Source organism: Trachurus trachurus (genome assembly GCF_905171665.1).
Source record: "Trachurus trachurus genome assembly, chromosome: 9".
Taxonomy (NCBI): Eukaryota; Metazoa; Chordata; class Actinopteri; order Carangiformes; family Carangidae; genus Trachurus; species Trachurus trachurus.
The window spans coordinates 35,419,375-35,491,463 of NC_139895.1; the positions used below are offsets into that span (position 1 = coordinate 35,419,375).

Here is a 72,089-nt window from a genome sequence, read left to right on the forward strand (position 1 = left end):
GATCCTGAATACAAAAAGTGGCTCAACTTAGGCTACCCCACTCTCCCCTACAATAGCTGTACAATATATGGAATGCCATTTTATAATAGATGGATAAATAAACAAATAAATAAATAAGTGAGTAAGTAAATAAATACAAACATAGCCTATAAAAGATATACAAAAGATGAGTCTGTTACATAGGTCTGTTGTAAGGCTTTTGCTGGGAGGTTTTTTGTTTGTTCAGTCCCCTGCGCATCCTGAAAACAGGAGACGACGCCACACACTCCCTGCAGCCAATCAGCGCTGTGCGTTCGTGATGACGTCACCAGACGTCTAAGTTAAGGAAGCTGGAAGTTTCTCAACAGTACGACACGGTTAGTTTTTTAATCGACAGTTGTTACCAGCGTGTTATAGTTAACAAAAACCGAGCGGCCCGCGGAAATATCACTGCGTTTACACTTCACTCACCTCAGGAGGCCTTTTGTCTTTGTACATTTTGTTCGAACCTAAAGCAGGAGGACGGGCAGGGCGTAAAGTCGTCACACATCAGTAACTAAAGATGTTAGCCTCAAGTCTTCTGGCTAATTACTGCTCCGAGCTCCATGATGACCAAGCGAATAAAGTGAGTACTGGTGTAAAACACTCGTTGGAGTTACTATGTAACACTTTTCGTATCATTACGGCGTAATTGAATGCGCTGCCTTACTGTAACCAAGTGAAAGCAGGGGTCAAGGTGACAGCACGGCCACTAGCATACAAGGAAAGTAATGATGTTCAACTGTCGCTCTGTCCAAACATCCGCCTCTATGTGTCAGTGCAAGGCCACTGCTCTCTGTTAAATGACAAAACATTGATTGCCATTACATGCGGTGTGTGAAGAAGTACGCCCCATGTGTTATTGAATTTAATTTTAAGTCAGTGTGTCTGTATGAGTAACCCACATGTGGGGGGTAGTCCACTAACAGTGCACCCGATGCATGCAGACAAAGGGACGTAGGCTATGAATGGTTAGGTGAATGTTATGTGGCTTTGAGTGGTTGATAAAACCATTAGTGCACTTATGCAGTTGAAGCCTGAGATTTCTCTGTAGAATAACAATAATAAAGCCTTTTCATACGCGAATACATATTGAACATTGTATGGAAAGGCTAACTGACAAGCTTGTGAAATGTGCTTTTAAGACGTACTGTACTGTGGGTTCAGGGGTTCTACTGTGCTAAATGACTGTGTCAATGGCTCCATACTAATAAGTATCCAACCAAATCATTACATGAGCAAGCATGAGTCAGGATTTGTGAATGATATAGATAAATGGAATATAGGCCTAGTCATAATCACTGTTATTTCTGTGGTTTGCAAAAGCTTTTTGTACCCAGAATTTTAAAAGAAATTGGTCTTTCCAATATAAAGCTCCATCTGACTGGAATAATCATCCTCATTTGAAGTCCATTACCTCCTTTCACTGCTTTGGGTCATTCTTTGGTTAGAACAACTTGTTTATGTTTTTAATTTGAGTATAATCCATGTACAATATCCAGTTCTGTTTTGCATCTGTTTTAATTCATGATTTGTCTTTTGTTTTGTTTTGTTTTTCTGTTTTTTGTTTTCTGCCCTGTCTGTTTTTTTGTTATGTTTATAATAATAATAATAATAATAATACATTTTATTTATAACAGGCTTTTTCAAGTGCTCAAAGACGCTTACATAAAAACACAGTTTAAAATACAATGCAGAAAAATATCACAGTTAAAATACAAGAATGTGTGTTTGTTTGCATGTGTTACTTGTGTACTCAGGACAAGTTGTGAGCTGCACATTCACCACGCTATGAGATAATAACGGAACGTTACGAAACAGAGCCGTTTTCGAGGTAAATACAGGGTAAATACAGAGTCTGCTTGCTGAAAAACTGTCCCTGAAGGCAACGCGCATCAGCGGTTTTGCATGAATTTACCTCTAAAACAACTCTATCTCGTAACGTTCCATTATTATCTCATAGCGTGGTGAATGTGCAGCTCACAACTTCTCCACGACAGCCTTTTGGAGTTGTTGGGTTGTGTATTTGATGAGTTTGATGAGGAAAACCAAGAAATTCCCTTAGCCTCCGTAGCGTAGCTCTGAGCAGCTCACGGCTCTGCTCCTCCATTCTAAAAATAGCTTACACCGACAATTGAAGATAACGAACCTACTGCTATGACTATAGCAATTATGGCAATGGGCCAATTTGCCAAAATGTTGAACTATCCCTTTAAGTCTACCATGCACACTTTTATTGTATACAACTCTGCATCATTCTGAAGCATAGTGTTATTTATTTGTGTTGTTATAAGTTACTTATCTGTAGTCACAGTATTGGCTGCAGTGAATGTGGATTGTCAGATCAGATGTAGCTACACAACTACACACACTGCATGATAACTTTGGGGAATGTAGTGTCCGAATATTGGTCTGCTTGGTTATGAATGTGGATGCAGACTAGGGATGTCACGATTACTTGTTTTCACAATTAATCATGGTATTAAACGCCACAATTAATTGATTGTAAAGATTCCTAAATACCGTCACTTTCTGAAAAAGATTATGTTGGAACCATATCTGCAGATGTGCGCCAAAGTAAAGGTAAATGCACAGATACTGGTCCATTTATCTAAAGTAACACTGAATTAGTAGGAATTTAAATGTTAGCATGAAAAAATCATTAAAATAAACATAAACATTTGATATAGGTGACAATTAATTACTTAAATATTTCAAACACTTCCCCCAGTGGATTGATAACTGTTGTGAAATGTATTGATGCATAATAATCATGATAATCGTAATACCGTGATTATTTCTCTGACAATAATCGTACCAAGAAAATCTATAATCGTGACATCTCTAATGCAGACGTATACTATGTGACTTGTAGATCAGAATTAACACTTCTTGTCACCAATCATCTGCAATTAGGCTAGTTGATTAATTCTCCAATTTGTCTGTGGCTGAGCGAAGCAGCGCGTGTTGACTATTTTAATCCCACCTCCCACCTTGTTTACTTGCCAGTGTGTGACAGGCCACGTAAAAAACCAAACACCATGTTAGCTGTGTGGAAGAAAGTGTGCAAAACTAATATCGGCTAATCATGTACAACATCTGTCATGCATAAAGTGCATTCAGGGTCACTGTGCTGCAGAAATGTAGTAATTGCTTCCCCAGATCTTTGCCTTAATGGCTGGCATGTTTACATTTGTTTAAATGTGTTTATTAATGTGCAATGTCCCTGATCCTTAATCCTTTAAATAATAAATACATCTCTGTCCTTGAGCTCTGCACATACTGTAGTTCCTTTCCCCTCATGGTTCAGTTTCTGCTCTGATATACATCGTCAGCTCTGACCCCATATGCAGATATCTACGTATATAAACATCCTCAACCAAGCCAAGCGTATAGACACTTCTTAAATATAATTAGTAGGAATGAGGCAAGGCAAGGCAAGGACATTTTATTTGTATAGCCCGTTTTTACAAACAGTTTGTCTCAAAGGGCTTTACATGGCATCGTAACAACATCCTCTGTCCTTAGACCCTCACATCCACTGAGGAAAAACTTCATGGAAAACCCTTTTAACAGGGAAAAATGGGAGAAACCTCAGGGTGAGCAACAGAGGAGGGATCCCTCACCCAGGACGGACAGATGTGCAATAGATGTTGTTACAGACAAGAAAACAGTTTACAGTTTATAGAAAACAGTTTACAGTTTATGAGAGAAAGTGTTTCATTAAACATCAATAAACTAATAAATGAAATGAAAATTAACTGCTCCTTATAAAACCTTTGTCGTCATGGTTACTGGGAAGAAGAATGGGGCATTCTGGACACTCTGACCTATAATTTTGTGTTAATATGAGGTCTCTGGCATGTACTCTCTAGTAGCATGTGCTTAAAGCAACATTGCGGAGTTTCAGCTCAGTGCTTCCACCATCTGGTTGAGAAGCGCTATCGTCTGGGGGGGGGAAGCGTTTATTCCCATTAATAAACGACAGTATTTCCCACATACTTGCAAGGAGACTGTGTGGCGGGTGGTCGGGGGAGGGGAGGAGGGGGTGAGGGGGGGCGGTGGTGGCGGCGGCAGCAGCGACGACGACCGGAGGGGAACGTCGCTTTTACCCACTACGTCTCTCTCCGACGCAGAGGGGAGGGGGGAGGAGGGGGGGCAGTGTTTCGTACCCGTGCAGGGAAGTTACATAGTGCAGTTTCAGCCGACGCGACCCGGCTCAGGCTGCGGCGGCAGCACCATTCATCCTATTAACCATTTTTCTATCACTGCAATGAGTCTGGAAACATTATTTTAAGGCCGAAAAACTCCGCAATGTTACTTTAATAATTAATTAATAAAATAAGAGAAGTAGACTACAGTAAGAAAATCCCTCCCCAACCTGAATATAGAAATTACTTTGTTTTTGTTAAAGCAGAAGTAAGCGATCCGGTCGTTTTGGCTAACTTCGTTAGTTAGCAGCCCCCGCCCTCGTCATGGATCTATTGGTCCTCGTCCCTACGTCACCACATTCACGCGCATCCCTTGGCTGCACACACAGCCCTTCATGCCGTTCTCTCTCCTCATTGGATAAAACTTGTAGGATACAAGGAAGTATACAAGAAGTTTTCTCCTCGTCTTACAGCAGAGCAGAGTGACTGACAGACCCGTGTTTCAGACCAAACACTCTATATAAGTGATTGCTGTCGGAAGATAGAACTATTTAAGACTTATATTACAGTTTTTCTCTGTTGGTTTGGCTCATTTCTTGAAACAGAAATTACATTCTTAAAACTATAAGACCATTTGGCCAAACAGTCTTACAGTTCTGCACAACATTACAGCTCACTAGCAAAAGTGCATATCTCTCCCAAAACTGTTCACACATGCTTCAAAACTAGATTCCTTTACCATGTAAAGTGTCAGTACCATCAAAATGGCAAAGATCTTTCTCAATTGCTTTTGGCTCATTTGCATTCACTTAGTGCTTTTACCAAAAATAAACTGGATGGTTCAGCATAACACCATGGATGAGCTGCAGAACCTCATATCTCTCCCAAAACAGTTTACTTATGTGTCAAAACCAAACTTCTTTCTCATGTAAGTAGTCAGTGCCCCCAAAATGCATCATCCCTGTGGCATTCTGTGAGCACTGCAAGTCAAAATGCTTAGATGTTTTGTCACTATGGCAGAGACGTATACAACCTAAGAAAAGGACTTTACAGTAAGAGCAGCCTCCAAAGTTTGACATCACACACACTGCACTCATATTGCCAAGGAAATTGTAACCATTTTTATTCACATATAGCCTACATAAAGTAACTCAAGATTATGTACTGTAAAAACAAAATGTATAGGCCTACAGTTCTCTGTACATGTATGAAATATGAACACAAACAAAAACAGAAAAAATATACCAAGCCTATAGTGCAGTAAACAAAGTTTCACGAGTAGAGACATTTTCACTGGTCATCACTGTCATCACCCTCTGTCTCCTGGCCACCATCTTCATCCTCCTTGACCATCCATACGCTGCGCTCTGATTGGCCACATATTTTCATCAACATCACAGCGGATATTTTCCCTCGCGATGCAGGCCCTAGCCCTAGCCAAGCTCATACGCGTTTGGCAGCATTCACAATCATAGACAGCACCAGTCAGGTAGCTAAACAGCTGATTGATTGGTCATCTGAGATGTAGGAACTCCTCCTTCGTTAGTCAAGTTCTAATTTCACCTGACTGTCAATTACTGTCATGAATTTATGAAATGCTGCAAGAAATTCATATGGTTTTCATGGTATTAGCCTACAGTATGTTGACTAATTTTGACAGTTGAACAGACTATTGTGCATATGATGATTTACACAGTGAAATCATGCTGACATGTTTTGGAGAGAGCAACCATTCGACTGAGAATCAACTTATCAGCTTAGATCAGCAAGATTTATTCATTTGGAAAATGTGCTAAATGTATGCTCATTGTGCTAACTCTAGGGTACTTGTACATAACCATTTGCAAAGATGCACTAAGACACTTGAGACATGTACTAAGACATTTGCAATTTGATGAAATCAATGAGAAATGCCATTCTGTTGTGAACATTTGCAAGGTGGTTTGGAGATTTGTCCATGTTATTTTGAGAATGTAATTTCTGTTTCAAGAATTGAGCCAAACCAATAGAGAAAAACTGTAACACAAATATTCCGCTTACTTCTGCTTTAACCCCTCATTTACATAGGGAGCAGGTTCTGTTCCACAGGACCTTCATGATGTATCATCGTGTTTCTACAGTAGCCCAGACAGGACAAACCAAACACCGGCCTTTTACATTTTCTCTTTACCTGTAAGTTCTCCTACATGAAAAGGAGGGAATGATTCCAACCTGCTACCTCTTCAGATTCATCTAAGGCAGAGAGGAAAGAGAGACAGCAGGAGACGTGCTCATGTTGTATTTGAAATTGTACCATTCTGCAGAGCGTTGTCTGTTATTTTCCTGGATAATGTGTTGGAGGTTTGTCCAAACTGCATTTAGATGTCTTCAATTACAGATCTTGAATCACAGCTTTTCCTGTAGCACTTTTCAAAAGTACTTTTTTTTTTTTGTGACCAGGAAGTATAACATAAGTGTAGTTGCATAAGCAGCGGAGGAAGCACTGAAGATAAGAATGAGTCAAAAAAGGTGTGGTTGTGCATTCTGAAATCAGGAACAGGAGTAAAAGAGAGGAAGAAGTGATTTCCCCCACTAACCTCTATGTTATAATAATAATAATAATAATACATTTTATTTGTAACGCGCTTTTCCAAGTGCTCAAAGACGCTTACATAAAAACACAATTTAAAATACAATGCAGTAAATTATCACAGTTAAAATACAAGAACAAGATACACAAATTTAATTTATGGATTAAAAGCCAGTTTAAAAAGGTGGGTTTTTAAAAGTGATTTGAAGGTGTGGGGGTCTGTACAGTCTCTGATGGGTTGGGGGAGTGAATTCCAGAGGGTGGGGGCGGCAACGGAGAAGGCTCTGTCCCCCCAGGTTCGGTGCTTGGTCCGGGGGGGTAGGGTCAGGAGATTTCCTGCTGAGGATCGGAGGGCACGGGGGGGGTTGTAGTGGTGAAGAAGGTCTGTGAGGTAGGTGGGGGCCAGGTTGTTAAGTGATTTGTAGGTGAGCAGGAGGATTTTTAATTGTATACGGTGTGCAATGGGGAGCCAGTGCAGTTTCTGGAGGACAGGGGTGATGTGTTCTCGGGAGCGGGTGTGGGTGAGCAGGCGGGCGACAGAGTTCTGGATGTATTGCAGTTTATTGAGGAGTTTGGATGATGAACCGTATAGGATGCTATTGCAGTAGTCCAGTCTGGATGTGATAAAAGCATGAATCAGGGTTTCAGCAGCAGAGTTGGTGAGTGAGGGGCGGACACGGGCAATGTTTTTGAGGTGAAAGAAGGCGGTCCTGGTGATGTGGTTGATGTGGTGGTCGAACTTAAGCTGGCTGTCGAAGATGATTCCAAGGTTCCGGATGTGTGGGGAAGGGGACAGAGTGCAGTTGTTGAAGGTGAGGCTGAAGTTTTGGGTTGTTCTGGTGCAGGATGTGGGACCGATGATGATGATGTCTGATTTGTTACTGTTGAGCTGGAGATAGTTTCTTTGCATCCATTTGTTTATTTCGGTGAGACAGTTACTGAGTGTGGAGTGGGTGGAGTTGGTGATGGCTTTAGAGGAAACACTGACTTAGAGGAACACTGACTTCACTGACCTTAAAGTTGTGACATACACTTACTCACTGTGATGATTTCTTTAGGTGGACAAATACCTGCACCGCTTTCAGCTGCCAGATGAGACTTTGATGGATCTGTCAATACGATTTAGAAGAGAAATGGACAAAGGATTGTACAGAGACACCAACCCAACAGCTGCTGTCAAGATGCTACCAACATTTGTGCGCTCAACTCCTGATGGAACAGGTAATACCTCCTTTCCTGTGTGAAATTTGTGGAGGGAGTGGGTACAGTGATGTCATTCCTATGAGACGGCTTATGTAGGTTCATCAATGGCTTTTTTTTATTCACAGGGACTTGGGTCTATATCACATTAAAGCTATCTGATGTCAAGGGTGTGAGGGGAAATCTAATCGAACAATTTGCCATGAAAAAGATCATTTGGGGCTTTGCCAGTGCAATATGCTTGAGAAAGTGTCAACCTCACACAAAATAGGACTGACTATTCATACTGTTCATACCTGTTATAACCCTCTGTCTTTATTAATTAGTCAGCTCTGACTAATGAAGTTCACACCTGGCATCTCCAAATGCAGGTCTAGAGACCACTTGTGATTTCATTTCATAGCTACGTGGCCAAAAATAGTGGCACCCTTCGCACTTCATTCAGATGATGACCACTTATCTCAGAAAATTGTTGCAATTACAGCTATGCATTTATGTGCCAGAACAACACAAAAATCCTGAGGAATAAAATAGAAGACTTAAGTTAAGAAATTATCGATTTTGGGTGAAGTATCCCTTTAATCTTTATGTTGCGAGTTCATGTCTACCACACTGACAGTGGAGAAAGGCAATTAGACAAGAAATGAATTGTGTGGGGGTTTGAGAAACACAGTTCTGGAAAAGCGTCAACAGTCTCAAGGCTTCAAGTCCATCTCCAGAGATCTTAATGAGATCTTGGCGTGATACTGGGTTGTATGAGCCGGACTGACCCGGGATATGTTAGAGACAGGCGTCTATATGGGAAAGGCTTTTTTAAATTATTAATTTGAAACAATTCTTATGCTCAGCACAGATGGAGAATCTATAATATAATCAAATGTTCTGTTGTTACTGTTTGAGTCAGAATAGAAGGAAGGGTCGGATCGAGAGCAGCATTAATTTACAAGTTTAATCTGCACCAATTAGCCTACACTTTTTCTGAATAAATGTATGCTCCGGCCACAGACTGTATCAGGGTTCCCCAATTAGTTTTCGGCGAGGGCCAAAGTATGTGAAGTGTGCCAAACCGAGGGCCAAAACGTCCAGGTTTTTTTTCCCCCCATCGTGCCAGTAAAAGTTGATTTTTGTACAGATAATGTTAATGCTATCACTATTATCATTGTTGATGAAATTGAAGAAGAGCATAGTACATTCTAGAAGTAATAATTTAGGCATGGGAGTCTCAAAGGGTCAAACAAGAAAAATTGCACTCTTGAAAAACAGCCACTGCTGCGGTTTAGATGAAATAAAAGCATCCTAGCATTTTAATTTAGAGCTCCCAAATAGAAGTGTAACATAAAGGAAGATAAGAAAGGAGCAGTAGTTGTATGTGGTATATTCTGATATTCACAATGACAAAAATAAATAGAGATAGAGACACACAGCAAGAAAGTAGCAACCTTTCTACATATTTATAACATCAATACCATTTGTGCAGATTTTTAAACCCATCTGCAAAATGCCCACAAATAGCCTACATCTGTCTGCATCTGTACAACCCTTCACCTCAAGAAGAGCCACCTGAGAGACTGTATGAGTCAGGCACACGTAAACAAAGAGAGAGAGAGAGAGAGAGAGAGAGAGAGAGAGCGCGCGTCAGGTGTCACTTTTCTTTCTCTCAGCATCATCATGGTCCGGTAAAATAAACCAAAACTGGTGCAGGTCATGTTATTAATCAGCCTACCTGACTTACTTGGATATTTCACTCAGAGGACCGGCGGATCACCGCGCCATGGGGAAAAAAAAAATTAAATAAATACCGCGCCCATGTTTCCATCGCGCGGTACGTCTTCATTTCGTTCACTCTTTACACAAGTGTAGGTCGACGTACAGAGCAGGGTGAGATCGAAATACAGTAGAGCAGTGCACACCTTATCTGTTGTTCACTTAGTTTCATACTGTGATGAAGGCTTAATGAGTGCAGCCTGGTTTCTCTGACTTGTAATGGCGAGGTGTGCGTCTGTTAGAACGCAGTCTATAAAGTTCCCCCAAGACTTTAATGAAGAAGGAAGCAGGAGATAGTCGATCCTTTTATGGTGGTGTGTGTTGAAGGTGTGGTTGTGTGTGTGTGGTTGTTTCTCTTGACGCACACTGAACCACAAACGGCAGGTCAACCGATACAAAGTAGCAAACAACTTCTGCCGGCCACACGTCTCACCGTCGTCAGTTTCTTCTTCTCTCTCTCATAAGCAGCAGCACTCTGCCTAATAGAGCGCGATAGCGCCCCTAGTGGCTGGATCTGGCTAAATCACCTGCTCTGTCATGCAGCCTTCAGAACATAAAGAGGTGCGTCAGTGTCAGTGAATCGTCGCGGGCCAGATGTTTTGCTCTCGCGGGCCACATCCGGCCCGCGGGCCGCCTATTGGGGATCCCTGCTGTATAGGCTACCGGCTCTTCCCTTGGCTCAGTCATCGGACCAGGCCGAACACGACCGGACACATCGGGTTCCGATCGAGAACATTTACTAACTCAGACCAGGGTTTTTCTGCATTATACATTTTGAGGCGGCCGCCGCGCTGAAATTGTCTGCGTTTGAACGGAGAGATCGCGCTGATCCGCTGCTGTTACTTTCTCTCGGAGCGTCTCCGCCTCCGGGAATACGCTGCTCAGCTGTTGAGCCGAGCGTCAGGAGCAAGTTGATAACCAGCTTCGTAGTACCGTGTTAACTCGGACCGGGGCTTGAGGTTTGGTTAAGCTGAAACATGAACACAAAGCCTGGCTATGTTGAGCCTCCTTCGCAGTACAGGCCGGAGGAGTCGGTGTTGTTGTTTTTCCTCGGCCTTTATTTTGAAGGGAAAGCTGGAAAGAGACGGGTAGGCTACGCAGAGATAAAGTGAGGGGGGATTGACACGCAGTTCCATTATTATCTTAAGCTTTCAGGCAACATAATCACCCCTAAAAATACTATATATTGGTGAGAAATGAAGGAGGAGGAGGGGGAAAAAAAGACGTGTAAACGGCTATTGATTTTTCTAAACGGTTATGATTTGTTATCCGTGTACCCTTTCACACGTGTAGATGTTGACACCCCTAATCAAGACGTTTTCAGATTGTGGCCTTGTAGCCAACCTACCTGATTGTTTTTTCCCTTCGGTTTTTTGTATTGTACCATTACAAAAGATTTAATGATCATTACAAAACATTTGTAGTTGCAACAATTTTCCAGGAGAAGAGGTACCATTTTCTAAATGAAGACAAATGGATCTATTTTCAATGTCCTTGTGTGTGTGTGTGGCGTTAACTTACCAACAAATATAGCAACATTTGGACAAATGATAGCGGCCTCACCTAGAAGAGCATAGGGATGGGCATTTTCATTCATTTCAATATAGAAGTACTCACATTCCCTTATGAAGGAGTACTTAAATACTTGCAAATTTATTTATTTATTAAGAACAGTTTCAAATGTATATATTTTTTAAATGTTTAATCATTACTGCGCTATTGCAAGTTGTAAAATGCTATCAAATAATGTCAACATACCCAAACCCTAGAAGGTAGTTATCAGTACATTCCTTTGAGTGTGACGTCGGCCTTTCTCTAACGCACACCTCTTTATGCAGACCACATGGCAACTATTCTGAATGAGCTTCAGCTCAGCCAAAATCACTGCAGTCTCACTTCAATACATCTTTGGTGGCTTTTGTCAGACAACATCACATAGAGTGAACTATGTTATAATTGGGGCACAAAATGAATTTGAATTTGGGGTTTGCAACTATCCTCCTATAGGATGAGCTTCAGCACCCATGTGACCCTGCACAGATAAACAGTGTATTCAATGGATCAATTTATGGAAGGATAAGTTTGTGAATAAACTACTTTTAGCATCTACTTGACTGCATGGCCAAATTTTGGGAAAATTTGGTCAGGGTTATCTCTAGACTTACCGTACCTGATTGAAAGTATTTCATACATTTTTCATAGATACTGTTGGGAGGTTAAACATTTAAACATTTGTCTTTTTGCTTAGTTTGGCACACATAGTACACACACACACACACACACACACACACACACACACACACACACACACACACACACACACACACACACACACACACACACACACACACACACACACACACACACACACACACACACACACACACACACACACACACACACAAATCTTCAGCTTTTCTGAATCTTATTGCTTGCCCATCATTTGTGTTGATTCATACAAAACTAATTTCACATTCCAAGTTTTAATACCTTGGCTTTGCATGTGATGTAATTGTCTAAAAAACATATATTGAAAAATAGTATTAGTATTAGTTGCAGGCCCACTGATGCCAGTTCCACTGACTGACAGCTTGATATGGCTCAAAACAAAACAAGGTGTCAGTGAATAGTGGGAAAAAGACACTAGCCTAGAAGTGAATAATGTTTTCCTAATGTGATCACCCCATGTCTGCGTATCAGTGATGTACGTGACTGTTTTGTTTGTTGGATTGTTTTTTTTGTTCAAAGAGCAAGGTGAGTTCCTGGCCCTTGATCTTGGGGGGTCCAACTTCCGGGTGCTCCTGGTCAAAGTGATGGCTGATGGTGAGCGAAAGGTGGAGATGGAAAATCAAGTTTATGCTATTCCTGAAGAAATCATGAGAGGCAGCGGCACTGAGGTAAAAGACATGGTTAAACACACACCCACACACAGCACACTTTGTTCAGCTCTTGATTAATAATAGAAAAAAAATCTTCCATTTTCTTCCCCTGTAGTTCTTTGACCACATAGTTGATTGCCTGTCCAAGTTCATGGAAAAGATGGGCATAAAGAACAAAAAACTGCCACTGGGCTTCACCTTCTCTTTTCCCTGCCAGCAGACCAAGTTGGATGAGGTGAGACACCTGTCTATGCTAATTTCAGTTGATAGAGTTGTCATTTTTTCACTAAATATTTCATGTTTCAATTTGAAGTCCAATTGTGTGGCCCTTCACTTACTTAATTGGAGTCAATGTGGACCACTGGAAAAAAATATTGCTCACCCCTGGTTTAAGTGCTTCCAAGTTAATAATCCCTTACAGGTGGTACCTGTTAACAGCCAACCACAGCAACAGGAAGAAGGAGAGGTTATCAGTAATTTGATGTCAGATCAGATGTATCATTTATTTAACTGTTGAGTTGATAGTAGTCTGGCCTGACCGAAGTGCGTTGCTGCGATTAGCCTCTGATTGGTCGGAACGAGCCGTCTGGCGGAAGTCCCGCCTCCGTGCTGCAGCTTTCACAGTCCGCCCGGTAAAGGGAAACATCAACAAACAACAACAGGAACCGAACCATGGATCTATTATACATCCGTGTCTTGAACTGAACAGAAGAAGAAATATTCGTCAGCGGTTGCCAACCACCGTTAAACCGAACAAAAGAATAAATATCCGTCAACGGTTGCCGACCGTCGTTACACCGCGGTCCCAAATCCAGTTTCCAACTGGCAATATTTTGCAAGCGCACCGTTGCTACGGTGCCAATCACAACGATTGTGACTGGTTGAAAGAATTCCAAATGGCCAGAGCGTTTTTTTTTCTCTGATGGCAGAATCATAGGCGGACCAGCCAGACCCTTCTTCTCTGGAGGAGGGTCTGACAGCGAGACTAAGTTGATAGTGACTTTTGTGTTGTGAACATTACTGTTAGAAATAAATATGTACTATGTATGTAACCCAGAGATGTTAACAAGTATTTTTTTTGCAAGTCCAAGTCAAGTCCCAAGTCTTTGAGGGGCGAGACTTCATCAAGTCTCAAGTCTTTGGTCACGAGTCCAAGTCAAGTCTCAAGTCTCTAAAAAAAAGCCTCCTGTCTCTTCTGCTTGTAATGACCCTTCTATCATCTGCTGCTCTCCGGTCTACTAAGGATACTGCACAGCTATATCTAAGAGATTCAAAGTATTTACTGTAGGTTATTATCACTCCTTTATCTATACAGTATTGATTAGTTGTTTATTATATGATCACTTTAAACAGGATATTGCAATGAAATATGAAGAAAACACACAATGAAAGCTTTCCTTTAAAGGAAACTGTATTCTGAGTCAAGAAAGAATCAAGGCTGCTCTGCCCCTCTGCACTGGCCTTTTCTCTTTTTTTGCTTTGTTGAATTCAGAAAACCCAGATGAACAACATGGAAAATGATTTAGGCTGTTAATTATGGGTCATAAGATCTGAATGGTATAGCTCACATCTTTATGTGCAGCAAAACCTTTCTGGAACAGCATGTTTCTGAGAGAAGAACTGGTTATTATCTCTGAGTAACCTCACATCATCCTTGTACTGGGTCGGCTGGGATTGGCTGAAGGAAGAATGTACAGTATATTATCTTGGACTAAAAGGAAGAAGAGTTATTACAAAAAATGACAACACACAAGGTGATAACTTAGAGGCCAAATGCTACAGAAGCAGCTTCTTTCTTGTCAAGGTTGATTGTATTGCTGCTGCAGGTGGAGAGGGAGAAGCAGCGAGGTGAGCTGGGTGAGGGGGAGAGGGAGGGAGGGAGGTGAGTGAGGTTGGGGGGCAGACAGGCAGGTGAGGGTGGGAGAAGGGGAGAGAGGCTGGTGATTGAGAAAGGCAGATAAGATATTTCATCTTTGACCAAATGTTCTTGTTGTTGACTTATGGATAATGGAATATATATTGTAGGCTACTGGAGCTTATGTGGTATTATCATACAGTGAGATTTGGATAAATACCATGGGCTTGCTATTCAGGTATTGTAATATTGTGAGATTTTGATATTGTTACTTCCCTACAGAGCACAAAGAGCAGAAAAATTAAAAAGTAAATAAAATAAAAATAAAAGTTAATTTCCAACCCTGATATAGATCTGATTCATGATTTAAACCATTAGCTTACTCCTTTGAAGAATCTGCTGTCCACACATGATTGTGTGATAAAAAAAATATTGTCTGATTTACAAAACAGAAACTCTGGGAACATAAAATACCCCTCATTGATTCGATATTAAATTGAATCGAATCGATTCGATTCTTGAGAATCGGAATTGAATCGATTCAGGAAATCATTGACGATATCCAGCCCTACATCATCACTTGTTTCATTGTCAGTCTTATTTTGGACACTTAACGAAATATTTTCTTTCTTTTAAAGCAGAAGTAAGTGATATATTTGTGTTAATATAAGTCTTAAATAGTTATATCTTCCGACAGCAATCACTTACATAGAGTGTTTGGTCTGAAACACGGGTCTCTCAGTCCCTCTGCTCTGCTCTGAGCCGAGGAGAAAACATTTATCGTATCCTACAGTTTTTATCCAATGAGGAGAGAGAACGGCATGCAGGGCTGTGTGTGCAGCCAAGGAACGCCGTGAATGTGGTGACGTAGCGACGAGGACTGTTATGGTGCGTTCAAGGAAACTCGTATTTTTCCGACCGTGAAGTGGTACCAGTTCAATCTGGTACGAGTTCACCGGTCGGAAGTTACGAGTGGCCGTTATAGTGACTTTCACCGGTAAAACAGGTCGGAAAAACACGAGTGGGTTGCCTGGAACGCTACAAAGTCGTAAGTTGTGACTTGAAGCTGTAATTTACGATTTCAAAAGCCTGCCTGGAACGCAGCATTAACGAAATTAGCGAAAACGACCGGATCACTCACTTCTGCTTTAAGTTAGTTGTGTCATTCAGTCAGATTTTAAATCATTCAGGGATGTTTAACTAATCTAAACACTGTTATTTATGTTATGAATGACATTTTTATGTGAAAATGAATTATTTCAACAAACAATTGATTATAAATAATAAGTATTATGATTTGATGGGGTATGGTGGGGTGGGCGGGAGGGATTCAGGAGCTGTTGTGCACACTTTAAGTGTATGTTTTGTGTTGTGTATATGTGATTGTATTGTATTGTATTGTATTGTCTGATTGTTTTGATGTATAGGACCCCCTGGAAGACGAGATGATGCATCTCAAGGGGTTATCCCTTAATAAATTTGGCACTACTGAATCATTATTATTGTCTACCTTCTGATCAGGCTAAAATAAAATGGAATAATCCTGATTCTGCTCCATGTCTGTTTTTTTCTGTTTGCAGAGTGTTCTGCTGTCTTGGACCAAAGGCTTCAGGTCAAGTGGAGTAGAGGGGAAAGACGTGGTCAGCCTTCTCAGGAAATCCATCAGAAAACGAGGGGTAATTGTATTATTCAGTGTCATGGTTCATTATTTACTATTTTAGCCAATCAAACATTTCAGTTTGTCACGGGTGACATTGACATTGATTAAGGGCAGGGCAGTAACCAAACACTCTTATTCATACAGCAGGTGGTATGTCAGTGCACATTAATGAACATTAATACATGTAAAGGTGCTAGTGTTAGCCAAAGGCTAATTTCAGACTGTAGTCCTCCTGGCAAGGTCTTGAAAGCCATTAAATGAACAACAAGGACATAGGGAAGATAATTCCAAACAAAAACCAACAGACAATAAAACTACAAAATGGGACAATTAACATGACACTACTATAAAAATAAACAGGAAGTATAGTGCAAATAAATAAATTTAGGTGAGATGGACTGTTTACGATGGATAAAATGAGATAAAATGGATGGAGATGCAGCAATGCAAAGACCAGAACAGGGATTCTTGATGGAGTTGTGCAAGGATGGGTTGAGAACACAACAAAGCCAAACAACGAAACCAAATATAATACAGTGTAATAAAGTGCTACAGTGTATTTGGATACAGCTTTGTGGGAGACCGCATTGGCAGTTCAACCCAACCTCCATCAACAAACATACATACAGCGGGGAAAATAAGTATTGAACACGTCAACATTTTTCTCAGAAAATATATTTCTAATAGAGCTATTGACATGAAATTTTCACCAGATGTCGGCATCAACCCAAGTAATGCACACATACAAAGAAATCCAAACATTAATGTCCATAAATTAAGTCATGTGTAATAAAGTGAAATGACACAGAGAATAAGTATTGAACACATGAAGAAAAGGAGGGGCAAAAAGGTATAAAGGTCTAAAGACCTACGCAACCAAAGATTTCAGACAGAAGAGTCAAAACAATAATCAGAAGGGTTCCCTAACAGTCCAGGACCACTGGTGGAGAGCTTCAGAAAGACCTGGAATCAGCAGGTACAGTTGTTTCAAAGACTCAACCGCCATGGCCTCCATGTCTTGCATGGTGTGCGTGCATGGAGGCCATGGTTGCGTAGGTCTTTAGACAGCTCTTAGGCCCAATTCCAATCCGACCCCTCACGGACTCACTGACTTAGAGGCGCGTTCACGGGAAGTCCGTGAGTGTGTGAGGGCTGTTCCATTGTCAGATCATCAAGTCAGTGAGTCAGTGAATGAGCCCTTACTGCCCCCTTACCGTAAGTCAGCACCGATGCTGACTTTGGGTAGGGGAATTACCCACAGTTCATAGCGTTGTGAAGTCAAACACATGGGATGCCGTCGGAACGCAAGTGTTAAAAAAAAAAAAGTAAATTAACACACGTAGTCAGAGAGAGCTCCGCTGCTCTCTTTATTGTTAATGGACAAGAGCAACAACCAAAAAAAAAAGAAAGAAAGAAAAAAAAAGAAGAAGTTTACTGTCAGTATTAACGTGCAGTTTGTGATTATTGATGATGATTTGATCAGATCTGATCCGGGAACATTTTGTTTTGAGTCCGTCCACCTCACACACCTTGTGCGCGTTGAAAGTATGGTAAATTATCGGCCCAAGACCGGAGTCAACAACATGTTGTTGTCAAGGTAACGTGTCGTGAGAGTGTGTAAGTGCTGTTCCATTCATATTTACAGCATCTGGACCCTCACAGACTCTCACACTCTGTCACTTACAGCTGACGTCACTTAAGTCAGTGAGGGTTCAGGGCCTGAGTCTTTAGGGGGCGGATTGGAATTGGGGGTTAGACAGCTCTTTGCCATTACCCATCATGCAATACTTCTTGTCTGACACCTTGGTGGTGAGAAACCTTTTTAAAAGGCATCAATCAGGACTAAACCAGCAGATATTACTTTGCACTGATAGGAGACAGGATTACATTCTAAATACTGACAAACTCCAGCTGCTTTCTTGGCTTTCCATACCTTTTTGCCCCTCCTTTTCTTCATGTGTTCAATACTTATTCCCTGTGTCATTTCACTTTATTACACATAACTTAATTTATGGACATTAATGTTCTGATTTCTTTGTATGTGTGCATTACTTGGGTTGATGCCGACATCTGCTGAAAATTTCATGTCAATAGCTCCATTAGAAATACATTTTCTGAGAAAAATGTTGACGTGTTCAATACTTATTTTCCCCGCTGTATACTGTATATACATATACATATTACGTTAACCTTCAAAGTTATCTAGCGAAATGTAACGTTACTGTTGCTAATGTCTTTTGAATTTTGTTAAGTTTTACGAGGAGAAACTGGAGATCGGCGGAGATAAAGCGTAAGCTTAGCTGTCGTTAGCTAGCTAGCTAGCTATTGTGAGTGACCAAAACAATGATTTTTCACCACCCTTCGTAAAAGTCATGTAATGCCTGTTCAATTGCTCTTTAGCCACGTCTGTCTTCTGGCACGGACATCATTTTTCTGATAGATAAGTCAAATTTACCTTGCAAAAAAATTAAATCTGCTTAATTTTCAATGGTTTCCAATGGGAGTTAACCCATTCGTCATTGTTTGTCCAACCTAGCAACAGTAACCGGGGAGGGCAGGACTTGACAAAGGGTCAATTGAAGCATAGATATATAAACATAGATGCCGCGTTCTATATCTGGCGATACGTCAGCGGGGCCGCCATATTGTGCAGGACACAGAACGTCTAAGCCTGTGAATATTCTCATTTGTCCTGGTCCAAGAGGCTTCATCAGTTGCGTACATGAACTGATGAAGCCTCTTAGATGAGAGGTGAAACGTCTTCTTAGACAAAATAACCGAGTCCAGTTGCGTTTGATTTAAATTTATTTGGGGATATCTACAGGTCTACAGCTCTAGGTCACTGAATTGTTAGACTACACTACAGTAGCCATTTCAATTTGCGCGTCTGTGTGTTTTCCTTTTTATTTTTTATATAATATTCATATGCGGATCAAGAGTGAGCGAGTGAGGAAACCAGCTACATTGTTGCGAGTTGGCTCCGGCGTACAGGAAGCTCTGGGCCGTGCACACTGTTTCAGCTGCTTCTAGGATAATGTAGTTAACGTCCCCAGCGTAAATGACGCCTGTGAATAGATTTAATCAAAATCTGGGGTTACAACCATGGTTACAGCGTTTAGAACGGCAGTCCTTTAGAATTTATGCCCTGCACAACATGGCGGCCAGCAGACGCATGGTGGCGCTGTTCGGCAGTATGGAACGCGGCATCTACATTTATATATCTATGAATTGAAGGACCAGCGGCCGCAAATGGAACTGAATGTTGTTAATTTTTTTAATTAGATAAAACTGTAGCAGATTTGACTAATTGGCTCCAAACTATCCATGATATTGTGATAGAATGGCAGTTGCACTCGTGTGACCAATTGTATAACTCCCTCACTCTGTTTGTCCCTCAATAATTTGTCACCTCTGCGCTGGTCTGAAAATATACCATTGAACTCAATTTCTCTTCAGGACTTTGACATTGATATTGTGGCAGTGGTCAATGACACAGTGGGAACCATGATGACCTGTGGCTATGACGATCAGCTCTGTGAAATTGGCCTCATTGTAGGTGAGTTCAATCTAACTGTGACTCATGACTGGTTCTCATTAAACCAATCAGTGACCCTTTTCCTCTTCTATGGAACCATCTGTATTGTTTCTCTGTGGTTTTCTCTACTGTGTTCTGGTTTTCCTTTAATATATCACCTGTGCTGCAAACTGAAATTCTATTATGTTAATTCCTGAGTTCTTGTATATCAAGGATAGACAGTCCACTCCACCCACACAAATGTTCTCACATATTTTGCTTTGTTTTACCTGTCTAAGACTTCACATATTTTGCTTTGTTAAGACTGTCTAAGACTTCACATATTTTGCTTTGTTAAGACTGTCTAAGACTTCACATATTTTGCTTTAAAGCAGAAGTAAGCAGAATATTTGTGTTAATATAAGTCTTAAATAGTTCTATCTTCCGACGGCAATCACTTATATAGAGTGTTTGGTCTGAAACACGGGTCTGTCAGTCAGTCTGCTCTGCTGTAAGCCGAGGAGAAAACGTCTTGTATACTTCCTTGTATCCTACAAGCTTTATCCAATGAGGAGAGAGAACGGCATGAAGGGCTGTGTGCAGCCAAGGGATGTGCGTGAATGTGGTGACGTAGGGACGAGGACCAATAGATCCATGACGAGGCCGGGGGCTGCTAACTAATGAAGTTAGCCAAAACGACCGGATCGCTTACTTCTGCTTTAAGACTGTCTAAGACTTTGTGGACCTGCACAAATTGCTTGACTGTAATCTTCTGTATTCTCCAGTTGCACCTAGTATGGCAGGACAAATCTACTTTTTACAGTACTTATTGGTACCCTGGGGTCAGCACACATTCTAACTTAGATGTTAATAAAACAATAACAAATAACCTTCATATCTGAGTGCTCCAGTACACCATATTGAGACAGTGAGGCAGCAAGCACAACACCAGAATCTTTAAACGTAGGCGTATTCCATCAAAGTCGCTAAGAACATCCAACATGGTGTAATCTTGAAGCGAGAATTAGCGCAAACTCCAAACCAAGCCCCGACCCGTTCCAAATGAGATCAGCTAGCTCTGCTTCTAATTCACCTCACCTGTAAGCCTCACCTCGTCCAAGCCCACACCAGTCGAGTGTCGAAAATATCATAAAGTGGCCCAAAGCAAAGGAAATGCATGCACCCAAGCTTCTCCACAGCAGAGCAAACGCTGTTGAAAGGAGATTTATGATAAATATAAGGAATGTACAACAAGAAGAGGAAACACTGCCGCCATCAACAAGGTAACAGAGGAGGTCCGGTACAATCGTTTAGTTTAGTTTATTTAATTTATCAAGGGGCAGTGCGCATTAATCATTTACAAGAAATGAGGACATGGTTGCACCAGATTGAGCCACAACTGCTCATTTCCATCTGTAGTCCCAACATATAATTCACAACAGACACAGACCACAATCTAAAATACAAAGGAGAGACATACAATGAAACAGATGAACAGTACAGCACAGAGACAAAACAGACATACAATTTCCGCATTTTAAATTACAGTTACAGTGCAGGGAGGAACAACACACAAAACAAGAATGACTTTCTTTGTGGGATTTTACAGTCGCAGATCTTAAAACTCTTGTTCTCTGTTCAGAGCAGGGGAGTATGAATTTTTTCAAAGGTGGGGGAGCCACATTAATAGGTTATGACTGACAGGGTCAATGAGTAAACATCATATAAAGATATGATTCATGTATGCCTTATAGCTCACTGGGTAGAGCAGATGCTGCAGAGGTTATAGTCCTCACTACAGGGAGTCTGAGATCGAATCCCCCTCATTGACTTTTTCTGCCCGTAATGTCCACCTGTCCTCTTGAAAGAAAGACGTAAAAGTCAGAAAAAATTGTTTAAAACCCTCATCAAAGAGACAAAATGAGTGAAGATATTGACACCTATTAACATTTTATTCATTTAATAGACCTTGAGAAATTCACAAAATGTATTAATTATTTTAACAAGTGATATTTATCACATTTATCAACTATTTCATATGATTCATCACGTTTATCACGCAATTGACTGTAGAAAATTACATTCACCAAATCCATCAGTTCAAGGGGCTGAGGGCTTTATGAGCCAATCTTTAGTTTTAAAAGCCTCAATTAAATGTTATTACTTTTTAATTAATTTGGTTTGTATCTATATTGGTGTATGTGATTTTATTTTTATTTTTTTTTAATAATTTATGTTTTTTAATAATTTTATAATTTTATGTCATCAATTTATCATTACATGCATTCATGTTAACCACTTTGATGGAACAGGGGTCGGCTCTAAGTTTGAAGTGTCAGGGTAAGCCAGAACCATGGTTTCCATGGTTACCGAGGTGGAGCTTATCTTAGCCACGTTGATGGAACCAAACTGTCACCCGAACAAGTGAGACTAGGCCGTTAAAGCCAGACTTTGAGCTAAGCGAGCTTGATGGAATACCCCCCAGGCCTCTCATGTATAAGCATGGCTCATGTTGATGTGCATTGCTCTAGATGTCCTGACGCTGCACCACCTTGTTTTGTTATTCTAGGTCTTATGTTTGAATTTGAACTGTGTAGTAATTGTTGTGCCAACATCCCATCCATCAAGGAACGGGGACCAATGCCTGTTACATGGAACAGATGAGGAACCTCGAGCTGCTCGATGGCGACGAAGGGCGGATGTGTGTTAATACGGAGTGGGGCGCCTTTGGAGATGATGGTGCCCTGGAGGACCTGCGCACTGACATTGACCGGGAATTAGATGCTGGCTCTCTGAATCCCGGCAAGCAACTGTGAGTGTCTTCAAGCTTATGTGACTTGCTACAACACAGAACAGTGTGTTTGAGACCTCTTTAATTGCTTAACTCATTGAGTGCCAACCACGTAATTTCTCGTTTTTCGTTCCCATGCGTTGAGTGCCAAAAACGAGATTTTTCGTTTTTTGCTTTTTATTTATTTATTATGAAAATAGACACTTTAATACACATTATATGTAAATTTGGGGACTCTACGACGAGGAGAACTGAAATAGATGACGATCAAAGTCACATGACGGCTCATGATCTGGAAGTTTTTATCATAACTCGGCTTCTGCAAACGGAGTTTTGCATGCAGATGCAGCGCAGATGCAGCGCAGCTGCTCTGCTCTCACCTGCGCTGCTGCTCCAGCTGCTCGAGCTGCTCGGAGCAGAAACAGGAAGCTCTCAGCCCACAGTCCCGCCCGGTCTTCAACACCGTGTCCTCCCCAAAGTCCCCCCGCGGTAAAATCTGATGGTCTCTGGGCCAAAGCAGACCGGCATCACCGACCCGAACCACAGAAGGACCGCGACCACCGGCGGGACCGTTCTTCCCGAGCCGCTGTGGCCGACTGACCCTCACGTTCCGCGGCGAGAGGCTGTGACACGGCACGGTGCGTCTGTGTTATTGTTGTTTAGTGGCGCCCCCCCCCCCCCCCCCCCCCGCCCCCGATGGTGGTTTTGTGAATAGAACAACAATTGTTGTATATATTTATCTTATACGAGCCCTTTGATCCAGAAATGCGAGTGTCAGAAGAGCGACAGACACAAACAGAGCACCTTTCATAAAAGACGCTCTATCTCCTTTTCTAGAAAAAAAGGAGGGATTTTGGTGAAACCCAGCCATGTTTAGCTTGACTTTTCTCAGGAACGGAGGCACGTAGAAACAAACGGTTTGTGGCCACTTGAAGCATTAAGTTAAACCTTTCAATTGAGCCACAGTATGTGTTGGTGGCAATAATATAGAATACACTGTGGCTCTACAAAAATCGTCAAAAATGGTCTAAATTGCCGGTACACTTGACTAAAACTTTGGAAAGGAGCGCGGCACTCAATGAGTTAATAAGTGTAACATATTTTAGAAGAGCATCTGACCTGCTCCAGTTTCTAATGATATTATTATAACTTCCACATTAACGCATGCAGCAGAAGCTGAGAGGCAAATAAGTCGTTACATCGCTGTTAATCCACCTTTTTCCGAACGTCAAAAACGTAAGCCGGTTTTGCTCTTCCGGTGGAATTGAATGTTTACGTTTCCATGTTTCATTAGTAGATGCATGGATTTTTTTTTTTTTCCATTGAAAATCTGTAAAGCGCATGGATCATCACGCCAGCTTTTAACAATGGATATCACACAAATGGACATCCATGTTAAAAGCCAGAGTTCATAGATCCATGCGTTTCACGCAACTATGACAATGACTGAAAACCATGGAAACGTAAACATACAATTCCACCGGAAGAGCAAAACCGGCCTCAGAAACTCGTGGATAATTAAGTGTTAAAGGCAGGAATAGAATTTTATAGAGGCGCTTTAGTGTCCACCAAGTTGTTCAGTGTATTTTCAGAGGGTCTGTGCTAATGGACTGAAAGAGCTTATGTTATGCGCAGACTGCCCCTCTGGCTATTTCAGAGAAATTGATCATTTCAAAGCATGGTGTGAGAACAATCACCTCTTACTAAATGCCACAAAAACTAAAGAAATGGTCTTTGACCCAAAGGCTGTAAGAGTCCATAACCCTGCAAATATAGGGGACATGCAAATTGAGCAGGTGTGCTCATATAAGTATCTGGGGATACAAATGGACAACATGTTAAAATGGAATGTCCATGTTGACTATTTGTGTGCAAAATTGGCACAACGCTTGCACTTTATCCGAAGACTAAGACTTTTTGGGGTGAGCAGGAAAATCATGTCAACATTCTACGACGCAGTGCTAGAAAGCCTGATAAGATACTGCATGGCAGCATGGTTTGGGTCCCTCTCTGTCCAGCTTAAAACTAGGATAGCAAAAATCGTAAATACGGCGATGATAGTAATTGGTAAAAGTGACCCTCAAACACTGCAGAATATCTTTGAAAAGAAAGTACTACGACTGGCTCAGGGAGTGATGTCAGATCCATCACACATTCTGTTCTCAGAGTATGAGATGTTACCGTCGGGCAGACGCTTAAGAGCTTGCCGCTCCAAAAGCAATCGTTATAAAAACTCTTTCCTCCCTAATTCTATTGCTCTGTTAAACAAACAGCCAGTCCCTATTCACGCCAGCATCAACCCTAGGCTGGTGGCCTCCTAATTGGAGGAAGCGTAGCGTAGCTCGAGTTTTTACTCTTGATCTTAGGATCTTTTAAATTCCTTTTTTTTTTTTTTTACTAAGCCAAGCTTCTGTCCTTTTTACTGTTACTTTACACTTTTCTTTTAGAATTGATAATGCCGACTGATAGGGTTTTGACGCACTGCAATGCTGCTTCGTCTGTACGTCTATGCCTGTATGTCTGTCACTGTACACAGGTCTATCGTTTGTAAGTCTGTCTCGGTACTCCATTGTATGTATGTCTGTCACTGCTTATTGCTGCTTATATGTCTTGTCTTGCTACACGGTGCACTTTTGCCCAAGACAAATTTCCTCTTCTGGGGACAATAAAGTTCATCTGATCTGATCTGATCTGATGTCTGTCAGTCGGTATCCTTGGTTTTGTCTGTGAAGGTCTTTCAGTTACCGCCACTTGCCACTGTATGGTATGTGCATGGTTACACATGGTTACTGGTTTGGCAACTAAGCTTTAGGTATATAAACCTATAAACTGGGAAATCTATCAATCAATCAAATCACTTCATTCATCCCCGAGGGTTAATCAAAGAGGCACACAGGGTAGCACGCATAACCTCACACACACACAACAGTAAATAAATAACAAATAAGAAAGATGAAGTGACAGTGAATGCATTATCTCTTGTCTTTTTGCATGTTGGTTTGCAGGTTTGAGAAGATGATCAGTGGCATGTACATGGGGGAACTGGTCCGTCTCATCCTGGTGAAGATGACCAAAGAACAGTTGCTGTTCCAGGGCAAGACAACATCAAAGCTCCTCACCACGGGAAGCTTCAACATCAGCTACATCTATGCCATTGAAAACGACAAGTCAGTTTTTACATGTGCTTTATGTGTGCTTGACAAATGATGCCCTCAAGGTCTATATATATATATACTGTATTACAGCAACATATCACATCCATACAAAGTAAGGAGTATACAGCTGCTGTCGGATCAGTACTTAGTTCAGATATAGGAACTGGTATTGAAACACCTATAGGCTTGTTTACTTTCTAAGGAATAAGGACAAAGATAAGGAGATTATAGCAGCATTTCCAGAGCTGGAAAACGCAGTTGTTTGTATCACAGAAATTGTTTGTTCATGTTGTGGAAAATGTGGTCTTCTGCCTCACTAAGGTTGATTTGTGCATTAATCTCTCTTAATATATAGAATAGTAACAATAGATTGTGTAGTTTTTAGATCATATTGATGTTGCAGCACTGGCAGAAATCCATCTATACATTCCCCATCATCAACCACATAATACTGTATGTTGAGAAATCCACCAAGCGGTCTGAAGTAGTAGTAATATTGTTGTTTGTTTTCTCCTGCAGAGAAGAGGAAGGTCTTGCAAGTGCTGAGAAGGTACTTCAGGACCTTGGTCTTAAACCATCGGTGGAGGATTGCATAGCCACTCAAAGAGTGTGTCAGATAGTGTCTACGCGGGCCGCACACTTGTGTGCAGCCACCCTGGTGGCAGTGCTGCGGCAGATCCGGGATAACAAAGCAGCGGAGAAGCTGCGTACTACAATTGGAGTTGATGGTTCTGTGTACAAGAATCATCCCGAGTAAGTTCTCCTGCAGTAACACAAATAATAATGCAAACAACAGCTCTGTGTGTAGGATTTCAAATTGTTGACTCAAATTGTTGAGCCTGTACTGTTCCTCCCTTTTCAGTGTCAACAAGGACAGTGTACCTGCTGTGCTTTGTTGCCCTGCTATTTTCCTTCATTGTGTTTCACCATGTATTTTCTACGTTTCCAACTGAGAGGAGGTCACTTCAGGCCTCGTGGACCACTGTGCTTCGAATAGCCTTAAAATGACAAAAGAAAACAAAAAAAACAAACCACCACACACTGATTGTAAAATGTGTCTTCTCTTTTCAGGTTTTCCCGGAGGCTCAACAAGATGGTACGTCGACTTGTGCCAGATTGTGATGTTCGTTTTCTGCTGTCACAGGATGGCAGTGGGAAGGGTTCGGCCATGGTGACGGCAGTCGCTTACCGTCTAGCTGCTCAACATGCAGAGCGTCAGCACATCCTCGACACTTTGCGTTTGAGCCATGAGCAGCTGTTGGAGGTGAAGAACAGAATAGGTGAGGAGATGGGACGAGGCCTGTCAAAACAAACCCACGAGCAGGCAGCCGTTAAGATGCTTCCTACATACGTCAGAGCGACTCCGGACGGAACAGGTAGGCTGAGGGGAAAATCTGATCTTTCACTCATGATTGAGTCAAGATTTTTTTTTTTTTCTACAACACATTGTGGGTGTGTTCAGAAACTTTCCTTATCGTCCTCACCAGAGCACGGTGACTTCTTGGCATTAGACCTTGGAGGCTCCAGCTTTCGAGTGTTGCTGGTGCAAGTGCGAAGTGGAAAGAAACATAATGTGGGCATGCATCAGAAGATCTACAGCATCCCACAGGAGATCATGCAGGGCACAGGAGAAGAGGTAAAACATGGTTTAAATGCTGTTGTTTTTCACATATGATCACAACAACTGAAATTGTCCTGAAAAGTGTGACTGAGATACTGTGTTCAAACAAATGAGACAGATGGACAATCGGTCCATTCCCTAAATAAAATGTTTTGTTTTTGATATTGATTATGAGAGATAAGACAGAAGCATAGTGCAGACCACAGGGTGCGAGTGTGGAGTGAGAAATATCCACAATCTGTTCTTGTGATTTATTCTCAGAGGAGTCAGCAGCTCCTCCAGCAACACACCTCTATCTGACACGCAGACAGATGTGTGAGTAAGGCTGTCTTTACACCACAGGCCTTGATGCCCAATTCCGATTTGTTGCCTATATCCAATTTTTTTGACTGTCTATTTACATGTTCTATCAGAAGTGACCCATGTCTGATACTGTGTCTGCTTTTACACCTGCTTTGCTGAAGTGAACAACCCGCTGAAGAGGAAATAAGCTTGTGGACTTTTTTAAAGGCGGGAGATTTATTAGGTCACGTTAGAATTTCATAATAATAGGTGAGTCTGGTGCTCAGAGTTTATATCCAAAGAAAGGCAGATGGTTGTTGTTGGCCCATCCAGGCTGTTTGAATGAATGCACCAAAATAACTACATTACAGTACAAATTAAATAGTGATGTGTGCAAGACTGTTTCATATAAATTGTTTGTCCTTAAAGATTGTCTAATATTCTGCAACTTAATTTGGCTACATAACTATATTATTTATTTAATTCAATTTTATTTGTATCGTACCAAATTATTAGGGCTGTAGCTGATATCCGAGTACTCGAGTACTCGCTTGGCTTGGGTGGCATCCGATTGCCATTTCACCTACTCGGATTCTCAGATCAGAGTTGTTAAAATGTACATTTTGTATTCATGTTGGTTTTATGTCATTTGAAATGACATTTGAACCATTTAAAAAAACAAAAGTAAGACTGAATGCCCCTGAAAATGTCTAATGGTGTAGCCACAAAGGAATGATATTTTATCTTAAGTGTACTAAAATATACTTTCTTCTTAAAAAATTAAATTGATTTTTTTATCAAGAAACAGTGTTGCATTGCAAAAGTGAATTACATTTATTCCACACTTGAGTCCAGATTTATTTTCCTGTATAAAGTCAGATTTCTATGAAAAAATTACACAAGTTGACTCCTAAAACAATCAGATTTCATTTAGACATACTGTATGTCTTAACAGTCACCTGGTAATTTGCAGGAGTAGGCCTCTAAAATGTCGCCCCACAGAGGCTGGCCCTCTTCACAAATCTCAATTCAATTAGTGGCCCACTAATCTTTTGTTTTTTTCACATGTCTGTTGTTTTATTCAGCTCTTCAACCATATTGTGGACTGCATCGCTGACTTCCTGGAGTACATGGGCATGAGAGGAGTGTCCTTACCTCTGGGATTTACCTTCTCTTTCCCCTGTCATCAAAGCAAACTGGATCAGGTAATGTTATATTAAATGTAAGGCTACCAATGACAAATATTTATTTCTTCTCAGTGATGGTAATAGTGTCACCTACACAGTTAAGTTCAAAGATAGGACTAGATGTTCCAATCCTGTGTTGTTTGAGGTAATATATCTTCATGCTGATTGGGGGATGGAGTCTCCAATCCATGGGTTGCAGGAGAGGGTCTTAAAGGTGTTCAGAAATGGCAGTTTGTCCTGTTTGTTGCGCCTCCTTACACGAGTTGCCACGAGTTGCCGCACAAGTTTACCTGAGTAAGGTAAACGAATTTGATTGGGCGTTATCGAGCAGGCGGGATATTCAATGTTTGGCGCGGGGCCGAGCTGTGTGTGTGTGTGTGTGTGTGTGTGTGTGTGTGTGTGTGTGTGTGTGTGTGTGTGTGTGTGTGTGTGTGTGTGTGTGTGTGTGTGTGTGTGTGTGTGTGTGTGTGTGTGTGTGTGTGTGTGTGTGTGTGTGTGTGTGTGTGTGTGTGTGTGTGTGTGTGTGTGTGTGTGTGTGTGTGTGTGTGTAGCTAACGGAGCTAACTGTTAGCTAGTTGGCTTGCTACATTATAGCTTGCTAACCTAGCTAGCTTGGCTAAGTGATGGACCGTAGGCATCTGGAGGAGGAGAGTGGAGTAGGGACAGGGGAGAGTTTGTGTCGGTGGTGGTGGTCGAGTTTCCTCCATGGTACCTCTCGTTTTTCTCAGCGTTTGATTGACGGATGACGGCTCCAATATCACTGGCAGATGAATCGTGAGCAACGTGACGCATAATTCGTACGCCTGTATTATCCAATGCGAAAAAAAACTACCCCGCTTTCACCACGGATTTACTCGAAAATAGAATTTTGCACAAAGTTTGGGCTACATCATCTGATAGATGAGTCATTTCACTAATTTTAAGACCCATAGTGGGCTCAAAATCAATTTTCTTTTCTGAATACCTTTAAAGTCCCCCTCCAACCATCATTTTAGTTATTTTAAAGCATTCTCAGTGGTCTTTAAGTTGTAATTATGAAGTTTTCAGCCAAAATCACAAAACCTGTGCCATTTCCCAGGGCTCTCCTTCTGCAGATAACCAGTAGCTCATTAGAAAAAAAAAAGTGGTGGGCGGAGACAGCGCTGCTCTGCACCCAATTTGAAGGCAGAAATACTCAGAAATGCAATTTTGCCCTTACTTTTCTGCTAATAATAATAATAATAATAATAATAATAATAATAATAATAATAATAATAATAATAATAAAAATAAACTTTATTTATAGAGCACTTTTCATACATAAAAAATGTAGCACAAAGTAGGTCCTCTAGCATCAGAAAAATGCCACAGGAACATGTGAACAACATGAAAAACACAATTTCGGAGGGGGTCTTTAAGCTGAGTGCAGGCCTCATAGAGACTGTCAGGTGTATGTGTGTGTATATATATATATATATATATATATATATATATATATATATATATATATATATATATATATATATATATATATATATATATATATATATATATATATATATATATATATAAATAAGTACCTCTTGCATGGTAAGTGTGCATAAAGGCCATGGAGGCATTACTCGTTTTTTTTTAAAACAGCTAATTCCAGGTTTCTCTACAGCTCTCTGAGTGCTCCTTGGCTCTTGGACAGTATTGACTTTTGATAGAAATTATCTTTTCTTCTGGATAACAATAGTAATGAGAAACCTTTTTATAGGCATCAATTGGTCTAAAGCAGCTTATACTAATTAGCACTGATAGGGGACAGGATTGATGATAATGAGAGTTTTCAGCCGGTTTATATAATAAATATAATTATTATATATACTGTAATACTAATTCCTTGTGCCATTTCATTTTATTACACAGAACGTAATTTATGGACATATGTTTTGATTTCTTTGTATGTGTAGATTACTTGGGTTCTTACAGACATCTGGTGAAAATTAGTGATTTGTGTCCAAGTGAACTGTCCATCATTTATCTGAACAATATTCTCTGGCTGCACTGCGGACGTGCTCTCAAATCTGAACAAACTTTATGCGTTGCTCTTCATTTTTTTCCCCAACAAGAATTTCCATGACAACACTGGAGATGTAGAGCATGTAGGGAAAGCTATGGTTTGTCAACATGAATCACTTTGCAGATTAACCATTCACCATCCACAGCAGTCATAAATAATTTCATTTGGTTATCTCTATTTTCTACAAATACAAAAGCAACAATTAGTAGAGATATATACTGTATATATTAATTTATTTCTCCAACAATTACATTTCTGCCTTCTTTTTGTTGGCAGAGTAGAACTCAAATGTCGATCTACTAAGCCGGATGTTAGATAACAGAATATGTGTTAACAGCATCTTTTGGAGGGTAAAAGCCACTCAAAGTTTAAATAGTTTATTTTTTTTACTTTGTTTGGTATGTCAAATATGAATAAAACCAAAATGAGGAGCAATCACAAGGCTCTAGGCCTACAAAAAGTGCCTTACCATAATTAACTTTGTTTTTATATTTGTATATTTTTTAATTCATTTTCAGCTGTTTTCAAGTATTTGCTCGGTGGCTGTGGGATTGCACTATAATGAAAATAAAACCACAGAACATTCAACCACTTTCTCAAAGGCTGTTATTATAAGAAAGTGGTGTAAGGGTTGTTCAATTGGGCTTCAAAAAGCAGATCACATCATCAGGAAAGAAAATTATGCAGGTACACTGACACAGTATGTCAAGAAAAAAGCCAGGAAGTTTAATCTTTGTCACAAATGGACATTGGACAATGACACCAAGCATACTTTTGCACAGTTTTGGCAAAATGACAAGATCAACAAAGTGACCACCACAAAGCTCTGACTTCATTCCAAAGGAAAGGAGGCCTCCAACCGTCACTCAGTTCCTCCAGTTCTTCTTTAAGAGTGGAACAAGATTTTGTACCCTTATTGTTAGAAGACTGTGGAGGGCTACTGGAGAGGTCTGACCTAAGTTTAACTGTGAATGTAAAGCTACTAAGTACTAACACTAAGTGCAGGTGAAACTCTGACAGACTGGGAAGAAGATCATAAAACCCACTGTCACAAACAATGCCAGACAAGGTTTAAGGTTACTGTATATTGCTAATTTCAACTGTATATTTGTATTAGCAATAATAGAAAACAGACTCACAGCAGCTGTTACACACACAGCTGTACACATACTGTACAATCCATCTCCCTCACTGACTTACTGCTTTCATTTCCCAGGGTATTTTGCTGAAGTGGACAAAGGGTTTCAAAGCCAGCGGCTGTGAAGGACAAGATGTTGTGACTTTACTGAAAGATGCTGTCCGCCGCAGACAGGTCAGTACATGTCTGATAAAACACCAGAAATGTCAACACTTAGGGGATAGTTCAACATGTTGGCAAATTGGCCCATTGCCATAATCCCTATTGTTTTAGGAGTAGGTTCGTTACCTAAAATTTTCGGTGCAAGATTAATTATGTTAATTTTGTCTTCTTGTAGATATTAGTTATTTTTTTCTTGTGTTCAGACAAAAAATCAGAGTGATGTTACCTGCTTGACAATTTCGACTGTGACTCCAGTCTTCCTCAGAAGCGTCATCCGACGTGGCCGGCTCGCCAGCTGATAAATGACACGTCAGCAGCTCATTCTGATTTTTTGTCTGAACACAAGAAAAAAATAACTAATATCTACAAGAAGACAAAATGAACATAATCAATCTGATACGTGGAAGGTTTGGACACGACTGTCAAGTTGCTCCGCCGACTGAAAAAATTGGAAAAATCGCGAGCTTGCCAAAAAAATCACCAGAGATTCACCCTCCGATGCAAAGACGAGGACATAACACCGGCAAGCCTCAACATCAAAAGCCCCATTCCGACCAGGAATGCAGAAAACATAATCAATAAAGCAAAAAAGGCTCCCATCAGGGAACGGATAAGAACAACGGTAAGCAAAATTGACAAAATCAACACATAAATAAAAGAGGAAATGGACAGTTTCAAAAATCACTACATGCTGGAGAAGAATTGGGAGGGGGAAATAAACGCACACCTAAAACACACATATACGAACAGGAATTTGACACATCAAAGCAACGTCAGATCAAAAAACGAAACAAACTAATAGAAAAGATAACAGAAGCAAAAAAACACTTTTCAAAACCAATGAAAACTCACCCTCACATAAACAGAAAAAACAGTATTAACAAAGAGGCCAACCAAACCCCTCCTTGGAACAACAGAACACCACTGCAAAAACTCAAAACAACTGGCACAACTCAACAATATAACCGTACAAAAACAAAAGACCCTCAAATCACACGATGTGGTATCATTATTCACAAAAACCCTCGTTGACATCACTTTGCACATTGTACAAGAATGCCGTAAGGAAGTAAGGAAGACCAGACTCTCAAATAATGCACAAACCTCACAGTTGATGACATATCCACACTTCTGAACTTTGTTGCCAAATCCACTTATTTTCAGTTTAAAAACAAGACAGACAGAAGGATTTTTTCATGGAGGACCTGGAAACCAAAGCAATCCATACAGCACCTACTCACTAGGGGTGTCACGATTTCGATTTTTTATTGAAATCGATCGAAATTACGTCACGATCTCGAGCATCGAAGTCAAAGAGAGGATCGACATTCCCCCCCCCCCCCCCCGCCCGCAAAGCTACAACTGCCCAGTGTCCCCATTGCGCACCAAGCGTCTTGTCAGTCACTGGTCCGAGTTTTCCTTTACTTTTTATTTCGAGACAACACTCACTCATTCTCTCTCTCTCTCTCTCTCTCTCTCTCTCTCTTTTATTTTACCGGCGGTGTCAGCTGATGTGCACGTCTGCAGCAACCCAAACAAATGCACATGTTGACTGACTCTATTCCAGCCACGTGATTGGTTCGGCACGGCGCAACTCTCAATATCATTGGCTATTTGCCAAAACATGGATGAATGAAAACTATCGACCACGTCTTATATTTCTATCGAAGAAAAGTTATTTCACAATTTATAGCGTTTTATCACCCAGCCCTGGTGGGCTACTGTCCCCCTCCTACCTGGGGAACAGGAGGGAGACACAGCTCTAACTACACAACACCGACAAGCACTGAGAGCCGCATGTTGCAGAGACGTTATAAGATAAAAAAAATAAAATAAAAAAAAACCTGCAAATAATAAGCCGACGATAAGGTGCAACTTGCCACTTTTTGTGGATGTATTATTTGCGGGGGCTTTCGGGGGATCTGGTGACAGTGGAGGATCCGGGACTGATTGACTGTAGGCCACCGCCAGTCTGATCAGGACCTGATCATCAGGTCCATGGCAGCACAGCAGCTGCAGCTCTGCCCCGCTGTCACATGACTCTCGCGTATCAGCGCAATCTGTTTACATTACATTAAGCCGACATCAGGAGAATAATGAGACACGACGGTAAATTAATGAAAATAAAATTATGATAATGTACAGATATAAATATATTTGTTTCAAAACCTTGGGGGCAATTTTGGCCCCATGATCATGATTTTTAGGGGCATGTTACCTTTATATTGTAAAGAAATTATTTAAATGTGACCATAGTGCCTAATGTGATACATTATGGAAATTGCATCACTTATATGTAGTCCATCTTTTGAAATAAGATTTACTGTACAAAATTTGATGAATAAAACCAATGATCATAGACTAGCTAGACTAGTCTGAAAATAGCATATGCGTCTGTGCTGTAAGAAAAAGAAAAAAAAATCGAGAATCGAATCGAATCGTGACCCTAGAATCGAAAATCAAATCGAATCCAGGATTTGGAGAATCGTGACACCCCTACTACTCACTGTAAACCTACATTATGGAAAAGATACGTTGACGACATCCTGGAGATGTCCAGACAAATAAAAACCGGACACACACAAGACCTCACAGATCACCTGAACACCATGGACACCACCGGCAACATTCAATTCACACACGAAGGAGAAATAAACCGGACCACAGCATTCCTGGACATGAATATCCACCACGGAGAAGACGGCAGCATCAATGTCACAGTTTACAGAAAACCCACACACACAGACCAGTACCTCCTCTGGACATCAGAACATCCCACAGCACAAAACTCTCGGTCATCAGAACACTTTATGAACGGGCCACCATCATAACTGAAGAAATAGACAGACAGGAGGAGGACAAACACATACAACACGCACTCGCACTCTGTCAATACCTCATAAATAAAGGAAAACAACAAGTAAAAAACAAAGAGGAAAAGAAAAAAGACAAAAAAACAAAAGACAGACGACAAACCCAAAGACATCATAACCATACCATAGATCCGGGGGATAACAGAACCAATACAACGGATTATGAAGAAACATCACATCAACACAGCAGTAAAACCACACACAAAACTCTGTCAGCTACTAGTTCACCCAAAGGATAAAATAGCACCGGACCAAAAATGTAATGTCATTTATGAAATACCGTGGAAGTCATGCAACAAAGCATACATCGGAGAAACAGGGCGGTCATTCAACATAAGGAAAAAAGAACATCAAAAAAGAATGCGAGAAAGAGACAGCAGGGCGATTCACACGGACACAAAAAGACAAAGCAGAACAGGAAAAATCAGATCATCAATCACAGATCACTGCAGAAGAAATAACCACATCATCGACTGGGACAAAGGCAAAATCATCACATCAGATGATAAATGACACGTCAGCAGCACGTCGGATGTCGGTGCAAGCTATTTTTAGATCAGTGGAGCAGAGCCGCGAGCTGCTCAGAGCTACGCTACGGAGGCTAATGGGATTTCTTGGTTTCCTTCATCAAACTCATCAAATACACAATCCAACAACTCCAAAACACTCTGGTGGACAAGTTGTGACCTGCACATTCACCACACTATGAGATGATATCGGAACATTACGAAACAAAGTTGTTTTTTCGAGGTAAATTCATGCAAAACCGCTGATACGCGTTCCCGTCGGGCGTAGTTTTTTGGCAAGCAGTCTCTGCATTTGCCTCGAAAACAACTCTGTCTTGTAATGTTCTGTTATTATTATCTCATAGTGTGTTGAATGTGCAGGTCACAACTTGTCCATGATAACGTTTTGGAGTTGAAAAAACATCCTCGCACACGGAGAGAGAGACATGTTGACAACTAGTCACGTTAAGAACAAAGCCTTGCAGCAGGTGTTATTTATCCCTGATGACCAGCATTTCCATTTCATATGAGCCGTGATTTAGAGCCATGGTGATTTCTCAACGTATAGACAGATTCTCATGTACATCAGTGTCTTTACTGGTTTGTGAAAAGGCTCCACAGTTGTCTTCACCTTCATTTGTCACACTCTGAATGTTGACAATGTGTGCCTTTTTAATGGAATTGTTGATTTTCGTTCCTCCTAGGAATTTGACTTGAACTTTGTGGCTGTGGTGAATGACACAGTGGGAACCATGATGACCTGCGGTTATGAGGACCCCAAATGTGAGGTGGGACTCATCGTAGGTAAGTCTTTTCACCCCGCCACCTTCCTCTGTGCCTGTGTGGCTTTCAATTGCAGCTCTTTGAATAAATGTAGAGGTTTCCTTTCATGACAGCACTTGTAATGTTCACTGGTCTTGACAGGCACAGGGACTAATGTCTGCTACATGGAAGAAATGCACAACATCCAACTGGTGGAGGGTGATGAAGGTCAAATGTGTATCAACATGGAGTGGGGAGCATTTGGTGACAATGGTGAACTTGATGACTTCTGTACCCAATTTGATCGCAATGTTGACGATTGCTCCAGCAACCCCGGGAAACAGAGGTAATGGATGGATAGATCCTGTCAGCAAATAGTCAGAGCCATGAATTGTTTTGTGAGGGACTCACAGGATTCAACTCAGTCAGCTGCAGCATCGTGTACCTGCCTCTGAACTGGTCATGTTGTGATCCATGCTGCACTGCCCCAAGCTGCCTTTTATTAGTGCTAGTTAATTCTACCAGCGTGCTGCAGCTGACTGATATCAAGAGTTGTTGGGTTTAACAGATGGAAATTAGCGGCTCCGCTAAATCTGGTGCAGCCATCTTTTTATTGTCTCAATAATTAATGTCACTGCACACTGTCCTTTTTAAATAAATAAATAAATAAAATAAACAGACAACTGTCAAACAGACAGTTTTAAAGGCTAAATGGCTGGCAGAGTAAGTTATGATGTTTCATGAGAATCATTATTTAAAAAAGTCAAATATGCCACTGCGCATGAGCATCTGGCTACCCAAATACAGTGCCTCTGAAAAGTCTATCTTAACTTTTTGTTTTTTGGCAGGCGTTTTTTTTTCCCCATACAACCCAACCATACTCATAATCATCTGCTCCTTCATTAATGTGACACATTGGTCAAAAAATCCCAAAACGGAATTCTGTTCAACTGTTAAAATATACAGTTAAACATTTACACTACTCACAAAAAGTTAGGGATGTTTGGCTTTTGGATTAAATTTCAGAATGCACCTATAATGCACTATAACCTTTACAGGGAAACTTAATTTAACCTTCTCTAAACTTTTGAATGCACATGTCCAATTGTTCAATGTTTCAGTCCTTATTGAATAACATGCTTTTCTCTAACAACATGATTAACCACAAAAATCACAAGCACTGTCTGGTTTAGTGGTTCAATTGTCATTGAACCACTAAATGTTCTGGTTCAATGATAATTTGTATATAGTCCTCTTCTCTCTCCCTCTCCTCTCCATGATGTTCAGATTTTGACATCATGAGACCAAGACAACACTTTGATCAAACTGATCAAGTTATTGAGACATTAAGATTTGTGTTGTGCTATAGCCACCACTGTTGTTAGCTTTTGTTTGAGATAAAGAAATTACCATTGCATCCTTCTACTTACAGTAAAAGGCTTTCATGATAGAACATCACTGTACCATGAACTTTTTATAGAGATATCCTTGTTAAATATCCCTATCTTTTTGTGAGTAGTGTATAAACGAGAAGTAATTGTGAGGTTGTGAGAAAGTCCTCAGAGACCTAAAGCCATCAATAATTAACCATTAGAACAAATTGTTGCTTTACACAATGTCAAGTGTTCTGTTTTCTTTCCACTCGCTATAGTGAAATATTTAAAGCTATGTAAGAGTCAGATAGTACCTGTGAGTGACGAAGTATTTTACAAATGAATTGCTTTCATTAAAAGGTTTACTTTACAACTTTGCATAGTAAAGTGCATCATTATAATCATAATAATCATAATCAATCTTTATTGCAGACACAATAACCAGTCCATATGAACAAAAAATATGATTAAACGGATTAAAAAAAGAAAGAAAGAGAGAACCTCAGTGACACAGTTATTATATATAAAAGTGTAAAAAATGTAATATGAATGTTATCCAATGTGATTAAGCCAAATGAAAATCCATGCCAGCTAGTGAGGTTATTGGATTAATCTGACCAGTACCATGTGTAAAATGTATGCTTAGTCAGTCACGTACTGGAAATGTTTGAAATGCACTGCCACAGCTCTGATAAGAGCTTGTACAAATTCCTTCTCCTGCTGCTTTCAAAGTGCTGCATAACAGTAGGTCGCTTCAAAAGTTCATAATAATAATGTGGAGGTCCTCAAGTCCTTGTCTAAGGACAGCAAGCAATTTATTAAGAAAGAAACAAATTCAGACCTATTTAATCAGCAGCCTGCTGATCAATGTTAAATTAGTAGATTTCCTAGACAGAGAGGCTCTTGCCAAACCACTTCACCTGTCCAGTCAAATGGTAAAGGTAAATGGTCTGTCTGTATTTATATAGCGCTTTACTATACCTGAAACAATACCCAAAGCACGTTACAGTACATCATATTCACCCATTCACACACACATTCACACACTGATGGCGGAAGCTGCCATGCAAGGTGCGAACCCCAACCCATCAGTCAAGTCAAGGAATGAATCAACAAAAAACTATGCAGAACTGAACTCTCATAACCAACAAAGCCTTTTTTATTATCTATTGACATCTACCAATCAGAGCCATTTGAGATGTGCCAAGACAGCTGTCATTGGCTTAGAGTTAGGGACGAATGGCTGAGCGCACAGAACACAGGCAGTTTTCATTCAGCAACATTATGAGCATTATGTGATTGATTAATTAGATGAATCGTTTTCTTTTCCTGGCAGGTATGAGAAGATGATCAGTGGCATGTACCTGGGGGAGATAGTAAGGAACGTGCTCATGGACTTTACTGCCAAGGGCCTGCTGTTCAGAGGGAAGCTGTCGGAGCGGCTCAAAACCCACGGCATCTTCGAGACAAAGTTCCTGACGCAGATCGAGAAGTGAGTGTGAGACTGTTGTAGTGACAGTGTCCCTACCAGGGGGGTACAGCCAGTGCACTATTTGTATTTGAGTTCAGATTTGCGCTTTAAAAAAAAACTTTGGATTGGTTATTCATATTCGGGAAGAAACTGGAAGTGGGTGCACTAGAGCTAGCCGGCTAAATTCCGCTTTAGCTCTCGGCTAACTAGAACGAGAATAAAATTTAAATCGTGTGGTTTTTCTAAACTTTCCAAATGTAATCATTGTTTCGCGGGGTTGTCACACCATTTTATAGCCACTTCTTTTCCCGTTAAGGTGCATTACCACCACCTACTGTGTTGGAGTGTGAACCAGAGTCACCTGGTTATGTGCTGTTGCTCCTCTGCGATAACGTAAGGGACTGAGCCTGAGGGCTCTCTTCACCTAAACCAAGCTGTGGCAGTGTCTCATGCATGGACGTGACTGGCTCAAAACACGCACCAACATGTTTTTTTGTTCCGTTTGTTTTAATCTCTTTTAGTTGGCTCAAAATAATGCTCAAAACACGCATCCAAATGTTTCTTTCCTTTTTTTTTTTTTTAGAAAAAAGCTCCCAAATAACGAGGAGAAACTTCGGACAGAAAAACTATTCTGGATCAAAGCATTACTTGTGTACTTCCGAATAATGTATTTGGGTTTGGGTACATTCCTAGTCTGTACACAGCTCATTCCTGTTTAACACACACTGTGCACTAAGAATAGACATTAACATACATGAGACTTAACAGTTCAATCACAACACCACAAAAACAAGTCCAGGAGCCAAATGTATAAAAGTCTGTGTATATTTAGGTGTAGAAATCTGTGTACGCACAAAACGGGAAACATGCATACACAGTCTTTCCATCAGATGTATAAAACCCCACATACGTATATTACCACGTTTTTTTCTCATAGATCTCAATCATCCTGAAATTGTACACACATGCACGAGTCCTTTGTCCATGCCCACGATTCACCATAGATGGCTTCTGAAACCCAGTTGCCTTTTGCATATAAAAGCGAGAACAGACAGTTGAACAAGAAGCGCCATTTCACAGATTGTGAAATAGAAGTCATGGTTGAAGAAAATGATAAAAGAAGACATATTATTTGGAAGCTTAAGCTCTGGCATAACAAATAAAACCAAGTAAGGTGAATGGCAAGCTACTGGAGGAGGACAGGGAACCCCAGCACTCTCTCCGCTTATTGTAGTAGTCTGTCCCGATCCAAACTGCCGTCAGTGGCATTGTGCCAGATGAATCAGGAGACACAGTTTCAGTTTCATCTTATTGCAATCAGACATGCAATGAAAACTAACTATTTTTTTCTTTGTCACAATGTACATTATTTTATTCATAGATTGTGATGAAGACCCTGGTGCCTCCAGTGCCAGTGCGCCACAGCCGGACGCGCGCACGTGTCCTTATTGACTGAATAATCACAAAATGAGATTATTATAAACTGTATCGATGGAAGTGAGGGAACATCAATTTGTACTGCGGGAATCGGCAAAAGAAATACACTTTTTTTTTCCATTTCCTTTTGTATCAGTAAAAAACACTGTTCACATACTATGCTTACAGTCGCTGCAACAAATCAAGACACAGTTGGACAGCTGCTGCAGCTGGTTGGTGACCATTATAATAATGAACACAATGTAATGAAAGAAAAACATATCTAAATGATACGTCTCTCAACATCACACATTTATTATCCTTTTCGCCAACTCGCAACATCACAATAATCTGAAACGACTGTGTGGACAGGAGGCTACTCACGGTTTGAAACGTGTACATTCTCACATTCTCACTGCCCGAGGATTTTTATACATTTGGGAAAATGCATGGAAAGTGCCGTAGGCACACATTTTCATGTGTACACATGGTTTATACATTTGGCCCCAGATATCAATGGTGTGGCAGACAGAGATGCTGATTTCAGCCAAGTAGATACTGATACTTTTTTGTACAATTGTAGCAAAATTAATTATTTCTTAAAATCACTTAAATATATGATTTTTCAAAACAAAATAATCAATAAACATCAGATTTATTAGAAAAGCAGATACAATTGTAATAGAAAACTGTTTTGTCTGATAAATGCATGAAGTCTAATATTTGTGTGTGTAATTAAATGATTAATAATTTAAAATATTAATTAAACGAATTACTAATAACTTTAATCATACACCTTTGCAGACTGGTCAGGCTTAATTTTTCTACATATTTCACTACTTAGGCTTTCTGAAAACAAAAGTCAGCCTTTGTTGGAAAAGAGTCACTGGAAATGTTCCCCTAATTTTAATATATAAAATCCTCACACCTTGGGATCAGTTTGTCCACCATGTATCTGCTCATTTCAGAATCCATCTATTTTTGCTCTTGCCTTAATCCTCCATTTGATGTTGAACAGTCCTTCACTGATAAAGCTTTTCCCACAGAGGTAGATGATAGGGTCACAGTGGGATAACTGGTTGTTGCTTGTCCATCACAACCGCCCAGCGCTGGCATCTCACTGATAAGCTGCAATTTCATATCAAGTGTCACAAAAACAATATTTTTTAAAACTAAAAAGGTGTTGGCTACAACTGTGTGTTAAGAGAAAAAATATATCTAAACAACTAAAAGAAACTATTTAACTTGTCTCGTGTGTGTGATTTATTATCTCTTAACAGTCAGAAATAGTCTGGACTTCACAGTGGAATCCACATATGAAGATTGTCTGTTTATCACTTCAACTAAATGATAACGAGGCCTGAAAAACTGAAAAGTGAAAGAAGAAAAAGGAGGAAATATGATCTCAGTTCCTGAGTTAGAGCATTGTAAGAGTCACGAGCGTGTCAGAAATCATTTCATCCTTGAGTCCAAGTGAATGTTTGTGTTGAATCTAAACAAAGTTCCTCGAGGTGGTCTTGAGTTACCACGTTCAAGAGGTCACTGTGACCTTGTCCTTTGACCTTCTTGGGTCAAAAATGAACATTTGTGCAAAATTGGAGGTTTGAAGTCTGAAACTACACCTTTGGCTCTTGCCGACACCCACACAGAGGCACCGTGAACCGTTCACTGTTGACCTGCACCACAACAACCATTGTGGTAAAGGTCAACAGTGGTTGTTTGGTGCATTAATGCAGTCGAGCATAGTTGCGTAAGCTTCGTCATGAAACTGAGTTACCTTGAATATATGAGTATAACTGTCGAGACACATGCAAGGCAAGGCAAGGCAAGGCAATTTTATTTGTATAGCCCGTTTTTACAAACAGTTTGTCTCAAAGGGCTTTACATGGCATCGTAACAACATCCTCTGTCCTTAGACCCTCACATCGACTGAGGAAAAACTCCATGGAAAACCCTTTTAACAGGGAAAAACAGGAGAAACCTCAGGGTGAGCAACAGAGGAGGGATCCCTCACCCAGGACGGACAGACGTGCAATAGATGTTGTTACAGACAAGAAAACAGTTTACAGTTTGTCACAGAATGTGCAGAATATGGAAATGTTAGCAGGGGTTGATGAGGGCAGTCTCTGGTGAGGGGAGGGGGGGGGCAGGGAGAGCCGGTCAGCTCGATGGGAGGACTGGGTGGCAGACTGGTCCATGGGAAGGGAGGGGAGGCCGGTCTAACGGCAGGGGAAGGGGTGGGAGGGGGGCGATGTAGGCGGCGGCTGGTGCAGAGAGATGGAGCTCCGGTGGATCTGCGGAAACACAGAGAGAGTGCGAGACACCAAGGCCAAACTACAAAGTACAACAGAAAATGACAGTTCAAAAATATACTGAGGAGAGGAGGAGAGAGGAGGAGAGGGGAGGAGAGGAGATAGGAGGAGACTTATCCTATCCCTTATTTATTAATGTTGTTTGTCAGTTTGCACCTGGTTCCTTCAGAAGTCCTGCCCGTCTGTGATTTATTCACAAACACACCCCCAAATTGTTGACTGATTATTTCCTTCATGAAATATCCTGTTATGTTGAGTTGTTCAGTGCTGGACAAACTAAAATAGTTGGAACACTTGATGAATCACCTTTTCTGTGTTTAAAGATTCATGTGTCTTTTTATAATTCTCTCTGATCCCAAAGAGACCGCCTGGCCATGCGACAGATCCGCTCCATCCTGCAGCACCTGGGCCTCACCAGCTCCACCTGCGACGACAGCGTGCTGGTGAAGGAGGTGTGTAGCGTGGTCGCTCGCCGTGCAGCTCAGCTCTGTGGCGCCGGCTTAGCTGCTGTGGTCGACAAGATCAGACAGAACCGCAACTTGAATCACCTCTCCATCACGGTGGGCGTGGATGGCACCCTGTATAAGACACATCCTCAGTAAGTGGCAATTATGATGTAACACCTATATCCACAAGTTTCCAAACGTCATCTATGGTCAAAGCCAGTTTTGCCGGTTTGGTGGAATTGTACGTTTACGTTTCCATGGTTTTCAGTCGTTGTCATAGTTGCGGTAAATGCATGGATCTATTAACGCTGGATTTTAACACAGATGTCAATTTGTGTGATGCATTTTACAGATTTTCATTGAAAAAAAAAAAAAAAGAAATCCATGCATTTACCGCGACTACCGAAACCATGGAAACGTAAACATAAAATTCCACCGGAAGAGCAAAACTGGCAAAACAGGCTTACGTTTTTGACGTTCGGAAAAAGGTGGATAGGAAGGAAAGCTAAGGAAGTGTAGCCTAGAATTTCTCAAACCACTACTACATCACGTCTATGAAAAAGTTATAAATAAACGTCAACATGGTCATTAGAGTACAGAGGAGATTTCCATATCAACTCGTCCATCATTACTAACCTTTTCTATTCTCTCCTTTCCCCCTTTGCTCCTAAAGTTTCTCCAACATTATGCAAGAAACATTGCAGGATTTGGCACCACAGTGTCAGGTGACCTTCCATAAGTCAGAGGATGGAAGTGGGAAGGGAGCAGCACTGATCACAGCTGTGGCCTGCAGGATCAAGAGTGGAGGGCAGCACTGAATACCAAACATCACAGTTGCATAACCAGAGCTACTATCGCTTATGTTCTGTACTGGGGAAACATGAATAGTTACATGCACTCGGAGCTGAGTTATTTTCTGTAGTACTGAAATGTTTGATTGTCTTATTTTTTGTGTGGTTTGCACACACGTGAATGTACGTTTGGTTCAGTATATATAAACATAATTTATGATGTAAACTGACACTGAGAAATTTAGAAATTTCAGAAATTCAGCTGGTTTGTTGCACCTTCTGTATGTGACTGTTACGAGCTATATTTCCATTGCTCCATTTTCTGGCACCTTTTAAACTTGTACAACAAAACAATCGAAATTCACTTTGTTCTTCTATCATGGATATCTTATTAAACCAACATAAAATGAATTTTGTCTTACATGGTTTGTCTGAGTGTCGTGTCTATGAAATCATTCATAAAACCTCAGATTCTTATGATCTTATTGTAGTAGGTTTATTTTGATGCAATTAAATTGAACACAGTAAGCCATAATTACTTACCAAGAAGGAGAAGTTCATTAAGCCATTTGACCTTACTCATTAAATGGGACATCGGTTACCTGTAATACATGCTGCAAAGAAAATTATCAAAGCAGAGTGTAGACAAGCATGCTTCTCTTTCTGAAAATGAATGAGTGGATTAGTTCTTGTCTGAACTGAAAAAACCTCAACAACAAATGGCCTTGAACCTATATTTCTATATTCCACTCATTCTCCTGCCTTAGCTCAGGTAACCCAAGGTTAACTACAGTACATTGATGTACACAACACAGATATTGTGTCAAACAGTTCCACTGTATTAGTGCTGCAAAACCCATTTTACTATCAAAAGTTTGTGAAATCGATCATTGGATAACATAAGATTGGTGGTCAATGAGGACCTGATATGGTTTAATTTTTTTGTAAAATGTTTTGTACGATTTCACAGGAACAAATGTACTGTAGTTCGGGGTCTGTCTGTGAGACCAACATGTTTTAATGATCGATTTTACAAACTTTGGATGTTTAAATGGGTATAGCAACACTAATAGCTGATAACCGATTAACTTAACCACAGGTCTTTAGAGGTTTACCGCCGGCTGGTTTAATTCTTTTTAGGAGATCAATATTGGTCTCTGATTTGTTGTTGAATGTTTGTTTAGTTGTTGATTAGTTTGTTTGAATGAGAAGTGAAGCTTCATGTGTGAACTGGACAGAAGAGCAACGCTGCCTCGGGGCCCTCTATGTACAAAAATCACCTAGTTTACATCAATAAATTAATGTTTTACAATGAACCCATCAGTCTACATTAAATGTATTTTACAGAGGAAAATTCAGTGCGATGTGCTTGTTTTTTTGTGCACAATCATGGTGCACAGCTCCGTAAAGTGTTCTGTTCACGCCAGCGCAGCGCAGTAGGAGAAAACGTTTTTTTTTTTATATGTTGGCGCATGCGCAGAAGCAGTCTGGAGTGGTCTTGATGGTTTTGATATTCAATCTGCACTTCAAGCATACAGTCTATGACTTCAACATAGACTGTATGCACATGTAGGCACATGGTGACTTTTTGTCATTCTCAGGAGAGAAACTGTGTTCAAAAGGAAGGCCATTAAAATAAGTCTTTAAATTTAAATATACTTTCTTTGTGTTTATTCTATTGATTTGATGATTAAACATTAATAAATATTCGTTATAAGCTTCAGTCTTAAGTGGACAAATGCAATTAATTCGTTGATAAATTAATTGCGATTAATTGCAATTGATTACAGAAAATTGTGCGATTAATTTGTTAATTTTTTTTTTTATCGATTGACAGCCCTGGCTAAAATGGAAGTAGATCATTTCTGTAAGAAATGGCATGCAGTCTTAGAGAAACAATGGAGAAACATGAACATTGGTTTTGACTGATACTATCTGTCCTCTGCTTTTAGTCTCTTTAAGGTTCACTCTCAGTTTGGGTTTTGGGTTTGGGTTTTCATGCTTCAAACACAAATTGAAGATGATCTCAGACCTGATGCCATACTTGATGTATTGCCATTCTCTGAAGAAGAAACAACTTGAAGTTGTCTGAGTTGTCACAGTATGAAAGCATTCCACATGAACAGACTCATTTATTTAATCACTTTTGCACAGGACAGCGGAAACAGGCAAGGAAAAGCACAGGTAATGGGCACATTAAACATGAACATGTGTTGTACATTGCTGCACAGACTACAACTTATTGGTCAATAAATAATACAACCACACATAATTTAACAACTAAATCACCACAAATGTCTCTGAGGTATCACAGTCACTAGTCTTTGTTCCCAACAAGAGAGTCCACTTACATAGAGCATGCATTTATGACTTTACAGTTGATCCACTCATCACCAATGAGCTGTAGCAGTCGGAGCTTAAAAACAACAAGAAATGCAGAAAGACAAGATGCTGCCGGTTTGTTTGAGGTTGCAGCCGAACACAGAGCTGTTTTCTTCCATCCAATCAGTCCCATATACATATCACATGAGTCACCATCAAAGATGAAACAAAACTATCCATAATAGCGCTGGCTTTAAAAGCACTGATCAATCAAACTCCGGTACATTATGGAGAGAAAATAACAGTGTGACAGTTACACAGCATTAGTGGAGGAGAAAAAAAACATAGATAGCAACAATACACTTTCAAGTTTGGCATTGCAAGCCACAGACAATCTGTTTTGGTTGTTCAGTGATATCATCAGGTAACACATATTCCATTAAAATGTGTAAATAAGGTTGAAGAACTTTTTTTTTTAACATTAGTAACACATTTTATAAATTAAACAGTTGTTACAATAACATTACAAAACTTTATGCTAAATACATCGTATGTCCATGACACCTGAGCTGGCATGCGTCACATTTCCAATGAATGACTGGAAAGCGCACACAAAAACAGCTAACTGCTGTTACCACGGCACTGTACATGTAAACAACAAGCTGACTTGTGCAACAGGGCGTAAACACAAAGTAGTTAAGCACTAGGCCTCCTCCTGCCCGGGATATACATTAACAATGCTGCAGGAAAACAAACAAGGCACATCATACCCAGATACAGTAGCTTAGCAATAAAGATAGCAATCACCATACATGTAAAACACCAATAAATGATATAATAATAATAATAATAAACCCTTCTTTCAATAAGTCACTTCCTAAGCCTTGGCTCTTGTAGATAAACCTTTGTTAAGCACACATATATGGGGATATTTAAATCATTTGTATCATTAAGGTATGTAAGGATTAGTATCTTGGTACAGCATCAGTGTGTTTATTTCATCTGCTAAAAACGTATACACACCTTCAAGGGCAGGCAGGTGCGTAGGAGAAGACCAGCACGGTCAAACAATGAGAGCAAAGACGGCTCCCGCACACTGTCCTTCACTTGCAAAGTCGTTTAATTAAAGTACACAACGTATGTGGTTATGCTACGAGGCCGAAACATGTAACCTACTAATTAAACGACTTTGCAAGTGAAAGACAGTGTGCGGGAGCCGTCTTTGTTCTCATAGACGTAAACACCAATAGTTAAAGCTAACAACACAACTCATTTCAAGTAAACGGAAAAACAACATTTGTATAAAACAGTGCAGCAATGACAGTGAAGACTCAAGAGACAGTAATGATAATCTTTAGGGTTAATCTTTCAATAATTTCAATAGACAGATGATGTGTGCCATTATCGCACATACAGTAGTAATTTCACATCTCCCCTTCAGTTTATTGCCAACCAAAACCAGCCAGTTTCTAGAATATAATAGCCTAATCTTCACAGGCCTGTTTTACAACAAGTATTAATAAAATACTAAACTGGATGGACTCTCTCAAACCTACTCTTAAATTCACCTGCATTGTGTGTTTGCTTTATTTATTCAGCTTCATCAAAGGGTTGTTGATTCTATAACCCCCAACGGCTTGCCCTGGAGGCAGCATCATATTTCTGATTGCAACATATTCTGTGATTGAGAAACAAAGCAACTGGGAGTGCTGCAATCTGGGTCTAAGGAGAGATGTAAAAAAGTGTGGGTTGTAAAAAGTGGTGCTCATCAAGACTTAAAAAATGTAGAAAAAAGAGCTGACTGAAGCAAAAAAGGCAGTCTGAGACACTCTGAATGTAGTGTAATTAAAATCCCTTAATTAATCCCTGTTCCATCCGTGTTAAATAAAGGATTTTTTCTTTTTTACGCTACATTCAGAGTGCCTCAGACTGCCTTTTTGGCTTCAGCCAGCTCTCTTTTTTCTATATTCTGTAATTGTTTTAAAATTGAAATGGCTTTCTTGGATTGCAGCAGAGGATTGTTTGATTCAGCAGTTGTTATTCCTACTTTGTGTTTTGTAAAAAAAATTTGACGATCCGTCAGGAAAGTAATAAATAAATGTTTTCGTTAAACTTCTCTCTTCTGCTGTTAATTCACGCCCCGGTCACACCTCCAGCCCCAGCCAATGGTGCCCCCTCAATAATTCACACCTGTTTTTAAAAATGATAGGCAAGATGGCGCCTAACCATATTGGAGCAGTAGCATCTCCTCGGAGCCTGTCTCTGGCTTTTGAACCAAGTCCGCAGGTGAGTCGTGTTGACGGTCGCCTTCGTCCTGTGGTGTGGATTATAAACCTGGACCGTTTGGGAAGAGGAGTTCTTTAGGTGAAAATAACAAGGGGAAGGAAAGCTACCTGACCCAGAGACGTTTTGTTGAGGGAGAGGGGTCACTTGAACTAAACTTTCTGTTGACTGAATTGAACTGGTGTGTGTTATTATCACTGGTGTGTGTGTGTGTGTGGTCCACGTTTTGCTTTGTGGTTGCGTCTGAAAAGCCATTCTTGTCTGAGATCGTGAACATTGGATTGTGCTTGGTGGTTACGCTTGTAATGTACGCGGAGTAATTCTGTCACATTGTCAACTCTTTCTCTTGCGTTCTTTCATGCTGGGTCTTGCTGGTTGGATTGAAGGGTCACAGCTGACTTGTGTAGACTTGATTAACCTGTCTCTAACTCAGTTCAAATTGCAGGAGGGAGCTCCAGCAGGCGCCCCTATAAACACAGGTCTGCGTGACGGTAGGAAACCACGGAAACTCAGCGGAGACACCGGAGCTGTCGGCTCAGGTGGAGGTGGCGTCTGTGAAAAGTCACCGCGGTAACGCAGTGAGGAGGAATGGAGCGTTACACTGATGCTGCATTCACCTGCAGTCAGACAGAAGGCCGTCGGTAACAAACCAGATGTCATTTTAGTCACAGAAGTCCAGAGAAAGCCGGTAAAACGTGGGTCAGGTAAACAATATGACATCGCCTTGACAACATATCACGTGTATTGTGTATTGTTTTGCCTCGTGCTGACGGACCACTTGTTTACATAGAGGCTTGTTTATGCTGTTAACGTGCAGCGGCTGTCATCCGTCTGCCCAATTTCATGTAAATGCAGCATGAAAAATACGATTGAGTTGCTTGTGATATACAACCGCAACGCTAGATGGGAGTAATTCCTACACAATGTACCTTTAAAGGTCCACTGTATAATATCAGGGTAAAACCGTGATATCTAACGTTCAGATTCTAGTTTACAGTGCTCACTTACTGGCTCACACTCACCCGTCCCATCGGTAAATCGACGGTGGCCTCTGAGGACAACAAAACGTGTTTACCAGGACTGGGACGACTGGGAGTATTTCAGGAGCATGGGCCAATGAGGTGAAGATCTAAACGATATGTCTGCTCTTTCCTACTCCTTCTTCTTTCCTCCCACCTTCTTTGTTGGCTTATTTTTGCACGCAAAACTCGCTAAACGTGCTGTCTGGCTGGCTGGATTTTCAGTTTGGGCTGCCATACAAACATGGTGGCACAAGAGGTCGACACTCTCTGGGCCGGATTTACTAAAGGTTTGCGTGTATTAAAGCGTGTGCAAACGCACACGCAAACACATGTGGAACCTGATCTACTAACCGGACGCACCGAGGATTGCGTCCCTCACACGGGCAGAATAGCATGTGCGATCCATTTAGCGTGTTTGCCTTGATGAATATGTAAATATGGGCGTTTCAGCCAGAACGTGCAGAATACTGGGAGGAGTAGATGCAAATAGATTTATTTAGCGCGTGCAATGTGATTTACCAAACCAGGGGCCTCATTTATGAAAGAGGGTGTAAAACTGCTACTAAATATTTGCGTATGGCGAAAAGACGAAAATGGCGTACACCCTAAATATTTACACCTTTTTCAGATCAATCAAACTGTGTGTACGCACAACTCTCCGCAATAAATCACACAGGACTCAAGAATGGTGCACACGTGAACACACCTCTTACTCCGCCCCCGGAACGCCTATATACAACTCTATATGGTCAGCACGTGCATATTTAATTAGCCATGTGCTCTCTGTGGCGCAGCAACTTTTGTGACAACAAAGTGACAACGGAGACAACCGGCGGAGGACGGGGGAAAGAAGCGGAACTTCTCCGCTTCTCCGAAAGCAGATAGCTACACGGGCAATAAATCAGTCAGAAAAATGATCTTGCATTTTAATAAGCTACAATAAAAACAAAAACCTCCCAAATCTCAACAAAAGGGAGCAGAAAGAAGAAGAATCTTATATAATCTGCCCGTTTATCCCAGAAAATCTTTTTTTTTTTTTTTTTTTTTTTTACCTAGATGTTAAAACAATGTAAAGCAGGACGATAGTTACCATTACTTTGCAGGCCTTCCCACTACACAGTTACAGCTCTACTGGACTCGGTTTAGGTCATTTTCCATTAGGCTACAGCTGAGTCCTTCACAGTTCCTCCTCAGAGCCGCGTTGTCTCGCTCTTTATTCGGTTCCAGGGTGCCATTCCGAAGGGCCGCCACTCCGAACGTTTACTTTAATTTGTCGGAATGCCGACCCTTAATTATTTATGGGAAAAGGGTGCCATTACGAACCTGAAAGAAAGGGTGCCATTCCGAACCTGAAAAAATCTTGAATCGTTTACGGCACAGAGTAAACAAGCCTAATTGCGGTGGTAGCGTAGTGGTCAGAGCATCTGCTCTTGACGCGGTGGATCAGGGTTCGACTCCCGGGGGAGATACATAGCAACTGCGATTTTATTGGCCTCTACCTAACCTTTTTACTAAACTTAACCAACTCCTTTCTACATTGCCTAAACCTAACCAAAGCACAGAGCAAGGACATTTATTTTCAGCAGGAGTGCCGCGGCTGCATCAGACCATGGATGCAATGCATCAGACTCGCACCTGGGTGAAACTTTGGAGGCGGAGGGGGAGGGGGAGGGGCCGGTCGGGCGCTGTCCCCGCGGCGAGTCGTGTCAAGCCGGGCAGGAAGTCCAACCACGAGAGAATCCGGTCAATTTTCAAAATAAAACACATTCGGAACGGCGGCCCCTCGGGAAGTTCGAAATGACGGACCTTTGGGAATTTTCGGACTGGCAGACCGTCGGAATGGCGGTCCTTCGGAATGGCGGTCGCCCCCCCTTTATTCTCTCCTCTCGTCAGCTCCAAACACACGTGAACCTCGTTAACTCAGGTGACAGATTAATAACAGTCTCAGTAGCTGCAGATCAGTGTGCGCTGCTGCCTGTGTGTTTTAAAACTTGGAGGGTTTGATCCTTGTCGGACGTCACATAGCCTAATCAAAAAATAAAAATCCACAATGCGCTCTGTTTATCAATTAACATAAAGCCTAGTGTTATTATAGAGCGGGTTGGATTGCCAGCATCAACGGTCCACCACTACCACAATTACTTTAAAAATCCTCTGTGCTCTTCTAAACCTACTCCGCTCCTCTCTCCCTCTCACACTGCAGTTCTCTGACTCAGCAACGGTGTCGCCAATTCCTCCTGTTCCTCAAAAAAGGCGTACGCCAGGGTCAAAATGGGTGTAAATGTCCGCACTTTTCCCCGTCAGGTTTTGGCTTGATAGATCCCAAATTTGGCGGAGAAAAGTGCGTACGCACAAAACGAGGGGAAAATGGCGTAAAAAAAGGTGTATCCACGATGATAAATGAGGCCCCAGGAAGAGATTGCGGTAGCTGTTTTTGCGTCTTTATTCACCACGTCTGAAAACCATGTACTAACTGATACAACTTTGCCAAAACGTATGCGTTTATTGATTTGATACCTGTCAGAGCCCCGTGATCTTACATCTCTGCATTTCCTCACATCTGGGTAATTCTGTAACAGTTTTTCAGCCGTGTTAAAAGTCATTTACGCGCCATTACGCACGGGGCACGTCTGTCCTGCAGTGCGCTCCTCTCCTTTCCTCTCCTCTCACCTGGCTGCTCAGCTCCGTCTCTCAGTCCCGGTCCCGGACTGAGACACGTCACCGCTGCCTTCACCCGTCTTTGATCCCTCTGGTCAGTGGTCAGAGCGTTTAGATCCGTGTGTCCCACCTGAGCTCTCTATTAATCCACTGGATCATGGGCGGCACACACACACACACATATTAGGTGTGTGATTGTGGCTGCAGCTGCTGCCTGTTCGTCACCTTATGACGAGTTGGGCCCTGTAGCGATTTGTGTTTATTTATCTAAACAGAGTGCGAGAGAGATGAACACACATGCTGTCATTATGCATAGGATCAAATGTCATTCTGTCCCTTCGTCCGTCCAGCTCTCTGTCCACTCTCTCCATGGCGGAAACGATTACCACGCGCAAAACCCTCATTTACATATTGCGGTTTGCACGTGTTTTCATTTAGCGGGTTACTCTTAGTAGATCACCTGTTTTGCGTGCACTAACCAAACTCGCAATATTATAGCGGGCGCAAACAATATAGCGCCCGCTATCTGGGATCTTAGTAAATCCGGCCCTCTATGTATAAAAGAAGAATTACAAGGCTACAAATTTTATTTTATAGCGATTATACACTTATACTAATATATTCATGGGTAGTATATTAAAATTTTGCCAATAAACCTTGTGTTATTACACACTGAACATTTAAGCTGCCTAATAAATTTATAATTTCAATTTAATAAAGGTACAATTTCTTGCATAGTTCCTCTTTAAAGTTACTGATCTGAACTAAGGTTAATGACTCACCATCATTCCAGCATCAGATACTTGCTAGTCCCTTCTCCCTTGAGACTACAATACAACACATGTTTTTTTTGGGGCTTATTTCAGAGAAGCAGTGTGACTCAGTTATCCCAAGCCTGATAGACCGAAACTGCCAATGAACTTGCCTTGTCTGACTCTTTACTACTACTTCCTTTCTTTGGCACACCTGACATTTCTAACGCTTGGTTTGAAAGACTTCTTTCTGAATGGACCGCTACACTCCCTGCCCTTGCATTTTTGTTCATCTCCACTGCATCAGTCAACTTGTTTTCATTATGGACTCGATTTCTCATCCCCAAGACGAGGCGGTTGTGATGGCTTGTAGCATCTCTGAAGTTAGGGCCCCCACAAGGTGGTTGAACAGACCTGCTCCACCTGGGACTCCTTCTCCACAGCTTGCACTGCATGAGGCAACAGAAAGGTCTGGATTTGCATAACACCTGGAAGCCCCTCTTAAAGTTTTCATTGTAGTAGCCGTAGATGATGGGGTTGACACTGGAGTTGGAGAAAGCCAGCCAGTGAGCAAAGGGAAAGATGTAGCTGGTTATAAGGTCCAGCTGGTCCCTGTCCAAGCCTGCGTAGTCCGTCATCATCATTAGGGTCCAGAGAGGCAACCAGGACAACATGAAGAGCAATGCCACCACGATCAGCATCTTTATCACTTTGATCTTTTTCCGTGATATCATTGGCAGACCACCCCTTCTACCTTCGTCATTGGCCAGCTGTGGCTCTCTGTTTACAACCACATAGGAGAAAAGTTTGACGCCAATGCTTCCGTACATCACGGTGATGACAGTGAGGGGCACCAGGTAAATATGAGCAAAAAGAACTGTTGTGTAAACCTTTCTCATCTGAGGGTTGTTAAAATCTTCATAACAGGTGTACAGAGGCAAGGTGTTGTTGACGTCATCATTGTACACCATGTAGTGGAGAGGATATTTTTCCACTGTTAGTGCCACTGCAGCAGGACACATGATCACCACTGCAAGCACCCAGATAAAGACGATGGCTGCCTTGGCAACAAGTAAAGTTGGCTTGGGTTGTAGAGGGTACACTATGCAGCGAAACCTGTGGTAGATAGAAAAAGCATCATCACTGAGTATAGCACCAGTTCTAACTGATAGTAACTTAAAGCAGAAGTAAGCGGAATATTTGTGTTAATATAAGTCTTAAATAGTTCTATCTTCCGACGGCAATCACTTACATAGAGTGTTTGGTCTGAAACACGGGTCTGTCAGTCACTCTGCTCTGCTGTAAGCCGAGGAGAAAACTTTTATTTTATTTCCTTGTATCCTACAACCTTTATCCAATGAGGAGAGAGAACGGCATAAAGGGGCGGTCCTCTCTGTGTGTGCAGCCAAGGGATGCGCGTGAATGTGGTGACGTAGGGACGAGGACCAATCGATCCATGACGAGGGCGGGGACTGCTAACTCTATCGGCTGACAAGAAGTCAGAAAAACGACCGTATCGCTTACTTCTGCTTTAAAGGGATAGTTCACCCAAAATTCAAATTGCACTCATTATCTACTCACCCTCTTGTGGACTAAGGGCTGGGAGAAGTTTCAGAGTCCTCCGTGGCTTCTCTGAGTTACAGGGGGTCTCGGCGTAGCAGTGCATGTCCATATAACAGTTGCAAATGGATACCAACTGTCTTCGTAACAAAAAGACACCAAAAAACATCCAAATACCTTCTTCTCGAAGCTCCTCTTCCCGGGAAGAGGACGGACCCTGGTTCGTCCAAATTGGACGAACCGGGAGGAGGAGCTTCGAGAAGCTTCCGCTACAAACAAGCTTGAAATATAGACTTATTTAATTTTTTCCTGAACAATTTCGCATTTCGGGGCTTCAATTCAAGACGGACATTACAGACGAGCAGCATGGAGGTATTTGGATGTTTTTTGGTGTGTCTTTTTGTTACGCAGAAAAGTGGTATCCATTTGCAACCGTTATATGGACATGCACTGCTACGCCGAGACCCACTGTAACTCAGAGAAGCCACGGAGGACTCTGAAACTTCTCCCAGCCCTTAGTCCACATGAGGGTGAGTAGATAATGAGTGCAATTTGAATTTTGGGTGGACTATCCCTTTAAGTATGAGACCACAGCACTCACTAACCTTTCCACAGAAATGGCCACCAAGGTGAAGACTGAAGCAGACACAGACACGCCTTGCACAAAGCCACTCATCTTGCACACAGTGTTGGAAAAGGGCCACCCTGTTGAAAAAAGTGACAAAAGCTCAGTGCAGTCGTACTCAAACTGAAAGCTCATGGGGAATGCGGGGAAATTCCGTTACACTTGGAGGATTTTTGGAAATCCTTCACAGTAGTTCTTGTAGTTGACTCATGCAACAGAAAGAGTTGAGTTGACAGATATTATTTTACCTTCAAAGGAACTTGAGGCAGGATTTGTGAAGAAATACACATGCGTTTTAATGGGCAGTGGTGGACTGGCACCAAAAAGAGGCCCTGGCATTTTTGATAGAGAGGCCACACATTACACACACACAAACACTACACACATAATGATGCAGAAAAGCTGCATCACAAAACTGCACACTGGGATTCGATCCCAGACCTGTTATAAAATCCATCAGGTGAGCTATACTGCCCTGCTAAGCCAGACCGCAGTAACTACGTGAAAATTCCAAATTGAGTTTTTTGTGAAATTGAACTTGTCAATAAATGTTTTATCTTGTGTAAAATTTTCAGCGGTCAATTTTGCTCAGTTTTAGAGATATGAGGTATGAAAAATTGCAGTAACTACAAAATCACTCTTGAAACTGAGCCAAACCGCAGTAACTACAGTTACTGCACTCTGTATCTGTTTTCCCTGGGAACGGCTCTCCATTCCGACACACCTCCACTCAGACACCCCGCTGTTCCGAAATACCCCCACTTCGAAACACCGCTGTTCCGACACCCTCCCCCTGCAGCTGTCCAATGTGCTGAACCGCGTGACGTTGTTTACAGTTGCGTAATTCCTCAATTAACATCTTTAACGTTGTCTGTGAAATGTGCGCTGCTCAGAGACTTGGAGATCTCCCACACAGTAAAAGAAATACACTTTTCTCCCCCCTGCTCCACTCGAGCGCAGTTGAAGCCGGCTTGAGCCACCGCTCGTGCTGAGCTGACTGAGGGAGATGCTTTGGTTGGGCTTAGGCAATGAAGAAAGGAGTTGGTTAAGTTTAGTAAAAAGACCAGGTAGAGGCTAGACAGGCTAGAAGCATAATGACCGTTATATGTCATTAATATGAAGTATTTGCTTGTTTTGCTGTTAATTATGCACATGATCCGTTTGACCCCAAAAAGGAAAAAAGGATCATTGCGCACTGCACAGCCTCCGGTTCCTTTCTGATTACGTCCGTCTGTCCGTTCGGAGTGGGGGGGAGTGGGGGGGGGGGGGGGGGGGGTTTCCCCAATAGCCTTTTCGGAATAGCGGGGTCTTTAGAAAAAATTGAAAACCTCGCTATTACGATGAATGGAAGTCTATTTTCGGAAAGGCGGGCTTCGGAAAGGCGGGGTGTAACCTGTTTCCCTGTACAAAATCACGCTCAAAACTGAGCCAAACCGCAGTTACTGCACTCTGCCTCTTTTTCCCTGTACTTCAGCTGCAGTTACTGCGCTCTATTACACACTGCTAGCCAGTAACGGTGCAGAGCAGCGCAGTCTCCGCCCACCCTACAGAGGTGCATTGCTAATGAGCTGCTGGTGCTGTGCAGAAGGAGAGCCCTGGGAAATGGCACAGGTTTTGTGATTTTGGCTAAAAACTTCATAATCACAATTTAAAGACCACAGAGAATGTTTTAAAATAACCAAAAAGGATCGCGGGAGGGGGACTTTAAATGTTAGCTCACTAAAGTTTGTACTGTCAAATTATTAATCATTTTTGAGGTGGCCAAGGTAGTAATTAAGTAATGAAAGCTGGAAGAAAACAGCAACATTGTAGTTACTGCACTTTGCCTCAGCATTACCTGTCTATTTAAGGAAACCTGGCACCAGAGCGCAGTATCTGCTTTTAGGGGTCAAATGTAAAATATGTGGTCATATATTTAATTGCATGAATATCACTAATCTACCTACAACACATTTGGAAGGCAAATCAAAAAACTTTAAAGCCATTTTTCTGTTTCAGCGTTTGCGTAGTTACTGCGGTCTGGCTTAGTACTTAGTACTATACTTCATTTGTAACACTGATGTTATTGTGTCAGTGTTTCAGAGTAGGCCAGCTGTAGACCAGGGGACCCTGACACACCAAAAAACATCCAAATACCTCCATGCTGCTCGTATGTAATGTCCGTCTTGTATTGAAGCCCTGAAATGCGAAATTGTCCCGAAAAAAATTAAATAAGTCTATATTTCAAGCTTGTTTTATAGCGGAAGCTTCTCGAAGCTCCTCTTCGTCAAATTTGGACAAACTGGGAAGAGGACAGACCCTGGTTCGTCCAAATTTGACGAACCAGGAAGAGAAGCTTCCGCTACAAACAAGCTTGAAATATAGACTTATTTAATTTTTTTCGGGACAATTTCGCATTTCGGGGCTTCAATACATACATACATACATACATGCACGTGTGTCTTTTTGTTACGAAGACAGTTGGTATCCATTTGCAACCGTTATACGGACATGCACTGCTACGCCGAGACCCCCTGTAACTCAGAGAAGCCGCGGAGGACTCTGAAACTTCTCCCAGCCCTTAGTCCACATGAGGGTGAGTAGATAATGAGTGCAATTTCAATTTTGGGTGAACTATCCCTTTAATGGGAACCGCTGGTATAGTATGCCGTTTCCAATACAGCCACAGTGTCACTGTCACAGCATCAGCTGCACTGCTGTGCACCAGCTTGGCTGATGGCTGCAGTTAACCTAACGGCTGCAACGGCCGTTGTATCGCTAATGAGTTTTATTCCTTGATCCTGCCTCAAGTTCCTTTAAGTTTAATAATAGAAGTAGACTGGAATAGGCTTCAAGCTAGGTGAAATTCAGGTATTCCTAGGGTCCAAAGCTGAATTCCCAAGGCATTTAATAGGATAATGTTGGCTGGTTGTCCAGCTCCTGGAGCTCAATCAATCAGGTCAATCAATAACAGTATTCACTACAGTATGACTTATTACAAAGAAAACACCTAATTGCAGTGACCCAATGTGAGCCTGACATTTATCCAGTAACCATGCTGTGAAATGGTTTCAAGAGAGATGTTCACACTAGTAGGTAAGGCGGTCCTTTAGGAAGAGTGACTGATTTATCACTGTCAGCTGTGAAATCAGTGCCCCTATCCAGTCTGTGTCTTCCAGCACTATAATGTCTGAGGCCTCAACATATCCAGGTACTGTTAGGTGTCGCCTTGGTCTCATGTTGTCAACATGTGAACAGCATGATGAAGAGGACTCATTCAATACAAACGGTCATTGAATCAGAACATTTAGTGGTCGATTCATGGATCAGAGACTCGTGAATTTTGCTTGTTAGAGAACAGCATGTTATATTATAAATAATAAAACACTGAACAGTTGGACATGTGCATTCAAAAGTTTAGAGAGGGTCAAATTAAGTTCACATGTAAAGGTTATGGTGCATTTTAGCTGCATTCTGAAATTTTATCTGAAAGCTGAATATGCCTAACTTTTTGTGAGTAATGTAATTTTAACATATTATTATAGCTCAGGTTGTCCTGAAAAATAAAAGTTTATTACTTCACTGTGCATGTAAGGTGACAGTGGTACACAATGTCTGTCTCAGCACACTATAATCTATGGTAATCAACAGACTAATGAGAACCAATAGGAATGAAACACTGTGGATCAATCAATAACTGCTGGGTGACAAACCAACAAAAATAGGAAAAGTGCCATGAGAGAAGGGCTTAATTACCTTAACTCAAGTTTCTAAAGTTAAAGCAAAGAGTCGCAACAGTGTCAATCAGTTCCTAATTAGGCAGGCAAGTGTGCACAACAGGCCTCTGTAATCTTAAATGGATGTTAATTGAGGAATTACGCAACTGAACTAGTTTCTTTTTCCTGAAAGTGAATCTGATGGTTATAATAATAAATCTGACCGACATTTGTTCCAGAGGTATTCTGAAAAGAGGAGTTTCATGATTGAGTTTGTCTTCAATGTTGATACAGTACATCCTGATGAAAAACATCAGGATGGTTTTGAAAACATTTAATAGTCTACAAGTGGAACGTACATTGGAGGCTTTCGTAAGACACAGCCAGTCATAGCAAACGTTAACATTAGCTTGCAGCTAGTTACAATAACTGCAAAGTTATGCAGTCAACCTTACTAATGTGGTGAAAACACATTAATGGTATAGTTCAGTATTTTTGAACTAGGGTAGCATGAGGTACAAATGCTCCCTCAGTATACTATCTGGCAGATACTACTAAGTGGTGTAAAAAATTTGATATTTTTTTCCAGTATTGACTGAACTGTCAAAATTCAACTGTAATTACACCATTGGTTCATTTATTTCAATTTCATTCATTTCAACTTCAAAGTATCTTTCCATTTACTGTACAGTAGTTCAGAAAGACTATCTGACAATGCTTCACAATTTCAATTAAGTGGAACAAACATATAAACTTATGCAGTCTTGAATAATGCGCTCTTGTTTCTGAAGCTGAGGCTAACAGTCCAACAGGCTGAAAATCTGGCACCATTGTTATGTAAAGTTGTTATTAATTAACAGCACCTACTGATGAGTGAGTGACAGCCCGAGCCCATTAATCTATAATGTGGCAGATGGCTATACAGCTCACTGTACTTTTGCAGCTGTGCAGTGATATTATGGCAACAAGATAAGAAGGACCTGGGGCCTGTTGTTCGAAAGTAGAATAAAGATATCCAGGATAAGTGGAAAAGCCAGGTTGGACAAAGTCTCATAAGTCCATCCTGGTTTAGTTGGTTGTTGGAACGCCGAGCCAGGCTGAGGAGGAGCGGCTTTGTCAAGCCAGGTGTAACTTATTCTCTCGTCAGTAGACCACAGAGATTGATCACAGATTCACCGATGAGAGGACAGGTGTGGCCACTTTCCTCCAATCAACAGGAACTTAATGTTGACGTCAGGTAACACACCTCCCTTAAAAAAAAAAAGCACCGCTGCTGTCGTAAAGCTCATCAGAGAGAGCTCGGCGGACAACTGCGGACTGATTTAATAATCCAAAATTATAATCACAACTCAAGTTCCTTTCACAAATGAACAGTTGTGCACTTTGCCTTAATGATGAGCAGTGGAAGATGATTAATTGCACAAATCTGAAGTAAAGTTTACAGCACATGGCCAAATGTGCAACAGGTGAAAATTAATTAAATATTACAACATTATGCTGTTTGGTGCTTCAATAAATTGCCGATAACAATGATGACGAGGTCTATAAATTATTTGGAAGGTGCTCACACTCACTCAATTTTATTCTTATTTTCTTACCTCAACCAATATTTAGGCCAATATAATCATAACATATTTTATGAAAATAATTTTGAAGGCCCAATTATGAAAAAAAAAAGCCTAATAAATATTGTAAATGTTTCATGTTTTTTGACTATTGTTAATGCATTTTATTTGTTTATAATTCAGGCCAATATGTAGCCTACATAAGAACATGTATGAAAGACATTGATTTCTGATCAGAGTGACTGCTGACTTCACAGATAAAGAACAGAATCAACTAAGCCTGGCTGTTAGCCTGGTCTGGAGCAGGCTAGCTGCAGAGAATAAATCACCATAGTAACTTGACCAGGATAAAGGTATCCAGCTTTTGAACAACTGACTTGAGGCTAAATTCAGCCAGGATAACCAACATATCCCGGCTTAATCCCTTATCTAGGTTTCGAACAACAGGCCCCTGAAGAGAAAAATTGCCTAATTGACTCGTATATTAAGTTTCCTAACGGGAGCTATAACATAATGTGACTAAAACTTGCAGCACAGGGGCGGTGTGTGGCGCAGTGGGTAAAAGCGGCCGCCCCATGTGCTACAGTCCTCACCGCAGGGGGCCCCGGTTCGAATCCCGCGTCGGGCAGCCCTTTCCTGCTTGTCATTCCCCGTCTCTCTGCCTCCCCCTTTCCTGTCTATCTCTACTGTGTGCTATCAAATAAAGGCAAAAAAAACCTACTGTGCACCTTCAACCTGGAACTCTATGCAAAATCATCTGAAACTTACCTCACTTTTAAGAAGAAAGAAAGTAAGAAATCCGGAAGGGGTCAAATACTTTTTCACTGCACTTTATTTAATGGAGAGGGCACAATACCTGATGTTCTCAGCTGTAAACGGTAGGTTAAATATAATCATGGAAGGCTGAAAACCACAGGACATTTCCTGGTAGTCAGCGGTGTAAGCTCAATCAGCCTCATTTTTATAACTAATGGGCCAATATAAGAATAAGAATAAAAAGTCTAAAGGCCCTCACAGAGTCAGGCGTAATGTGCATGTACTGTGACCCCTTGGTCGCACTGCACGCGGAAGCTGCGCGTACAGTACTTCTCCTCTCTCCGCTCCGGTCAGACATCGACTGCAGTCGTTCATACGACTCGGTTTTCCACACACACGTCATTTGAAATGTGTGTGTGTGTCTCGTGTGCAGACGCAACGGTCAAATATGTATAGATGGACAAGCAACAACTTAGTTAATCATCATTTAATTATTTTATTTTGAAAATTTACCGGATTCTCTCGCCTTTTCTGTGCCCGACTTCCTGTCTGGTACGATCTGGCCTATCCAGCTTGACAGACGGCGCTCGCGGCTCGCGTGAAAAATAGAAATGAACCGATCTGAAGCGCTGCAGGCGCGCGCACTGCGCTCCAGAGCTCGAGATGTGCGACCAGGCAGACTGGTTAACATGTGCGCCTATCTGAAACTGCCTCCGCTCCAGGGCGCTGCGCTTCGGTTCCGCATCCAGTGCGACCAGGCTGTGAGCCGCACGGACTCCACATGCACTGTCCGCGGAAGTTTGAGGTTTCATAGTCGGGCGTCACATTAAAAACCTGTCGATGTGAAGGTTTCCCACCGAGTAATCTATTGTGTGACACTGAGTACGCGGAGTCATGTACGCCCGAGTATGTGGGGGCCTTTAGTCTACTTTATATAATTGTGGGTCATTTTGATGTAATTATGTACAGCCTATAAAATTACTATTACCTAGAGGGGTCCAAAGTGATGCATAGTTTTTTTGTCAATAATGTGAACATTTTCCACATGTTCACATACCCCCCCCCCCTCTGACCTCACCAATTTCTAAACCCTGGCTACGGCCCTGCAGCTATTTAACAATCATGTTCAGGAAAATACTGGCTGCGGGGACTGAGGTGCTGCCTGGTCAGAGACAAGGGATGAGGACGGACATGTATCATGTCTGGGCCATGTGACCGAGGAGAACAACTTCATCCTGACCGCCAACTGCACCTGCATGGCCGAGTATAAATAATATAACGTTAATTAATCTTAGCTTGCTTTCCATGTAACTTGTTATCGTAGTAAACATTTCACAACTCATTCGCTTCAGTTAATACAGCTGTGCCTGTGGGCATATCCGGGTGGCAACCGCCATTCCAACATCCCACCAGTCGACATAGGCCTCTAATTGTCTAAATGGCAACACTTAATTTTCTATCAAATGTCTCATCATTCCAATCTCAACCTCCACGTGAACACCATCAGCTGAGACAGAGCTCAGTGGATGTGGCTCCACAGTTTGTGTGATTTAAAACGGCAAGAAAGAAAAAAAATCTCCCATGAGGATCACGTTGCCACTCGGGTCGGATCTTTTCAGTAAACTGTTATTAATCAGTTAACGACCTGCACTGTTTTCCAACAGCAAGGTGTGATTCATTCACAAAAATGGCTAGATGCAAAGCTAAGTGCAAATATGAAGGCAAGAACAGGACACTTCTTGAGGACTGGGAGGATGCTTACTTTTTTGTTGACATGTCCGTAGCACATTTCAAAGCTTCAAATATTCAGCACCATTTCAGCGCGCTCCATTCAAACATAATAAACATAATACAATAAAAACAGCATAGGCTCTTTGCAGTACCACCGTAAAAGATTTGGCTCCTAGACCCTGGATGGTTGGTCACCCCTGAGGCTAGACAGGCAGACTAGTCCCTGTCTGTGCTCTGCTGTGTAATTACGCACAACCATGTGAGTATTCCTCTATCAGCATGTCTTAAGCCTCACCTCTTACAAGCCCACATGAGTCGAGTGCCGAAAATATCATAAAATGGAGCAAAGCAAAGGAAATGCACGCACCGAAGCTTATCCATAGCAGAGTATACGTTCCTTACAGAGATTTATGAAAAAGGAAAAACTGCTGCCATCAACAATGTAATGAGGAGGTCTGGCACAATATGACTAATAGGCTCAATACGTAAGTGACACAAAGTTCCTACAGTATTTCAGCATCATTATGTAAACCCCTTGTTGTAAGAAATTCACAAAATGTATTAATTTATTTTAAAAAGGGATATTTGTCATATTTATCAACTTATTCATATATTATTCATCACATTTATCACACAATTGACTGTAGAAAATGACATCAACCAAATCCATCAATTCTATGTATTCTATGTGAAGCAGGTGACAGTGAATCAACCCAATCTTTAGTTTTAAATGCATCAGTTTAATGTTATTATTTTTTAATTAGTTTGATTTTATCTTTATTGATGTACATGAGCCGGTGCATATTCTCATTTGCCCAGGTCATAGTATTTCAAAGGAGGTTAAATCGAAAGCAACTGGACTTAGTTATCTGTCTAGGACAGGATAACTAAGTCAGATAACTAAGTCCAGTTGCTTTCGATTTAACCTCCTTTGAAATATTGATGTACATGATTTAATTTGTTTTTTAATAGTTTATTTTTTTTTTATGAATTGTATTACTTTATATCTTATCATTGTATCATTGCATGATGGTGTGTAAAGCACCGACAGAATTTTTTTGAACATAAATAAGCCTCAACTTAATCCTGCTCCAGACCAGGATTGCCCGGCAGCATAAGTCACCATGGTTACAAGGCTGGCACTTGTGTTAAAGCAGTACTAAAGAACTTTCAGTTTTGGTTGAGTTTGGCGGCGCCTGTGGACCAAAGCGGTAGTGTTTTGCCTGAAGGAAGACTCCATTTCCCATGAGCACTAGCGTGAAGCCCTGTAAATATCCTGCATTAAAATTAACAGAAGACATCAAAACTAAGTTTCTGTTTCCAGTGGATCAATTCAAAGTGAAAACACAAACATAATCCATTGCTAAAGTGCCGTTTTGCCTGTTCCCTCCTTGTTGTGACTCGCAAAAGTGAAAGTGAAAGTAAAGTGAGAGCTGGGTTCCTACCATGCTCCTCAAAGCTGCTTAGTGTCAGAGAAAGAGATACAGACCCCTTCAGACCACGACAGAGGTGTCATTCAACTTGTTGTAAGTCGATGTACCATCACAAAAGTTATGAAAATATTTTATGAAGGTTGAAAAGTTACTTAGTGCTGCTTTAATAGCGGTAACTCGACCACTGTTTCGAGCAAGGGAAAACAAGCTTCTGGGGGGGGGGGGGTTTGGCTCAAGGTCATGGTGCAAAGGACCCTAGGTTCAAATTACTCTCAGGTTGAATCATCCCTTTAAAATAAAAATGACTTGACTTAGAGTTTCATTTTGAGAAAATTCTTAGAAATAAGAAAAATCTTAGAAATGAGGCAACATAAACCTGAGGGAACATAGGGCTGTGGGAACATAGGGCCTAATTTTCAAAATCTTCAGTGAAAAAAAATGTCTTAGAAATGAGGGAACATAGGGCTGTGGGATCATTGGGCTGTGGCCATGCGGTTACTAGCGGTAACTCGACCACTGTTTGAGCAAGAGAAAACAAGCTTCTGGGGGGGCGGGGGGGCGTTTGGCTCGAGGTCATAGTGCAAAGGCCCCTAGGTTGAAATTACTCTGAATCATCCCTTTAAATGCGGCATAAAAATAAAAAAAGACTTGACTTAGAGTTTCATTTTGAGAAAATTCTTAGAAATAAGAAAAATCTTAGAAATGAGGGAACATAGGCCTGTGGGAACATAGGCCTGAGGGTACATAGGGCTGACCCCGTATCGGGTAGGGACCTACAGAAATCCTGTGTCTTCAAAACAACTCTAAGAACTGACGTCCCTGCAACAGACTGGCAGCGAGGAGATAAAGCAGATGTGAGGACTAACAGGGTGTTACCTGTGATGAGGTTGTCCACCAGTGTTGTAGGGATGCAGAAGATGCCCACGAGCAGGTCACTGATGGCCAGGTTGAAGATGAAGAGGTTGGTTACGGTGCGCATACGACGGTTTTCCAGTACAATCAAACACACCAGGATGTTCCCCACCATACACAGAAGAAAGATGAATAAGTAGGCTATGATGTAGCTTGCAGCCACATACATGGAGTGCTGATAGTAGGGGAAAAAGGTAATATTGGTGACATTGGTGGTGTCGTTTAGGGTGGTGTTTTTAAGGGGCAGTGTAGCGGCTAATCCTTCATTTTCCATTCCCTCCTGAACCATGCTGTCCATTGTCTCCATCCTTTGAATGAAACTACAGTGCAGGGGAAATCAAACAAAGAGAAGAGGAGATCATTAGAATCAAACAGGAAACATTACATCATTTCTTGCTTTGTTAAAATGTGTTACTGCTTCTTTTGTAAATCACATCTGATTCAGCAAGGGTCTGCCATTTATCAACTGACCATTTACAAAACCTCTCGTGACTAGTATTAATTAGGCGTGGCAGGTGTGTAAAGCTTTGGATTTCTCTCCTGTGATTTTCATGAAGCTGTATTAACATTTATTTTAAGCACTTCAAAAGTAGAGACTGTGACTCTCGCAATAGATGTAAACAATCGCCAGCAGACCATATGCATATGCTCTGGTCATGCCCTAAATTGTCTCTATTCTGGACAGGAATATTTAACCCTCTTGCATAAGTCCTGGGTGGGATTGATCTCATCCCCCCTCACTCCCCTTTTTGGAGTGCCTCGAAAAACTAACATGCCTATTCGCTTCAAAAGAAGTTATACAGTAGCTTTCAGGATCTTATTACCCAGGAGGCTCTTCCTTCTTAAATGGATATCCTCCCTATGTATGATAGATGGATACATGAAATCCTATTGGGTTAAACTTGAGAGGATCAGATTCTCCCGTCGGGGTTCCTCAATAGCTTTTAAAAAAAACTTGGCAACCTTTTATAGATCACATTGATTAAAGCTACCTAAAGGACATTTTGTGAGTGCTGGCCTTTCAACTTCTTCAATACTGTCCATGACAAAAACCGATAAGAACCATTTATGCATAATAATCAGGGAATATGATCTATGGCCGATACTAATCATGTGGCCAGTCACCTCATTAGATTGTCACCCTGTGAAATTGCTGATAGCTAATACATTACACTGAGAGAAAGAGGAGTGACCCAAATGGTTACCGTGTTCCCTTTGTGATAACTGTAAGATAACAAATACATTTAATGGCTTTCCTAAAAGTTAATTGTCATCACAAACTGACTGTGAAACCAAACTAAATGACGAGTCATGTCTGTGTGCCAATCTCCTGCTCTCAAATCACAGCGCAGCCTCTGTACACAACAAGCACTTGATACAATCAGCGAATCTGTGATCGACTGATTGTAATCAAGCAGAGACTGTTGCAAGCATAGCTGGTTGTATGCAGTTGTTTGTGAAGCTGTGGCAGGGGAAATTCCTTTTAATAATCATTGAATACTCTACATCAATCAGAAGTCAAGTCAAGTATTGTTTTGATACTTACAAAGGCATGAGATATCAGAGATCGTTTTGATCTGTTCTCATTGATCACTGACATCATCAGCACATTTGTCTGAACACATGTATATATTGTTGTTATACAGACTGATGTGTGGAATACAATTTCTTTATTCGTTATTATATCTTTATTTTTTTAGGCACTTTGTCAAAGTCCTGATTATCTCCTTCATGTTCCTGTGTTAAAGACCCCCTCCCATGAAAATCGTGTTTTTCATGCTTTTCACGTGTTCCTGTGGCATTTTTCTTGTGTTAGAGGACATATCAGCAGAAAAGGAAGTGCAAAATTGTATTTCTGAGTTTTTCTGCCTTCAAATTGCTGTGAACCAATGGCAGACGCAAACTGGCCATTTCAGGGAGACTGGGGTTGACGTGTCACAGCTCCAGGGGAGGGCACTAGTGCTACAAGCTCCCGCCCCGCTCTGCATCTGGCTCAGAGGTGAAAGCTGTATAACAGGTATAGCTCACCTGGTAGAGCAGCTTGCAACGTGAGCAAGGGCTATATTCCTGTCTGGGATCGAATCGGTGCTGAATCGGTAATTGTACAATGTCCAGCTGTCAGCGAGCGAGGGGGTGGCTGGGCGGGGCAGTGCAGTGCAGTCTCCGCCCACCCTCCAGAGGTGCATTGCTAATGAGCTGCTGGTTTTAAAATAATAAAATGTTTTGTCACCCCATCAATTCACCTCGATATTGGACATGTGTTGCGCACATGGATAAAGAGGCTCCCAGATTTAGTTGATCTCTTTCTTTAATCTGACAACACAGGAATACAGACACGATAAGTAACCTGGTCGCTCCGTGCAGGCGCTCTGCTTGCTACGTCACGTACACATTTAACTTAAACGTCCATGAACATTCTCACATCGAACATCCACACACTCCACATTGACACAACTTATTTAGCTGGTCACTGTAATACAACACCCAGCAGTGTGCCAATATGAGGTGAAACACTGTCCTTGTTCTGAACAGTAATAACTACAGACACGGTAATTAACCTGGTCGCTCCCTGCAGATGCTCTGCTTGCTATGTCACGTACACACCTGACCCTGAGGACCCCTAGCTGGACCCCTAAGTGCCTGCATCACCTCTACTCTGTAACTCACATTACACACTATAACATTTACATCAAACAGCATATAGACCAACTAAATGAAGAAATAATAGTGAAATAGGAAATAACAGTATACAGTCATAAATAATAACTAGGAAATTTCCTCTGGGGAAATTTTAAAAGGCCCACGGGGCTACTGCCGGTTTTGCCATCTCTGTCAACATGGGATCGATCTTAAGGTCAAGACAGAGCTGATCAGACAGACACATGATCATCTTTCTATAAGCACTGATATGGAGGAGCTGTAACCACATTAGGTTAACTGTGTGTGTGTGTGTGTGTGTGTGTGTGTGTGTGTGTGTGTGTGTGTGTGTGTGTGTGTGTGTAATCACATGAAGTTACCTGTGTGTGTTAGAGTGTGGGAGAGGAGTGCGCGCTTCCGCGCGCATTTGTATGTTACCTGTGTGTTTTGATGTGTGTCTGTAACTGTAATCACATGAAGCTGGTTCTAGAGTCTGTGTGTCTGTGTGTGTGTGACTGACTTGACACATGTTATGAGCTGCTTCCTGTGTCAGTCTGATTTAGCTGTGTCTGTGTTTATAAACATTTAAACGAGCACCAGGTGGATTGTTTATGAAGTTAACAAGCTCTGGCCTGAGAATCAGACATTACCACGGCAATTCGAGGTGGTTACCACGGCGATAGGGGCCCCCGCAGGCTGAGACAGACAGAAACGTGGAGAAAAAGAGCCTATTTTCTGCCTCTGCACTGGTCCCGCAAAAGGCTTAGCGTGACAAAACGGTAGCTCCTATCAGAACAAAACACAGATCAACGTTGCTCTAAGGACTTCTTGAAAAATGTGCTCTGACACGAACATTCCGTGCAATACACAACCATTATAATCTCATAATTTCTCCAAAAATGATCATGGATTGATCAAAAACTATATGACCTATCAAAACGTGGAGTAATACGACAATACACAAGACTTGTGTCTACTGTTTAAAGTTTAAATGAAGTCTCTAGGTGAAAGTATGCCTGAGCAGTAGACGTTTGTTAAACTCCAAGGATTGGTCTTTTTCGCTCTTTTTTGACTTCAATGCAAAATTTTGCGCAGTTATTCGCGACTTATGTCGCGAAAAATTTGTACACTGTTGAGAAAAGTAATAGCACACCGATCCCGATCAGGACGCACGTTTTGATATATAATTTGTCCTGCAACTCGACTAGTAGCGGACCGAAATCTGGCCGTAAGATGAAGGAGAAAATAGAACTAGGAAAAAATCCACACAGTAACATTAGTGCCCGGGCTTCGGCACTGGTCCCTGCAGCTATTTCATAGCTGTAGGGATCAGTGCCCGGTGCAATGGCCCGTGGCCCTAATAAATTAAGATGTGGGGTGCCCGTGTCTTATTAACATTAGTAATTATGCGTCCCACACATGGTTCTGTGTATGCGTCACCTGGCTTCCTCCTTTGTTCCTGTCATAATTAATATGACCACTGAAGTTTGTCTAAGAATAGCATGTGATGAAGAAAACTCCATGTGTTCTCAATCACCCACATCTCTAGTCTAGACAATGGCATGTACTGCTGTAACAATAATCAAAGCAATTGCATACATATCACACTGTTTAATTCTAAACCCAAATTGTGTTAATTATATATCAGAGTGGCTCAAGGTGGAAGCTAGAAATGGCTCTTCATCTGCGTCATCCACTGAGAGTTTACTGCAGTTATCTAACACTTAACATCACAAAGTCATTTCCACACGCCATGCAGTCACACTGGGTTTACCTGGTGCAGCACATAAGCCAATTAAATGAACTGGAAAAAATCTTGACTGTTTTGCGCAGCAGATGGCATTTTTAACTCTGTTGATGCATTTCTACCTCTCTCACTGGCTCTAGTTAGATGCTGAAACGTTGCCAGAACTGACAGCTGGTTGTTTGCTGCATTCAGCAGCAACTCAGCTGTACGAGGTTTAACAGTGTAGTCTTAGGTTTTGGTTGGCACAAGTGATAAATTACGCTTCTCTGACAAGTGTAATTGCACAGTTCATAGAATTCCACTTTTTGTGAGGCAGGTGAGTCTGCTACATAGTTATTCTGGGGCATATTCAAAAGGAAATGACAGCTAAACTAACTGAGAAGATAGAAAAGGAAAAGGAAAAATTAAATAGCTGTTTTTCCTTACCTTTGAATTAATTAAGCAAAGAAATAATCACAAGTTTATTTCCTTAAATTGGATAACATTTAAAGATGCTTGTAGTGCCTTAGTAATGTCAGGCTTAACCTTTTCCCTCTGAGTTTGACATTTCTAAGTTCCCGAAGGACAACTGAAAATAATCTGTCTCTGCTGAACGCCTTCAGGTGCCTTTGTGAGCCACCTCTTTGAATACAAATAAGTCACATGTCAACACTTTGCACAAAGTCACACACTGTATTATTTTTGGGCTATAGTGCAACTGCAGAAGAGACTTTAACCTTTTCAATAATATAAACCAGAAATGCATGTATGATTTGCCACCAATCATCACTGGCCAGAATGGAGTTCATGCATCTAGTCACTTATCACTAATAACATCATCTGTTGTTCTCTGAAAGAAGCACGGTGGGCTGTGTGGTGTTGTCCATTGTACCAGCATGTGATAGGCCACCAAAACAAAACATGTTGGTTTCTGTTGTTCCATTAGGAATTGTGCGAGACTGATATAACATACTGTACACCCAGTGGCTGATCTCACTTATACATGCAAAAATGATTTGATTAATTTCCTACTTATCTGTTGAGCTGCCATAATAATTGCATCTGCATTTAAATTAATGACAGCTGTGTTATAAATTATGATTGTTTAATTTAATGTTTTTAGCTCAATAAATCTACCGTCATGCTATAAACTTGATGTAGTAATTAAAATGATAGATGAGGTGATTTTGTGCTGAGGCTCCAGGTCTGTAGGTTTATCTCTCTTCAACTGCCAATCCTCTCATTATGTCAGCCACTTTAACACTAGATTTGAAAGTGTATTTGGACCTACACATAGCTAGTTGAACCTTTAATCTGTCCCTTTTCAGCTCTGGGTATTGATCAACAATGTCCTTCACTTCTTCAGTCAGGAGAGTTTCCTCCAGCTTCTGAAAGACATCTATCTGGTTGTTGAACCTCTCCTCAAACTGACTATCTAACATTTTATAGAACTCTGTTCTATAATGCTCCTCAGCTGACTTGGGAGTGTGTTGTCAGGATTTCAAGGGTAAGGATCCAAGACAGCACAGAGACAGGGTTTGATGGCAAAAATTCTTTATTTTACTCACAGGGAAACACAGGAACACAGGGGGCAAACAATGCAGACAATCAGGCACAGACAAAGGGAGACACTGAGACTACGTTTACCTGTGTCCACTGTCCGGCTATTTTCATAAACGGACATTTCACCCTCTCCGTTTACAAAAATAACTGCATACACACCAGTCCGTTTTCAGAAAACGTTTCGTTTACACTAACCCGTGTATATGCTGTCAAGTGCATGCCAAACCTGTAGGTGGCAGTGTAGCGAGAAGCTCAAGCCCACGTTAGCCAATCAGAATTCCGCATAGCAACAACTACAACAACGTCACTTGCCCTCCTTTTGTTTAAAGTTTTAATATTTTTTCATGCGGGAAAGTAACTGTTTGATTCCAAATATACGGCCAGTTTATCCAAATGACAGCTGTTTAGAAGTTTGCTCCGATGTTTTTCAGAGAAGTGAAGCTCCAGCTGTGTGATCAGTGACTGGGACATCACAGAGGGAGCAGATGGTCTGCAATGCTGCTCGGTCGGCCAGCCTTCGCCAACATCCCAGGGGAGAAAACGATCGCTAATCAACTTACCCGCAGGTTTTTAGAGGTTTACCACCAGCTGGTTAAATAATTTTTAGGAGATAAATGTTGGTCTCATTGAGGTGTGTCCAGGTGTGTCTGAGTAGTCACAATGGCCAGACACACCTGGATTAATCAGTTTGTCCAATAATGTAAAACAGGAAATAAAGGAGCAGCATTAGATTCAGGAAGTAGCGGAGCTGTGCATAGAGCCCATTGGACAGAAATCACCACATTTACATCAATAAATAAATGTTTTACAATTAACATATCAGTCTGCATTAAATTGTATTATTATTATTTATTTTATTAAGTTATAATATGGCTACGGTAGCCTACATGGCAAAGATACTTCACTACT

General features: G+C 41.3%; 2 protein-coding genes across 2 annotated transcripts; one reads left to right on the plus strand and one right to left on the minus strand.

Annotated features, from left to right (window-relative positions):
* The first annotated feature begins 308 nt into the window (after positions 1–308).
* Positions 309–44,327, plus strand: hk2 (hexokinase 2). Its single transcript, XM_083979212.1, has 18 exons — positions 309–604; positions 7,797–7,959; positions 12,451–12,599; positions 12,697–12,816; positions 16,017–16,112; positions 19,553–19,652; positions 22,239–22,422; positions 25,407–25,568; positions 26,076–26,309; positions 26,628–26,932; positions 27,044–27,192; positions 28,545–28,664; positions 31,907–32,002; positions 36,074–36,173; positions 36,294–36,477; positions 38,841–38,996; positions 43,065–43,301; positions 43,823–44,327. Exons 1-18 carry the CDS (start codon positions 542–544, stop codon positions 43,965–43,967), a joined length of 2,763 nt encoding a protein of 920 aa, XP_083835338.1. The 5' UTR covers positions 309–541; the 3' UTR covers positions 43,968–44,327.
* An 8,778-nt stretch (positions 44,328–53,105) lies between these two features.
* npffr1l2 (neuropeptide FF receptor 1 like 2) lies at positions 53,106–65,543 on the minus strand (the record flags this gene model as incomplete). Its single annotated transcript, XM_083978648.1, has 3 exons — positions 53,106–54,093; positions 55,143–55,242; positions 65,219–65,543. The coding sequence occupies 3 exons, from the start codon at positions 65,541–65,543 to the stop codon at positions 53,106–53,108; spliced, it is 1,413 nt and encodes a 470-aa protein (XP_083834774.1).
* Positions 65,544–72,089: the final 6,546 nt, after the last annotated feature.

Bases quoted from the DNA above. Each gene is read 5' to 3' on its own strand.
- hk2 (XM_083979212.1), top strand. From the start codon at position 542: ATGTTAGCCTCAAGTCTTCTGGCTAATTACTGCTCCGAGCTCCATGAT. The intron at 36,174-36,293 runs GTAAGTCTTTTC...TGGTCTTGACAG, and splicing joins TGAGGTGGGACTCATCGTAG to GCACAGGGACTAATGTCTGC. The intron at 36,478-38,840 runs GTAATGGATGGA...TTTTCCTGGCAG, and splicing joins AGCAACCCCGGGAAACAGAG to GTATGAGAAGATGATCAGTG.